This window comes from Pistacia vera, unplaced genomic scaffold, assembly GCF_008641045.1.
Source record: "Pistacia vera cultivar Batoury unplaced genomic scaffold, PisVer_v2 Contig284, whole genome shotgun sequence".
In the NCBI taxonomy this organism is placed as follows: Eukaryota; Viridiplantae; Streptophyta; class Magnoliopsida; order Sapindales; family Anacardiaceae; genus Pistacia; species Pistacia vera.
The window spans coordinates 1,142,422-1,214,510 of record NW_022196095.1 but is presented as its reverse complement, the minus strand read 5'-3'; the positions used below and the strand labels follow the sequence as shown (position 1 = coordinate 1,214,510).

Genomic DNA, 72,089 nt, shown 5'->3' with positions numbered 1-72,089 from the left:
ATTTCCTCCCAATCCAAACGACCCCTATATATATAATTTTCTCCAATTTACTATTCAAAATATAAAAAGAAATCAGAATTCATGTATAGCTCAACGTTGAGACACCAAATTGAATTAATTAAGATATTATATTCATATTAATTTAAATGTCATGTTTCTTTTTTTTTCAGATTTTTTATTTTTTTCTTATCGGAAAATCATATGAAAAGGACTTTAATAGAATTATGCCTACGGCTCTACTAGAATCATATGAAAATCATATATAATTGTCTATTTGTTAATCGAATAAAAATTAACGTTGTACTTGTAAATATTATTCGCAGATGATTATGTGACAAGCCAATAAATCCTCCAAATCCCAACGGCAATTCAAATCCAATCCTGAACATTTATAAACTACAAAATTTGTAAAAGTTTCATGATTCGACGCCACTTCTTTGCAGTATCCGAGGAGTTGCTTGCAGGCTATGTTGATAATTAATATAATACTAAAAAGTTTAATTATTACATTTTTGTTTTAATCTTGGAATAGTTGTTAATTGTATTGTACATAGTTATTATTGTTTTGGATTTATTTTGTTTGCCCTTAAAAGATATTTTGAGTTTCAAACTTTTAAACGGTTTTCAAAAAGTACTAAAAATATTCTAATTAGGAAATTTTTAAAATATTTTTAAGATGTTTTTTATATAATTTTAAAGAGTTTTTGACAATTTCATAGAGATGTTTAATATTTTTCAGAAATTTTTGAGACGTTTAAAACTTGATTATCTCTTAAGTGTGAAAGAAATCAACCCTTATTTTTTTTAATATATAAAAATAAAAGTTGTGATAATATTATCGGAGGAAACAAATATTGATTTTTAGATTTTTCTACTCAAAACTTTTACAATAAGAATTAACTATTACGTGAAAGAGAGGTATTTATATACATTACCTTACTCTTTAATGGCGTTATTTGAAGCTATTTTTTTATAGTCTCTCCATCTTGTCACATCTAAGTTGGAGATTGGGGCCAATTAATTTGATTAATTCAATCGTAAAGACTACTAAAGTCTTAAGAGAATCTATCCGATTTTGATTGGCTATAATGTTCTCTGAATTTTACATTAATTGTATCGTTTGGTTGAGGGAATCTGGATTATTAATTTGTAAAATTGGGCTGCTTTTAGTGGCTTGCACTAGACAAGACATTAACATTAAAATTATTGCAAAATTATTTCAATAATCAAAGCGTGTTGAGTACAAGCTTAATTAATTAAGCTCTTAAGAATTTATTAGGAGTGGGCGGGTTTCGGTACTAGCCCAAATTCAAAGGAACTAGAATCGGCCAATTCCTTGGATTTGAAACTGGAATTGGAATCGGCTGGTTCCGATTCCTAAAAGCCAGAAACCGGAACCTAAAACATAGGTTTTGATTCTGATTCCGGTTCCGAGCACTTAGGTTAAATTAATTACCCCTAATTTTAAAAAATGACAAATAAATCCTTTAAAATTACAATAGACCCCCAATAGTTTATAAAAATTACAATTCAATCATGATTCCTAACGAGTACCTAGATCTTAGTTCCGATTTTGATTCTGATTCATAGTACCCTTGCAACCAAAACCAAAACCGAAACAGATCGGTTCTTGATTTCTAGAATCAGAACCTACCTTGTGAGGGAATACCAGGTACCCATTGGTTCCGGTTCTGGCTGGTTCTTTTGTACTCCCCTAGAATTTATATGACCATGAACATAGGTAAGATATTCACTAATTAGGATCAATTAAAGTAATTTTATTAAAAATGAGTTTTGAGTAAATCTGGATAAAAGAAGAGAACCCCTTGTAATTCTTGATTAATTTTGTTAAGTTATGAAAAACATCTATATAATTTAATGTTATCTTAATTAACTTATATAGTTGACATATTTGTAATTTTTAAATAATCTTCATAAGAAACACCGTAGTTGTAACATTTCGGATTTACACTTGTCTTCTTTGTAATACATATCTCATATCTGTTTTATATATGTAAAAGACATGCGACAGGTCCAAAATGACGTAAATTCTAATTAAATTGATGTTGGTTATTGTGTTTTACCATTTCTCATGTATTTTATTCATGGAATCATGTATATATGAATAAAGCATGGTAGAACAAAGGTCAGAATAAATAAAAAGTCTTAGATGCAACAAATGTATGTGAATCCAATCAATAAGAAAATGTCAGATCTTATAGAATTTGAGATGGGTCTGACTTCTCACTCAATAAGGTTTTGTTGAAGGGAGGGTTACCCCTTCTTATAAACTAGTAAGCTTGAACGTGCCTAGTTAGTGTGAGACTCTAACACTCTCCTTCACGATCAAGCATACATGTTGGGTCATGCCTGTTAATGGAGGTAGTTGCTAGCTCTAACTCATTATTCACTGATCAAGTACTTAGCTCAACTGAACCTGGGTCTGATATCATGATAGAGTTTGAGGTGAGTCTAACTCTTCATTCAATAAGGTCTTGTTGAATGGAAGGATTAAGATCAGCGAGTTCATTCATATGCATCTCGGTAGTTGGATGCAAGTGCATTGTTTATACCTAAAAATTTCACCATTAGAGTGTATGACGTATCTTTGCCCTAGGCTTTAGTCCATTCTAATTGCTCAAATAAGGAAAGTCCAGAGCTAAGCAAGAGGTCAAAGCCCTAATAAGCACCATGGAAAGAGAAGGTTCACGATAGAGAAAAGGAAGTTAGCTTAACAAAATTTAGATGCGGGCTGTCTAGTGCTTCTTGTTTGAATTTAATTCCTTTCCTATATGCTTTCCATGCTGTAAAAATTAAGGGAATTATATAAATATTTCACAGCAAAAGAAAATCAATCTTAATTGCATATTATGGCAATTAATTATGAAATAAACAACAAATGGATTATCATTAGCTACTTTTAGTCCAATGACAATGATGAATTAACCATAATTTTTTCACAAGTCATTAACTCATAAAACATTAATAGATAGAGAATTATTTCTTCTGTTTGATTGAAAAAAAACTTACAAGTATATAATTTTATAGGATCAAAGCCACTTTTTTTTTAAAAAAAAAAAAATAATAAAATTAAGAGTTTGAGGGACGAGGAAGAATATCACAAATGCATTTATAAAAAGGAGGGGAAAAAAAATTAAAAACTAAAAAAAAAACAAAAAAAGAGAGAAATCGATAGCCCTTGAAAGCTTTTGGTTATAGTCAACACATTATCATAATCAGGAATCAAACTTTGTGTTCCTTTTATGACCGGAATGTATGGTAGAGAAAAGAAAAACAATATCTTCTTTGATTTCTTGTTCATTGGTCAAGCTGATTCTTCATACATACATATACGTTTATAAATGCTATCGGCATGTCTTTTAGTAATATTTGATCCGGCTTTGATGATGGAGAAACCCTACTCTTGTTAATTAAATTCTTCTAGAAAAACAAAGCAATGGTCGCTACATAAGGTCAAAGATGTACTTTTCCCATCAGTTTTTTGTTGATGCAAATGTCGGTGTTGAAATAAAACATCTTTCTAATGTAATACAATCAGAATATTGAATTACACAAGTGATTAAGAAAGAACTTTCCAATAATGAGAGATTAAAAGATTAAACTATTTTCACTGTTGGAACACATAGTAATTAGAAAATTAAAGACATAATAAACAAAAAGATCAAATTTAGCCGTAAAGTGATTTTTAAAAGTGATGCTCTGAACTGCCATTGAAATGCCATACTAAGAAACATATTCTAAAAGTTTAACTGCCGTACCAAGTTGTATATTTAGTATTTAAGTTGATACCTAACAAGTTGTATATTTATACCAATTTGATACTTAGACAAATACAATAAATGCAACGTTCAAATCATGCTTTAATTTCTTATATTCAAGATGAGAAATGCACAATGTTCCTAATATTCCCCACTAATCACCACCAATCCATTACCTCGCTCTCCAAAAAGAAACGAATAGTCCTTATTTCAGTCACTTTTTCCCCTTCATTTATTCTAAAAGAAAGTCATATTATATCTTTAAGAAAGGAATAGCAAATTCTTGAGTAATATAAAGTAAACCCTATTCATCAATAATGAAATAATTTCTTTAATAATTCTTAATAAGCTTCTATATGTATGGAAATTTTATATTTTGATAAGGTAAATATTAAGCTAAAATATAAAAATATATCTTCCCATCATGTTATAAGTTATTCTACCTTATCTTACATACTATAAGAATATTTACCCAATAATTGATGCATGATATGAGAATATATCTCCAAAAACTTGTAAAGATTAGTCAAATTCAAATTTGTATCATGTATGTTGGTACGTATATATTACATTATTATGATTTATTGACATGACCTGACCACATAAAGTACCATATCAATACTTATTATTTTGTTATAAATATTTTTAGTGTAGTAGGAATAATAAGATTCTTAAGTAATTTTTTGTCAAAATTATGTGTGTAATGCATAATATACATGCGTCATGTCATGGCATCTATACTCTTCTTTATTAAAATCCATTTTCAATTAGTTCTTATTGTTGGGTTTTTGGTTTAGTTTTAAGGGATTGGAATTGTTACAATTCATTGATCTGATGTTTCTGTTTTTTATATATGTTGTACACCAATTAAAGATGATTAAAATAACTCATCAGTTCGATGTTGGCCATCATATAAATAAAAAAATCCGGGAAAAGAGAAAGAAAAAAATATTGAGTGAACATGTAACTTTAATCCCTCATGTCTTTATCGCTAGTTTATCAAAGATATCATGGAATCCAAGAGGTTTTCACATGAACATCCCCAAGATTTTGTGATAGAAAAAAGGGATCTACAGGTTTCGGAATTGAATAATTACACCCCTATAAGTGACGAAGTTTTGTGAAAAGTAATCATTATGAGGGTAAAATAGTCTACAAAATGAAAAATACTAGTTTTTAATGTCCCAGATGTTTTATCAAATATCAAAGTTTAACATTTTTTAAATCATTTAATGTATTTGAAATTTCAATCATTTGGCAAATGTCAATATTAACTTCTTTTTATGGCAGGACGTACAAAAGACAAAATAAAGGTACATCCGTTATTATATCCAACATTTTGTATCAAATTAACTTTCATAAACATCTGTCAATTACAAGAGTGTAAGTGATTTATTCCAAAATCCATGAATCTCTTTGTTTCTTTCACTAAACCTCAGGGATATCTGTGTTAAGACCTGAGAAATCGAAGCTTTATGCATAGGCATTGAGAGAAAATGTATTTGCTCAAATGGCAACATGGGGGAGGATTACATGTGTCAAATGTTGAGGTTCAGAAGACAACTTATGATTTAGATTGTCAAAGGGAGTTCTCTTTTAGCGTTTTTATTGAGTGTAAGTGATTTAACAAGATTCTTGCCTTCGAAGTTAAGATGGGAAAATTTTATTATTTAAAAAAAATAAAGAGAAAAAAGTATAAGTGGTGGGGGATGGGGGGCTGCTGGATAAGTGCTGTCCTGACTTTTTAGGGTTTACTTTTATTCTAAAGTTTGAAAAAGAAGATTGTTTATACGATTGAAAAGCTATGAAATGCATCAGATTTTTGTCATAGAAACTAAGGGCAACGCGTGAAGGCCAAGAAATAAGGAAAAAGTGAATGGAAAAAGGGAGGGAACCTCTACATATGGGCAGCTCATTGGTCGATGAAAGAGATGGGTTGCACATGAAAAGCAAATTACACGATGACGAGACTCTGAAACTTGCCCACAAAAAGCCTTTCCTCAATCTTCCAATGGTCTCCAAAAAGCACTAAATTAATCGACTTAGTGGGGGCCACGTACTGTTAACCCACTAACGAGAAGTTGAAGAAGAATAAGCAGCCAGGAAATTACATATTTCTCTGCAGCCTTTATTTTCTCTCCGATCAGAGAAAGACTGTAGTATCCCAGGTATAACCGACATGATATTAAAGTCATGCTAATTGATATATTTAATAACTATTAATCACCATCAAGCTAAAGCTATACAAGAGAGGAAAAACTCAACTGTGGCACAAATTTACTTAATGGTTGTATGGTGATGTGATAGTGCAGTGATATTTTAGGTTTTTTTTTTTTTTTTTTTTTGTTATTTCATTTATTTTAACCATTGCAGTTACTGTTAGTTTTATGTTTTTAAAATAAATGTATTTAGGATAAGATTTTATTCAATATACGTGCTTGTAGAGCGATAAATTCATTGTCATAACTCATAATACCATTTCCCCACATTTTTTAAAAGAAACATTGTTAGGTTATGATGTGTTGATTAAAAAAAATTTTAACCCTCTCCAAAATAAAATTCTGAATTTACTGCTCATTTCTCGCAATATAAACATGGTTCCGATGTTTCAGACACCGTACACTCTGAACTATTTAATAAATTATGTCACATCATTTGATTTGATTGAACATGCCAATATCATTTATTCCAATTTTAAAGTGGGACCGTTACAATCAATAAAAAAAAATTAGAGAACAAGAGGACTTTAAAATGACTGGTAAGTGAGAGATTAAAGGGAAAAACAGACTACTTATTTTAATGTGCTTAAGAGATTGAAGAGAATCCATGGCAAGTATTTAAGGGTTGAAGAAGGCTCAAAATAGAGGCAAAGTTTTAATTAAGTTTTTGAGAGGGATCCCCCAAGAGTATTGCAACAGCCCGAAGCTAGTCCACACTAGTCGGAGGTTGGCTGCCGAGAAAGCACACAAACAACACCATTCACTGTAGCAAATTATACCCAAAAAAAAAAAAAGCCAATCAATACTTGGATCAAACCAAATCCAAATGGCTCGTGGAAAGGTTCAGATGAAGCGTATCGAGAACCCGGTGCACCGGCAGGTCACCTTCTGTAAGCGCCGTGCAGGGCTCCTCAAGAAGGCTAAGGAGCTTTCCGTTTTGTGTGATGCTGAGATTGGAGTTTTCATCTTCTCCGCTCATGGAAAGCTTTATGAAATGGCCACCAAAGGGTCTCTCTCTCTCTCTTTCTGCTCTCTTTGCATGCGCACGCACGCACGCACGCATACACACTCTTATTGTTTCGCACAAACACACATAAATATTTGTGTACTCTTTTTTTCGAAAATTCCTAGATACAGAGGTTCTATCAATAATATGAAGTCTGGCTCAACATAAACAACTAAGAGGCGAAAACACAGGCATAAATATTATGTACCCTTTTTTTCGAAAATTCTTAAACAGCTAAGAGACGAAATTACAAGTTGAGGAATACACCTTTCATCAATGTGCAGGAAAGCCAACTAATGGTTTTCGATGCGATAAAATACTACTAAAATTAAAATATATAAAAAATTTCTTCAAGCATGCATGCAGGCATATATGTGAAAAGATGAAATTTTATTTATTTTATTTATTTTTGATGGTGTGTAAATAGAACTATGCAAGGGCTTATAGAGAGGTACATGAAGGCTAATCCAGCGGCTCAGACTGAACAAGCAGCCATGGAGATGCAGCCTGCTGCAGTGCCGGTATGTGATTTATTATTATTCTTATTTTCATAATTTATATATTCAGCTTTCTATAGCTCTTTATATCTGTCAGAAAGACACTTGGTGATAATGAATATGGGACAAAAGGCATAAAATCATTAATCATACGTGTTGAAAAAGATTCTTGAGCATCAGATCCCTGTAGTAATAAGATCAAGAACATATATTCCAGATAAGACGAAAATGACATAGAAAAAAAGAAGAAGAAGAAGATAAATGCATGCTATAGTTTTTTTAAATTGATCGATGGTGTTCTATATATATTATCACGAATAAAATGAAAAAAAGGAATTGGATGATAAACAAGAAAGAGAAACCAAAGCATGATGGAAACAATTTTGAAATTCAAAGGGAGGATGATCCCACCATGTAAAAAGATGATAAAGCATCCACAACTTTATTACCCCAACGACAGAAGTTGCTATATATTTCTCTCTTTTTCTNCTTCTGTAAGCGCCGTGCAGGGCTCCTCAAGAAGGCTAAGGAGCTTTCCGTTTTGTGTGATGCTGAGATTGGAGTTTTCATCTTCTCCGCTCATGGAAAGCTTTATGAAATGGCCACCAAAGGGTCTCTCTCTCTCTCTTTCTGCTCTCTTTGCATGCGCACGCACGCACGCACGCATACACACTCTTATTGTTTCGCACAAACACACATAAATATTTGTGTACTCTTTTTTTCGAAAATTCCTAGATACAGAGGTTCTATCAATAATATGAAGTCTGGCTCAACATAAACAACTAAGAGGCGAAAACACAGGCATAAATATTATGTACACTTTTTTTCGAAAATTCTTAAACAGCTAAGAGACGAAATTACAAGTTGAGGAATACACCTTTCATCAATGTACAGGAAAGCCAACTAATGGTTTTCGATGCGATAAAATACTACTAAAATTAAAATATATAAAAAATTTCTTCAAGCATGCATGCAGGCATATATGTGAAAAGATGAAATTTTATTTATTTTATTTATTTTTGATGGTGTGTAAATAGAACTATGCAAGGGCTTATAGAGAGGTACATGAAGGCTAATCCAGCGGCTCAGACTGAACAAGCAGCCATGGAGATGCAGCCTGCTGCAGTGCCGGTATGTGATTTATTATTATTCTTATTTTCATAATTTATATATTCAGCTTTCTATAGCTCTTTATATCTGTCAGAAAGACACTTGGTGATAATGAATATGGGACAAAAGGCATAAAATCATTAATCATACGTGTTGAAAAAGATTCTGGAGCATCAGATCCCTGTAGTAATAAGATCAAGAACATATATTCCAGATAAGACGAAAATGACATAGAAAAAAAGAAGAAGAAGAAGATAAATGCATGCTATAGTTTTTTTAAATTGATCTATGGTGTTCTATATATATTATCATGAATAAAATGAAAAAAAGGAATTGGATGATAAACAAGAAAGAGAAACCAAAGCATGATGGAAACAATTTTGAAATTCAAAAGGAGGATGATCCCACCATGTAAAAAGATGATAAAGCATCCACAACTTTATTACCCCAACGACAGAAGTTGCTATATATTTCTCTCTTTTTCTTTGGGAAAAAAAATAAAATAACATTAGGTCGTAAAATTTATGGCCAAATTAATATGCATGTGTCATTTGTATATCTCCAGTATGCGGCTACATGAAACTTAGGCCTAAGAATAAAACAAGTTTTATATACTGTCTTTCTACCCTGTCAAACATAAATGCTTTTTTTTTTTTTTTAAATATATAAAGTTTACACCTCAACACCTACAGGGAAAAGTTAGGAGTTAAATCAAGATAGTAAAAAGACAGAAATTTGAAAAGCCTTGTGAATTCTTTTCATGAAAAGTTAACTCAAATTCGGGGACTTTTAACTCATATTCCTATATACACAAGAATTCTTATCATATAAATACACACACGAGACTTCTCGTATATATGGATCCAAATTCTAGAACCTTATTATTAGTTTACTCATAAAAATACATAAGTAGATTAATATATATGTGTATGAGTTAAATTTTACATGCACACATAAAACAATTCATCTTAATTAGAAATAACTCATGCATGTATGAAATACTTCTTATTGACATTATCTTGACATGAAATACTTCTCTTTTTCATTAAGATTTATTATGTATAAATAAATTTTCAAATTGACATAAATCAAAGTCTAATTGATTTGTATTTCGATCTGGCGCATCTTTTCAAATATCAAATAACTATATATAAACTGTCTACTTTATTCATTTATATTGTATTAAAAATTAATTGGTAGCTATGTGTCGTCTTGGTGTTTTTCAAAAATGGAAAATTAATTATATGTTATATGTCAAACCAGGATGCAAATGAGGAGATCAACATGCTGAAGCAAGAGATTGAGATTCTCCAAAAAGGCCTCAGGTATACATACAATTGTCCTAATTATTCTAAAATTATACATTAATTTATCCATCTGTGTATTTCACAAAATACAAAGTAAAAGATGCTAAATATTGTTATAATAGTTAAGATGGAGCTAGATGTTAAATTTATCTGGATATACGGTATTTTTTTCTGTTGCAGAGTAAAATAAAATACGACCTAAAGTTAATAGACTTTAAAAAAAAAAAAAAAGTTCAAACCCACAAATTTAAAGAAATTCTGTCACGATTTCTCTATTTTTGTTTGAATAAATTTCTGTCGTTCTGTCAAAATCTTCTTATAAAGCTGACTTGCAGTTATATGTTTGGAGGCGGAGCCGGGACGATGACATTGAATGAACTTCTTCTGCTTGAGAAACATCTTGAGATATGGATTTATCATATCCGCTCAGCAAAGGTATCAGTAAATCTATTCTAATTTTAATTTCAAGTTTCTGTTTATGATGAAAATAATATATATATTGTTGATTATTGTTCATGAACTATAACTTATGATATTATTTATAATGGATATGTAGATGGACATTATGTTTCAAGAGATCAATCTGCTGAGGAACAAGGTTAGTTTAAACTCTAATTTCAATTTTATTTCCTATATTAAATTTGGTATCATTTCCATGTTTCAAAAACATCATAGAATAAGATAGGATTAATTAAGATAGATCATAATGAGAACAAATATATGACATCACTGGCGTAGTCATTTTCTTTACAGTCTAATTGGTTAGAAATATTTTTATAGACAGTAAGGTTCTAAGAGAATCTCTCGTAACCATTTTGGGAAGGAAGAATTATACATATTTCATATATGTATTGGAAGAGTGGGTTGAGATTTGAGCTTTGAAATTATATACAAAAGGGTCATTCCCATGGTTCTATCCTAAGACTAACTTTAAAAATAAATTTAGGGTATAATTATTTGAACAATTATACATATTGTTTGATCATGAAGAACTAAGTTTTGAAACTGACAATAGTGTTTCTGAACATAGGTTTACGACGATGATCGATGATCAACATAAGAATTACCAGGCTAGCTAAATCACCAACCAAAATTTAATTTTTAATTATAAATTATTTAATATACTTATTAAAAAATTTGAATTTTGAAATACATTTATATATCATTACTTGCCCTTGTACAATATTTTAACATTATTTACAAATCTGATATTTAATAACGAAAAAGAATAATAATATTTATAAATTTGAACCTGTTTTGTGACATTAGTGCAAACTAATATTAGTTATTATAGATTCATACGTAATGTACTGTAGAATACAATCTGGGTGGTTTTTGTTTTATTATTTTGGTACGTTTTTGAAAAAATTGAGTTGACTGGTTATTACAAGGTAGAATTTGAAAATTATAAAACCGTCCTAAGTTTGTTAATTTAACTAAAACCTTTACAATAAAATATAAAACTTAAAAAAAAAAAAAAAAAACCCCTCGCACCCATTAAAAGTCAGCAGCTTGTCACAACCGCCAAAGGGTGTATGGGGGTGTTTTTGTTAATTTTTAAACTTTTTTTTATTGGAGGTATTTAGTTAAATTAACAAACTTAAAAATTAAATAGAATATAATATAATTTTCAGAATAGGAAAACAAATACACCCAGAGTTTTGTGTAAATTCAAATAGTTTCTCTTAGCAATATTCCACTTTGGTTAATAAAGCAATCTTTGAATTTCATCTGCAGGAAGGAATTCTGAAAGCTGCAAATAAATATTTGCAAGATAAGGTAATTAATTAACCATTTATTCATTAATATATGATAATTAAATTAATCAAACAATAATTTATTTATTATTTTTGCAGGTAGAGGAGAACATTGGAAATATTGCTGACTTTGGAGAAATGACTACTAATACTGACTACCCACTAACCATACCTAATGAAATATTTCAGTTCTAGGATTTGCTCCAACTATATATATCATACCTATGATATTAATTAATTGGAGCATCTATATTATTATCAAAATTATTATTTTTAGTTTATCATCATGTGTGTGTAAAATATTTCTTTGTATCATTACTAATTATTTAGGCTCTCCATAATATGGTATGCAAAGTCATCAACCATCTTCCTCAAATAATGTATTCTGATACAAAAACCTTAGCTAAATTATAATTGATGTTGTGGTGTGGTTTTTATTAAGTTTTTTTTTTTTTTTTCCTCTATTATATTCTAGATTTCTCACCTTTTTATAGTCTAATAATCTTGCTTTAATTTTTTATTTTATTTTCTTGAGAAAGAAAAAAAATATTGATCTTTTCTACAAAATTATTAGACAAATATAAGAAAGGGATTTGAATGAATATATGTGTGCGGATATTTATCTACAACTCGGTTATAAAATGAATTAGTAAAATTTTCTTTATCATGTTTTTATTATTATTATTATTATTTCGACAAACCTTGATGGGATTGAGAAAATAATTAAAATGAAGAAAGAATAGCATGTAACCCAGGAGATATAATGAACTTTATCCTTCATAAAAAATTACATAATAAAATTGAGAATCGAAATGAAAATGTAAGAGATAGTACAATACTAAAACATGAGACTCTCTTTAACTTATTAAAATAGTATAGGGAATTTCTTGCGCAAGTGTACGAATCCTTCATTTATTTGTGAAAGAATGTCATAAATTACAAAAGATCAGAAAGATATTGTAGAGAATTTGAAATTTTCTGAAAATTAAACGGGAATCTCTTATACAAATGCGGACATCCTTTAATTTATTCAAAAAAAAAAAAAAAAATTACAGTATATTTTTGTGAAAAACACAAATGAGATGTAATTCTTACGTATATACACAAAGTAAATGTAGATTAGTTGATGAAAATTAAAGTATATTTTGCATTGATTTACGTAAAGAAGGAAAAAAATAAATAGAAGTAAATTTGTTGCACTGATTTACATAAAATAAAAAATATTTTTAACTAGGGTTAACAAAAAATCCCCTAATATATATATATAATATATATTAATATATATATATATATTATATATATTATATATATATATATATATATAAAAATCTAGCTTTGATTATAGTAATTATTGGAATCCCACACAGACTAGACACGCTTATGCTTATGCCTCTTTGTTTATAAGACCATCTCCAAACACAAACACCAAATTGGTGCAAGTTTCACACCAAATTAGTGTGATTTTTTGTGTATTTCACTATTGTATCTCCAACCTATTGCATCAAATACTACACCAAAAAGAATATTCATTAGAATATTATTTTTCTTTTTCTTTCTATTAATAATCAACAATTAATGTATTTCATTAATTATTTTTGTATATATTAATTATTGAGAATGATATTTTTATTAAATAATAATTACTTTAAAAATTATACTAATTTAATAAAATTAAGCATTTATTTAATCAAATAAACATTACATTTGATAAAGAAAAACATTACATCTAATATAAAATGCCACCAAAAAATAAAATAAAATAAAATAACAATAACACAAAAGTAAAATTTCACATTGATAGTAATTTAATTTTCCGAATTGGTATATTCTTCATATAAATGATCCATTAATGTATTTCGAAGAACATGGTGAGCTTCTGTATCCTTGATTTCGCTATGTCGAGCAAGAAAATTTTGAAATCGGACATTTTCATCTACAACAATTTCAACTTCGGGAGTTGGCGCTTCCATCTGATTCTCAATCAATGCATCAACATTACGATCATTTTTTTTATTTTTCATCATTTTTTGAATTATATAATTATTATATTATAAATATTAATATAAATAATAATCAAATTAACATAAATACAAATAAGAAAATTAAGAAAATTAAATATATTTTATAGTATATGAACAATGCCCAACCAAATTGGTGTAAGTGAACAGTGTCACTTCGTTTACACCAATTTGGTGTAGTGTTTGACGATGGGTTGGAACACATTTTCCACACCATTTTGGTGTTTTGGCGTTGGGTTGGAGATGCCCTAAAAGGGTGTAATCCTCCCATTCAACAAGGCCTTACTGGGTGAGAAGTTAAACTCACCTCAAATTCTATCAGTAATAATATAAATCTACCTATAGTTAAGTTTTTAGTGTTAAAATAAACGGTAGAAAAATAATTAGGTAAATGTTTATTAAATCATTTTATTATAAATTATAACGGTATACTAACGGTAGGAGAATTTGTATTATTTATGAAATCTCAGAATAATTTTGTTATTTGATCAAGACCTCCTTGAGATAAAATTCTTTTAACAATTTTATTCATTTATATTATGAAAACGAAAATAGTTTGTGAAAATATCTCATGTTTTTAAATGAAAAAAGACGTAAATAACAATGGGGTCGTTTGGATAGAGGGTAAATAAGATAACGGAGATAATATTCGTTTATTTTGTAAGATTTCTATGTTTGGTTTGCAAGTAATAAAATATTATGATAATCTTTTATTGCAAATAGTGTTTACTATTGATAATGTGGATGGTGATCTTATTACCTTATTAGAGGATGTTATTAAAACATTATCGGAGTAATATAATTTTTCTTCCCATTTTGCCCTTAATTAAAAACCATTTTGGAGAGTATTGCCTTCAAATGTCTACCAAATAACAATTAACCTATCTTTTTACATTTGAGAAATTAGCTAAAACACTTTAGCCACAAAAAAAATTTAAAAGTTAACAAAATACCCCCAGCTACCTAAGACCATCGTCGACTGTAACTCACCACTGTCAACGTCAGTCATTGTAATAGTGCATGACTGATGAGATATGACCGGTAAGGCCTTTTTCGGTCATGGATCACAAATCCATAGTCGAAAATGGCCAGATCTTTGGCTATGAAATGGCACAACCAAAGATCTAGGCTTTTCACAGCTAGATCTATAACAATTTCACGACCACATCTTTGGTCATGAAATACCATAGATCTGGCCCTTTTTTGGCCATGGATTTGTGATCCATGGCCATTTCCAGCTTTTCAGGGACATGGCCGGTCATATACAACCAATCGTGTGCCATTTCGTTGATTGCCGGTAGTGGTGATCGGCTGCCGATAGTGGCTTGGGGTAGGTGAGGGTGAATTTGCTACAAATTAAAATTTTATATGATTGAGGTGTTTTAGCAAAATTTCAAATATAGGGGGTTAAAAGAAATGATTCAAAAAATAATAATAAAAAATACTATTATATTAATATTTAAAAATAAAGGCAATTTAGTAATCTATATAATATACCAATCTATTTATCCTCCAAACCAAATATATTATTCACCAATTTATTTGAACTAACTAAACATATTTTCTAAACATTCACAGTAATCTTCAAGGTTATTTTTTTTTCCGTTAATATAATATATTCCTATAATAAAACATTATATGATCCAAACGCCCCTATAAAGTGTGTTATAACAACAAATATTCCTTTGAGGTTTCAAAATAACAAAAATTCCTCTGGTGTTAATAAATTGTTAGTGAACTATTAAAATTTATATTGTTATGAGTTAGTAAATGCATAGATTTATCCATTTACATTGTTATGAGTTAGTAAATATACCAAATTGCCCTTCTATTGTTTATTTTAACACCTAAAATTTAGCAACAAACATATTTTTATTATTTCGAAAACCTTAAAAGAGATTTTTGTTCTCCTATCATACCTCAAAATTAAGATCATTATTAACTCAATTAAAAAGTATGAGAAAACAAAATGAAAACAAAAACGAACCGGGTCTAATTCCCTCGAGCCTTGGACCAAAAAATTCAATTCAAACCCGAGAGGCCGAAGTCTGTTCAAACTGGCCCGAATACCCGCCCGGTTTTTGGCCTCCCCAGCATTGAAGTCTGCCATTTCCCTGACCGCCCCCGCGTTTTTATTTCATTCTGTAACAGAGCGAAGCAAAGAGGATGACTTCAGAAATCGAATCTCGTAAGTTTTATAGTTTTTACGATGCTCACTTTTAAGTGTCTTAGTTATGAAGGTTAGTGTAGTGAAGTTTTCAGTTTTTGGCGTATACTGATTTGCTTGAATTGTGTTAGAAATGGTTGAACTAGGTAAGAGATTTCAGTTTTGATATACTCATATACATGACTGTGCAGATTTTTGTGTTTGAAATGATTGGACTTTTTATGAAGTTGAGTTTTGGGATATGTCATTAGTTTGGTTGTGTAGATTATGTTAGAAATTATTGAACTTTGGAGAAGTTGATTTTCCGAGTTACCCATTTTCTTGATTGCTTGATTGTGCTGGAAATGATTGAACTTTAGGAGTTGGCCCTTGCTTTTCTGAGGCAAACAGAGGCAACGGCTGTCACGAAGGCTTCATGTAATTTATTCTGATTCTTCAATGTTAGCGTTACATTTGGAGGGAAGCATTAGGCACTTCACTTGTGAACATTGTGATCTTGGTTTCGTTTCGTTTATTTTCTTTTGATAATGATTACATATAGGTATAACAATATAACAATTGGAGAATGAACCATGATTTGCCAATGATTAGATAGTGCTGAGTGACTTTTAAGACTAGACATGTCCCTAGTCTTATTTGATCTGTTTTTCTTTCTCATTTTGCTTGTGCAATTAGGGTGTATTTTGTAGTTCAGGCAATGGGTGTCACGAAGCAGGAGCTTCCTGGAAGATACTTAAGACATGAGCATTTTTTAACTTACTTCATCCTCATAAGGTTAGAAACTAGTTTTCTTGTAATTTATGTGATTTATCATTGAGTTTTAGAACCAAGGCTTCCTGTAATTTATTATGATTTTTAAACGTTTGTGTGGAATGTGGAGGGATGCAGTGGGACTTCACTCTTCTATGTTAACTTTTTGGATCTTGGTTTCATTTACTTTCTACGGCTAATGATTATATATGTGATTTAGAGAATGGATCATGATTGGCCAATGATTAGAAAGTGCTGAGTGACTTTTAAGACTAGAAATGTTCTTAATCTTATTTGATCTGTTTTTCTTTCTCATGCTTGAAGATGGTCTTATCTAAATGACAGGCTTATTTAGCTACTCTAAAGTAAAAAAATAATATAGGAATAGGAAATAAGAGAACTTCAGTTTTGTTAGACCTTCTAAGATTGTACAGAGTTAATAAAATCTTATCATAAACTGGATGGAAAATTTGGAATGAACTCCTCATTAATTAATCATGTTCGTTTAAAGCGTGCCAAGGAGGTGAATTTAAGCAGCCGGGGATCAAAATTAAGATATATATGAGAAGCAATGAGTAAAGCATTGCATAAGCATTTTTAAAAACCTTCCTGTGAATTTTAATTACAAATGCTGTCTACTGGCTCTCTCTTTTCTTAACAAATTTGCTTCTTCATTTCCAGCTCTTGCTGCTGAACTTTCTGGTGTTCCACCATCACAGTTAATGGCTCTTATTGTTCAGGCCCTGAAATTGCAGCAGCACCAAGGTTTATTTCTGCAATTAATGTTATTCTATATGGTATAATATGTAGAAGTTCTCATGTTAAATATACTTTTGATCTTTTAAATAATTTCTTTTGCTTATGGAATACTGTTTTATTTCTTATGCCTGAGCTTTGCTAGCTTGCAGTACCTGAGGAAGACAATTGCTCAAATGGTGCTTAAATACATTTTTTTAACGCTAAATACCATAATGCAGAGTTATGAGTGCCACTTTTTCTTTCATGCACAAAACTTTGACTTTTTTGGCCAATATCATGCTTAGTATTATCTTTTGGAGACATTTGATGAATAAAAATATTTTTGGTTAATATTACACAAGTTTGAAGTTATTTATTTTTGTGCAGAAACATTTAAATACTATCAAGGATTAAGTTTGCTCTGATGGAACAGATGAAATGTTTGGCATGGACACTTTGGAATAACAAAAACACCATAAAAAGAAATTATAGCACTCTTATGTGAAACTTTATTCTTATTTATACTTGTTTTTGTGTTCCTTAGCTTTATCTGTTTTTGCACTTTGATTCTCCTTTTCGTGCTAATATTGCAGCTGTATTATGACTTTTAACTTTTGATTTCATAATCACATCTTCTGGCAGTTTATTGCTGTTAGTTCGGGGAAAAAAATCATGTTGAATGTGCTCATTTCTCTCCAGATGTGCAGCTTCTTATTCTTTCTTGTTTGATGGATTTACTGAGGTATTTATGAACAAATATTATTTTCGACAGATTTCTACAACTCAAGTGTTTGTTGGATCTTACCATGTCATCTTTCTTTGCAAAATTAAAAAAGCTCAGCCTTCTGTTAAAATATTAGTACTGTTGTGAACTCTTTTTTATTTGTTGTCACACCATCTAACACCTTTTATGTGTTAAAGCATTTGTAAGTTTTTCTACTTTTTCTTTTTCCTCTCCAAGCAGCCAAACTTTAGGTAATATCTCTCCGACTTTCCTCTTTTGGTCAATGAAGTGTAATCAATTATTGACTTAACAATGTTAAATTGAGATTTTGAAAAGCATGGGAAATATGTAACATTTGAGAAAAGATGTTTTTAAAGATTTTATCAACATGTAATGTTAATTTTGTAAATTAATTTAGAAAAATTTGCATATAGAAATGTGTTGCACTGATGTCAATATGTAGCAATCATATAATATATATGTATAGTAACTTAAACTTTTGACTTAAATTAGAACACTAATTTTTAGTCATAGATTTGGAGCAATTTAATGGACTTAAGAGGGAAGTTGAAGGTGGATACATTTTTATGCCATCCCAACAACTTCTTAATCATTAGATTGTAATAGATTAACGGCTATTAATTAGTGTCAAAGTTTTAAGTAAATTTTTAAGTTGATATAGCCTATATATGTGCAAGGTTAGGCTATAATAACTTAAACTTTTGACTTAAATTGAAACACTGATTTTCTAGTCGTAGAGATAAGATAGTAGATAAGATAAGTAGAATATAATTAGTAGATGTGAGGCTGCAAAGGAGATTCCCTAGAGATAAGGAGGTATCTCCTAATAGTAAGATAATTATTGTTATAAAACATTTCCAGGATCTATATAAAGGATCCTCATGTAATGTAAATGGCAGAATGAAATGAATGATATTCCTATTTGGCTCTTAGTTCAGTCTTTGAGTTTCTCCACACCTTTCTCTAATTGATCCAACCTCTTAGTATCATCCGCTATGGCTAGTTCAACCTTCACCACCTTGATTTCCAAATTGCTCTCATGTCACAAGACTTGTCTTGGCTGTGTTGATTCTTTCCTAGATTAGGAGCAACCTCTTGTCCCCTATTTGCATCACCTACGTTGCTATTGTCTGTCATAGTATCTTCTTTCTCAAGTGCTAGAGGACGCCCTTTTACCAACTATCACAGCCCTAGCAAAACCATACTAACTTAGTTCTCAACTTAAAAGAGGTTGGCCTTGTAAGCCTAAAAATACTCGCACAAATTCAAGGAAGTAATGACGAGGTGGGGGAAAAAACATTTGTATTACTATAATCAAAGAATAGCAATGCTTGGATACAATGACAAATGGAAAATCCCTATTTGTACTAATCTGCATATACAATTAAGGGCTAAAATCTGTAAAAGTGTCCTTTCTATTAAGGGCTTAGATTGGTTTACCAGCATATTTCTTGGATTGTTCTTGTATCATCTTCTAGTCTATATTTCTTATGTCGATCTCCTACCATATTAAGAAGATGTGGTAGGTAGAATGAGGATGAGGTTTTCGGAAGGATGATTTGAGAAAATCCCCAACCTTATAAACTCTTGGGTAAGAGGTAGGCCAAATGCACATGCCGATTGGGTTGGATGTGACAACATATAGTGGTAGTCTTGTTTGGAAAGACTCTTACACTTGTAATTTGTGGCCTTAATTTACTGGTTTATGTTACTCTTAGAAGCAAAACGGGTGGAAGGTTGTATTGTCTCTACTTGTAATAATGTAATTTAATCTCAAAGAATAGAGAGATAGTGGCTGTAAACTGTAAAAGGTTTTGCTATATTGTTCTGTCAATGAAGAATTATGAAAGCAACATATTTTTGAAACTTATGATCATAAATGTGCCACACAACAGTTAATGGAAAATAATGAGACACGTGTTTTCATGTCCTTTTGTTTTTTATGATTTGGTTCTACTAATTTTCTAAGGGAAGGTGCTCTCCATATGAAGCCTTTACCAATGTAATATTAAATTTTGCAGGAAACCTTCATGATTCATGATGAAATTGTCCTCTGTGTTGATTTTAGCAGACTCGAAGATGCTTGCTTTTGGGTGACAAGTTGGGAAGATCAAAGTACATCTTAGCTGCACATTTTTGCAATTTAGTATAGTTTGAGTTGTAGTTATGTGTGACTGGATTAAAGATGAACATTTTCATTTTATCTACAATTTAATGTGTCATTTATGTATTATTGTCAATGCTTTTGCCTCTTTTAATTTATACAAATGCTCGTTCAGCAAGTGAGTTTGATCTAAATTATACAGCATATTTACACAAATAAATTATATAAATTAAAGAAATGTATGATTGGATAATACAATTGAGACATAAATAAGTGTTCATTGATTGTTGAAAATTCAAATGTGGAAATTGAGCAAAAAGCAATATATTATTGCAATTTTCTAGATTTCTATGTTATGGAATGTACCATGCATATTGTCTACTTGGGTGGTGATTTTGATCCAAGATCTTCTGATTATGGTATGTTTCCACTTTGGTGTTTCTTGAAATTTGGTTTTTAATAGTTGGATCGAAAGTTATCTCAGTTTGCACGAGAGGTTGTTGGCGTGAATAGAGGAATGGTGGAAGTTTGGAGACACAAGTCTAAAATGGCCAGAAATGAAATATGCAATTACTGCTAGCAATTTTAACATTTTAAGCACAAGTTAAGTATTCTAAAATTTCTTGAAGACTGTTATGTTTTATTCAGAATTCATGGCTTAAAATCTGGGAAATTGTTAAAAGAATTCCGTGGTCATACATGGTACATGAATGCTGCTATATTCACAAATAATGGATGTCAAGTGATTGCATTGTAAAGGTTGATCATAGGTCATCTGATTAGTTGACACTTCACTTTCATTGTTGTTGTTTATAGTTGTGGGACTTGAAGACTACAGATTGCCTATTGACATTTAATCCATCACCCTGTTTGAGGGTATCTTTTTTGTTTCTGATGGAATAGGGTAGGGTACTTCAGCTAAATCATCACATCTTCAATTTATTCATTGGTCTAGTTCTTTATTGTTGCTCTTTTCTCTTTGATTGTAGGGTGCTGATGCTTCTGTGAACTCTGTTGTATGCAATAAGATGTCATCAATACGCATAATGACCCTTTAGGCTACACTGACACTTAATAACTTTTACCATTATCTGAGTGTGCAGATAAGAATGCTTTTAGATTGATCTAAATGTAATAATTGATAAATCTCAAGATGTCTTGTACACCTTTGCATACTGTAGGTAAATGATCAATGCTACATAATGCTTTTATTAGTTGTTTGTGATAATCTTAATGGAAAGACATACTTGTATGCATATGAATTTGTATGTTCTTCGTTATGCCTGTAGAAATAACGAAGAATATACAAAGAGCCAATAATCTAACCGTAGTTACAGAATTGGTTATCTGACACACTGTCTCATGTAGTCATTGTGTAAGGACAAAAATACCCTTATATTATATTACAATTATGGAAAATATGAAGTTGTAGTTCACATCTAACAACGTTTATTTATTTTTTAATTGATATCTAAAAGGTACCCTTTCTAAGTTGGTCCTAAATATCTTTTTTAATTAATTTTGTATGATTTTTTAAGTCAACTTTTTTTTTTTTAATTAAATATGTAGATAAATTTACCAATTACTCTTTTTAGTTATTATTCATTTAACTTCAGTTAGATTATTGGCTCGTTTTGCTAGTTTTTGAAAACTTTGGGGCAAACTCAACTGACTGAAAACCTTAGGAGCAAAAGGTTTTTTATCTCATTCATTTGGTGTTGTGTTCTTTGCCAAGTTGGGTGAGGAAAAAAATCTAAATTTTATTAAAGAGTATTATCGAATATTCATTAATAAGTAGATAGAATATCATTTATACCAATTAGGTATTTAGGTTTATTGTTTGGTTAAAAATCTTGGTGTTGTGTCAGCATTGTTAGGTTCAACTTCAAATCTCTTTATTGGGTAAAAAACCATCCATTGGGCCTAACAATGTTAAAGGTGCACACCAAATTTAGCCAGATAATATCAGTTCATGTCACTCATATTTTGATTTGAAAATCATAATAGTATAGTTTCTAAGCTACACTAATTATATATTAAATTTATATTATATGCTTATCCAATATAAATTTATTCAAATTATCATCATTATATTATATGATAAGATTCAATCTAGAGTTTTAAATTGAAGAATTTATTCTAGGTCATTTGGTTAATAAAACCGCCCTCTTCGATTTGGAATTTCGTATTCAAATACTTTCGCACACTAAAACCGAATATGCATTTGAATGTTTTTCATGAAATTGCATTAAAAATATATAAAAAAAAAATGAAATTACTTTAAAATAATTTTATAAAAGTTAACGATAACTTTCTTCGGAACATCAATTTGTGCTTTGTTGGATTTGTCAGAAATCAATTTAATGGGAGAATTCCCACATTTAATTTCCAAATTATATGGCCTCGCCCTCTCAAAGCATATGGCGATTTTCATTCTATAGTTTTATTATTAATATTTAATCCAAAAAAAAAAAAAAAAAACTCTCAATAGATTTAAAAAATAATAGAAATTTTTCTATCAGTAGTGAGTTATTAATCTACATCGTTAAAATTTATGATATTTACTAAATTTTCTCTTTACCATTTATTTATAGAAGAATTTTTGTTATTTTTTTAATTACAAAGAAATTTTTGTTATTTAATTATACTTAAAGAAGGATTATTGTTATTAACCATAGATCAATAATAATGTTGAAGGAAGATGAATTCATAATAGTCTCATCACTCATGTATCATCATCATGTAACAAATTTGTATTCTTAGTATTACCAATTAATTTACTGTTTCTTATCTTAAAACTTTTTTATTCTGAATTACCATCTCTACTAATTAATCTTATATTTAATACTATGATTAATCCATTATTTTTCTGTTAATTCTGATTAATTTATTATATAGGTAATTCCTTTCCACAAAGAATTAGTGGCAATTAACTTATGATCTTTTATTAAATAGCAAAAAATATCTCTATTATTAGTGAGTTATTAAGCTTTCAGTGTTAACATAGACAATTGAAAGATATATAAATCAATGTTCTATGTTAAGAATTGATAAAATAATTCCCCTTAAGATTTCATTAAATAACAAAATCCCAATAAGGTTTTAATGACAGAGAGTTTTGTTATTTCTGAATTTTAAGGGTCAAATTTAGTGATATTAATTAGATTAACTAAAAATGGAGGAGGTTAAATAAAATTTAATCATAGCTCACACCCATAAACTATCACAATTCTAAATTTACGCTCTTATATAAGCCAACATTTCACTCACTTTCTTCTTTTCTCGCTCTTTCGGTCACTTTCTTTATCTCCTTAATTTTCTCTCTTACTTTTATTATTAATATTTGACTTTCGGCCATTTCAAATTCTTGACAAATTGAAGCATCAATTTTAACGTAAATTAATTGTTTCCATAAGATTAAAACCAAAAAAATTGATTATAAAAGCTGAAAGTTAGATTTGTATATTACGACCTTCCGATTGAGTTATTTTTATCGGGATAAAAATATATTTCTCTTCAATAATAATATTATGTTTATAATCTAATTTCACAACTCTCGACGTGACAGTTTGTATATGTGAGATTATAGTAAATAAATGAGACATATTTATGAATTGATCAATAATAAATTATCATATCAGAGAGTATGAAAAAAGATTGTGGGATTGGACCGTGACTTAACATTACTTTTTTCTCCTAAACACGTAAAATTGACTACCTTAATTATGAGATGATATGTATGTGTTAATCTATGAGTTCATTAACTCTGTGCGTGTTGACTTTGTTAATTAATTTACTTAGCCACCAACTACTCCAATCTATCTTGGTTTGTGTGTATGACCTCTTCGTCAACTTTAACAATTTTATTACCTATATATATTTAATCTTAATTTATTACATACGCGTGTTAAGTATGATTTTTTTACAAACAGATGCCAAATATCAGCTACCAATTGTCTAGCGTTCTTTCGTATATGAATTTTAACTTACTCTTCTCATTTTGATCTACTGAAAAATTCAAAATTCAAAATTCAAAATTCAGAATAAAAAAAATAAAAATACTGATCCTTTAACATTTTCAAGTGATTGTAGCCGGGAGAATGAGAAAAAAGGTGGGAGGAACTGTAGCGCCCTCTATTTTATATAAAAAAAATAACTTTTAAATCAAATATTATTTATTATCTTTTCTACTTATACTTTTGTTTCTTTCATTTAAAACAACATTTTAAACACAAATTACAAATGAGAATTAACAATCAACATATTTGAAACAAAGTCTTTGAGAATTGAGACGAACAAAATAAGTGTCATTTTGAAGTGATTTTATCAGTTTGGTAGGTGATAAATTCAATATTTTTTTCTCTTTGTGTTTTCAAGCAAACAGACCGAACATATTTTTATTTTTCACATTTTTCTCTCATTTTCAATATTTAAAAAATATATATATAAACACAAATTTCATAAAAGAACACGCCCCTAATTGTTATTGTTGTTATAGTCCTATGAAGTTGACAGCAGTTAGTATTGTTAAATAAACATTTTTAAAGTGGGATTTTCAATATTGAAATGATATATACTTTGTAATATGTGTTACAAATTTCAATTTATACGTGTTTCTCTAACAAAGATAAGAAAATATATTATTCCTCATAATTTATGTAAAAATAATACTAAAATTATGAAGTAAATATCATAATTTCGTATCATAGGTACATAATATAACATTATTTTGAGGAGTGATGTAATAAAGCAAAATTTTTATCATTTTGCAATGTTTTCTTTAATATTCAACAGTAAAATTAATTCCTATAGATTTTGCTTTAAAGAAAAGGATAACAAAATTAATTTACACACAAGATTGGACGTTGGACACCATGTACTATGAATGAAATAATAATTACGAATGGAATCCAAATAAATTAATTGATCGAAGTCCAAGCAAGCACAATGTTCGAGATTAATATTTTTTAAATAAAAAAATTAATTCCCTAGTAAATTTCACCAACGAAAAATCTAGCAACTACATATAAAACTTGGTGGGAGTTAAAATATATATATATATAAGAGACACAAATGTTTGGTTACAAGATGTAGTTCCAAACATTGAAATTATCAACAAAAAATATTAAATTTAAAGAAAGCATTTATTCCAATATTTTAATTAGTTTCATCAAATTTGCATGCCAATAGAGAAAGCAAGAATTTATTTACTGGCAACATCTTCCTGAAAATAAAAATATTAAACTATAAAAATTAGAAAAATGCTATCCTTACTCACTCCCTTATTCACTTTCTCTTACTCACTTTTGTTAAATGACATATGGTACCTGTACTATGTCTATAGTACCCGTACTATACTGTATATTTATAAAAGTGAGTAAGAGAAAGTGGGTAAGGGTAGTATTACTCTAAAAATTATTAAAGACTAATATTATAAACTTATATGTTAATTACTTTAAAATGATCGCTAATCCTAGTAAATAATTTTAATATATTACCTCTCTTTCCCTTTTTCATTAAAAAAAAAATTCATGGCTTCCCCCTTTGAAACATATAGGGTCTATTTGTTTTATTATATTGAATAAGATTTTGGGAATAATATTGGGTAGTTGAATAATGGAGTATTATGAGGTAAAATTTAAAAATTTATAAAAAAACCTCATAGGTTTGCTAATTTAACTAAACACCCCAATATATAAAAATTTTATAAAATGACAAAAACACCCCCACCCACCCACAGTACCAGATTCCGGCCACCGCCACTGGAATCTGGCCGAAAAATAGCATTACGACGCAGAACGGTCGGCTCTGGTGGGTAGGGCGTCGATATGGCATTTTCATGCCAGATCTATGTCAACCACTGGAAAAGTCTAGATTTGACCGTTGTTGACCGTCAACGACAACCATTTCTTTGGTCGTCGTTGACGACCAGATCAGTAAATTACTGGCAAGTTTCGATCGTTTGTAGGCCGTTGTGACAGATTCCGGCTACCACCGACGGTGGTTGCCGGAATCTGGCAAGTATGGGTGGGTGGGGGTGTTTTTGTTAATTTTTAAATTTTTTTTTTCTGGGGGTATTTAATGAAATTAATAAACTTATGGTGTCTAAAATTAATTAAAAAAATATACTAATATTTCTCAAATAACAAAACAAATAATATTTTGGGAATAAGATTGAAAATATGGGTAGAAATAATATGCCAAACGAAGCCATATATTTAATTACCAGATAATAATGTAAGAAAATAAAATTCTTAACTTACACGCATTGAGAGTCTAAAAGAAGTAAAAAAAAATGACCGAATTAAATGCACTAGATGGGTGAAAGCAATTTTCAATATATCAAAATTAATTTTTTCCCCCAACGAACTTGTGATATAGATGAGAACATTAAAGGTGGTGAGATGCTCCTGAATCTGTCAAAGAAATAGTGCTATGATCTATCACTTCATTCAAGTTTCTTCTACTGAAAAAACAGTGCAAGCAATTAATTGCATGATTCCTACCAAATTTTTGCTCAAAAACCAAATGGAATAAAACAATTGTAGTTGTATAACAAAAGATAAGAGAAACGAATTGAATGGCTGTAAATCTTTGAGTTAATTACATTTGCCCCCTTAGGGTTTAGGTGCAGTTTAAAATACTGGGATATACATCCTAATTGTAATAGTCGTGAAGGAGAAATAAACTATCATGTGTAGGGATGTCAATTTTCCACACATGGACCGCCTCCTTTGAGGAGGGTATTTTAACAAAATTTTCAAGGATGGGGCAAGGATTGCAATGGAAAACCATCCCTAAATTACTTTCGGGTCTATCCCTTTTTCGCCCCATCCATGATTCTTGAAAAAATTGATTATAAGATAAGTTATTTTAATTTTGTATTAAAAATATTTAAGGAGTCATATTCCCACATATCAATTTAAGGTAAAAATGAAGTAAGAGTTTCGGTACACTAGCAATCTTTGTTCTAACATTATATTTAATGACAATCATTCAATATGATTACTGATTTAATAATTCTAATATAAGACATCTAGTAAAGAATTAATTCTCATTGACGCTTTTTATAAAAAAAACACCATCAATTATATTCTAAAGATGAATAATTCAATAAAAAAAAATTATTAGTACTTAATATTGAATAAAATGCACTTTCAAAATTGTCACTATATAATATTAAAATAAAAGAAATTTTTTTTTTTAATATTTGGAGATTGGCCCCTCGTTGGATCCCCAAACAGTCCCCGCATTGGCCAATTTTGAGGATGGGGACGGCCGGATGGGGATGGGGATGATGATTCCCGTCTTGACCTGCTCTTATTACCTTCCCTAGTTAGAGCCTTAGAGGGCAGAACCTGAGCTTTTAAAACTTTGGAACAGCATGAAAATGAGAGGTATTTTTTGTTTTTGAACAATGAAATTCTCCTAATTAATTGATTATATAAACGGTGTTAAATTCAAGGGGATAAATGCCAATATTTTAAATTGTAAGATCTACAAAACTTAACCAAAACCTCGGAGTGTATATTTTTTTTTGTCTGGTTAAATTTTTACACACTTTGCCTGCACTGCAGACACATGCGGCAGTGTGTAATTACTACAATGGAGGAAACAGATGAATGCATTTACTATTACTCAACTACTCCACCTTCACTCTCTTCTACCTTCACTCTCTTCTATTAATCCTCCATTTTCATTCACAAATTAATTTATCTCTGAAACGCTTCAAGTTACTCTCCCTTCTTTGTTTTTCTTGTGAGTTTTAGCCTCTCCAATGGCTTTTATCAAGCAATTTTCTTATTCTTATTCTTTGTTATTGGTGATTTTCGTGGTGGTGTTGATGGGGAGAATGGCTCTAGGGCAAGACGAGAATCCGATTGTTGGAGCAGAAGGAGGGAGGAGGAGATCGGAAACGGTGCCCGCTATGTTCATTTTTGGAGACTCCCTCATTGACAATGGCAATAACAATAATCTTCCTTCTTTTGCGAAGGCTAATTACTTCCCTTATGGTATCGATTTCAATGGCGGTCCGACTGGACGTTTCTCTAATGGCTACACCATGGTTGATGCCATTGGTAACTCTCTATACGCTGTATTTGCACTAATATTTATTTTTTTTAATTTTATATATCATCTATGATATATATATTCACTAAATCAAACTCGTAACAATTTAAGTCAAGCTACAAGAGTATGTATGCATGCATACAATGCAATTATTTTAGAGAAAAATGTATATTTTCTTGGTTAAAAATTAATGCATTTGTGATTGGTGTATTCTTTAATTTTTCTGGTAAAAATATTTTGTTTCTTGCTTAATTTCTTTCATAAATCATGGAGTATGAAGTGAGTTTAGAGCAAAGTGAGTTTGCCTTGAAGTATTTATTTTTATATTTATTGGAGAAAACTACCAACATTTATTGATATTTATCAGTTATCTATTTCCCTTTCCCCTAATTTAGTGTTACCAAATAAAACAAATTCTCTTTAAACAACTTTATAAACATTATAATCAAATGAATAGTCCAATGTTCGAAGGGTAAATACTGAAAAAAATAATTAATCAATATATAAACAAAGTACGATGTCTTTATTACATTTATGAGATCTAACACTTTTTCACCTAACTTTGTTTTGTCATGAAATCTTATCTATTTTCACATTCTTATTAAATCACATGAGCTCTAATAGGCATGCTCTTAATGGCAAAATTAAATGTCTTCATGACCTCTTACTAATTACCAATTTAATTATATATTTTCCCACTTATTAATTTGGTTTTATAATATTAACCTCATTTGTATTAATTGTTTTATTAATTTATTTAGCTGAGGAGTTGGGGCTTCCCTTGATCCCTGCTTACTCTGAAGCTTCCGGGGATCAAGTGCTTCATGGAGTCAACTATGCTTCTGCCGCGGCCGGCATCCTTGACATCACTGGAAGAAACTTTGTAAGAAAATTTCATTTATGAAATATTCATACAAATTATTATAGATAATAAAGAAGTGAAAGTAGAAGTTTATATAAAAGAGTTTGTATAATGTTTGATCAGGTGGGCCGTATACCGTTTGGTCAACAAATAAGGAACTTTCAAAATACGCTCGATCAAATTACTGGTAATCTTGGGGCAGCTGATTTATCAAAGGCAATCGCAAGATCGATATTCTTTGTAGGGATGGGCAGCAATGACTACTTGAACAACTATCTCATGCCAAATTACAATACCAAGAATGAATATAATGCCCAGCAATATGCTGATCTTTTGGTTGAACAATACACACAGCAACTCACTGTAAGATTTCTTAATCTTTTTTACACACCATGAAATTAAACTTTATTTCTTGTAACATAAAACCTCATAATACAGAGCCTATACAATCTGGGAGCTCGGAAATTTGTACTAGCTGGATTGGGAAGAATGGGATGCATTCCAAGCATTTTGGCTCAAAACCAGCTTGGTGGGTGCTCAGAAGAAGTTAACCAGCTTGTTTTACCTTTCAATACGAATGTGAAGACTATGATTAACAATCTTAATACCAATCTTCCCGGTTCAAGATTCGTTTTCATCGATGTCGCTAGAATGTTCGAAGATCTCTTACTCAACTACAGATCCTACGGTATGCATGGATTACTACTATACTCGATATTTCATCGTTTCAATCATGGATGGAGCCACTGCGGGCTGAGCGACCCTGAAAAATTCTTTAAGTCCCCTCCTATTTTGTATTCTTAATTATTTCTCAAACCTCAAACATATTTTAAGCTTGCTCTTTTTGTCCTTCCTCTTCAAATGGTACTTAAAGTACATGAACAAACAGCAACCACATATTACAACCCCAATTTTTTTTCTCTTTTTACTGTATTATCTTCATCTATATAAAATAGTAGTGTTTTAACTATGCCTCATGTTTAAAATTTTTAGCGTTTTTAATATGTAATTTTTAATGTTCCAATTTTTTCTTTTCAGTATGCCCCCACTGAAAATAACCCTGCCTCCTTCACTGGTTTGAATTGTTTTATGTGTACAGGATTCAGTGTGATAGATCGAGGATGCTGCGGAATCGGGCGAAATAGAGGGCAAATTACATGCCTTCCATTCCAAACACCATGTCCAAACAGAGATCAATATGTGTTTTGGGATGCATTTCATCCAACTGAAGCTGTGAACATTTTATTTGGAAGGCAGGCTTTCTCTGGAGACCAGAGCATGGTTTACCCCATGAACATACAGCAACTTGCCAATCTTGACATTGGACCCAATTAAAAGAAATCAAATCAAAATTTGAGAGCCATGCATGTAAAATGTTTGAGTTTTTAGGGTTTGTGAGTGGGAATTGAACTTAATGTGTAGTAATCAGAGAACAGTTGTGATTATGGTTTCTTTCTTAACTGCAGCCAATTTGGTTAGTCTTTGATGGATTTGTTTCCTGTGTCTAGGAATATATAAATTTATGTTTGGCTCTTGGATACTTCATTTTTTTCTTTAATAGTTTAGGGAATCAGTACTGTATAGTTAAAGAGTATAATGTCTTTGAAATTTTTAAGAGAGCTTCAAATATGAATAAAGCGACAAAAATACTATATTTATAATCTCTTTTCACAAACTTTTTCTCACAACCCCAATATGATAGCTTGTCGGCTTGCAAATGGGCATGTGGGGTCCATAACGAGCAGACAACACCTATTTGCGAGCTTAACAATCCGAGTTATTATGTTGGGATTGTGTGAGAAAGTTTGTGATAATGATTGTGAGTGTAGTATTATTACCCATAAAGCAATAAAGCAAGCCAAACACTAACTCTTTACTATTCATAAAATCGACACACTTACTTTCATTAATATGAATAAACCCCAAAAAATAACTATTTATATATATACACAAATACTATAAAATATAAGATATAAAAGTAAAATGTGTATATACAATGTTATTAGTCAAGCTTGAAAATTACCAAAAAAAAAAAAAAAAAAATCCTTAAAATGAAAAGAAAATGTTCTAAACATATCAGCAGACAACAGTGAACCAATTATAGCACCATTATCGGTTAGTTGTATTATTATGTAGTTTATATTTGACAAATTGGGGGAATGGAGTGGTTTTGGGGAAAGTTAGTTTACTTATCTCATTATTTTATAATTAACAGTCATATATGTTACGATACAAAATTTAGATCACAATATTTTGTATGCATAATATTACTCTTTCCAAAATCAAAATCATAACTAACGTAAAAGATTTTGCCAAGCGCAAAATAATATCCCTCAAGTGCATGGATGTGGTGAGAAGTTTGATGAAATTGGGCATTATTGGCCCATCCTACTTTAATTTTATGATAAGTTATTAAAATGAAGCACTACCACTAATCACATCTTATATATATAATAAGTTCTCACAAAGTTTCTTTNAAAGTAAGTATGTTTCCAGGAGAGAGAGAGAGTTTTTCAGTATGAGAAATGGCCGAATCCCCTTAATGGAGGGGCCTTCTTCATTTTATATGAAACTGAAGCGTGTAATCATCATTAAATCCATGGGTTGGTGTGATTGTCAGGATATAATCCGGCTTTATGTCCCGTTTTCCTTTTTCCAAGCTGACTTCGCACGACTTGCTGCAGAGAAATGGACGCGTGTGAGCTCCATATTATTTTGCAGGTCTGACGTGTGCGTGTTGCCCTGACGGGAGCAGGTCACCCTTAACGTGACTTTCCCACATCACCCCTTTATTTTCCCGGGCATAACAGAAACTATATAAGAAAACCAAGGCAAAATTATGAATAAATTAATTTGCTTTTAAACATTAAGCATAAACTAAACCAAGTTTTAATTAATTGATTGGGTTTTATTGAAGAATACACGTCAGTTACACTTCAGCTCTACTTCAGCTCAGCTTACAGCTTTCATTAATATTGTTTTAGTTAAATATTGTTATAATTAAATGTAACTATAGTTAACTGAACTGGTAGAGTTAGTTAGTGGAGTTGGTTAGTTGAATTAGTTAGACTTTACTTTACTAAAAGACACTGTATAGAACTTTGTGAATCGATACAATTGAGGAATTCTTCTTCTTCTTCATTCTACAATTTTCCTCTCTATCAAAATCTTTTATGGTATTAGAGCTTAGGGTTTGATATCCTAAGAATTTTTTTTTCTTTTCGTCAACAACCGATCTTGATTAACTCATCAATTTCTCAGATTTGGTTCAATATTCTACATAATCAGCTCATAGTGATGAATCCCAGTAGTGAATCAACGATGAATCTCTCAGACACGAACTTGCCCCTGTATATTCACTCGTCTGATACTCCAGGAGCTGCCTTGGTAACTGAACAACTTACAGGTACTGAAAATTACAGGATTTGGAGCAGAGCCATGATAGTCTCACTTAGGGCTAAAAATAAACTTGGTTTTGTTGATGGTACATGCAAGAAACCATCTAACTCGAGCTTAGGAGCACAGTGGAAACGATGTAATTCACTGGTCTTGGCGTGGATCTTTAATATAGTGTCAAAAGAGATGTTCAATGGCATAGTATATTCCATTAACGCGAATCAAGTTTGGCAGGATCTACAAGAGCAATATCATAAAGTGAGTGGTACAAGAATCTATGGGATTCATCGAGAGATTGTTAACCTCACACAAGGTACTATGTCTGTAGCCATCTATTACAACAAATTAAAAGCGTTGTGGGATGAATTGAGCTCACTGATTAGTTTGCCACCACCTGATAGTCTGTCAGCAAAGGCTTATCTTGAACATTTAAATCAACAGAAATTACTACAACTTCTAATGGGATTAAATGACACTTATTCTATGGTTCGAAGCCAAATCCTATTGATGTCACCTCTACCCTCTGTAAAACAAGCATATTCTGTTGTCAATCAAGATGAGAGTCGGAGAATACTATTAGGAAATAATAATGTCTCAGATATAACCACTACTTTGTATGCGCAGAACACACAGAAAGGGAAAAATCATAATCTCAAATATAAAGGGAAAAGGCCTTATATAGAGTGTGAGTTTTGTCATCTACCAAGGCACAAGAGGGATACATGTTATAAAATTCATGGTTACCCGGCTGACTACAAAGGGAAAAATGGATCAAAGAATAGGGCAGTAGCTAATCAAGCACATACACAGCTTGGTACAACCTCTAATACTCCTGTAGAATCACCAAAAGGTTCAAATTCACTAGGAACAATACTTCCGGCAGAACAATACTCCCAGCTACTCCAACTTCTTGGAAAGGAGAATATCTCAGCATCAGCCAATGTGGCAGGTACAACTACATCACTTTTCTCCTATTTTAATGATACTACAAATTGGATTATAGATTCAAGGGCGACAGATCATATGACTAATAGATTGTCTAGTTTAAATGCACCTATTGACACAACTTCTCATCCAGAAACTTATGTTGGCCTACCAAATGGAACCAAAACCAAAATTAAGCACATAGATCTGTTAAGATAGATGATGAGATTAGTCTGGATCACGTATTGCATTTGCCAGATTTCAAATATAATATGTTCTTTGTTTCTTAATACACTTCAGCTAATAATTGTGAAATTACCTTTTACCCTGATTTTTGCTTAATCCAGGACCTCTGGAGTGGCAGGTTGAAGGGGATTGGTAAACATTTTCAAGGCTTATATTTTCATGTGCCCTTCACACAATCATCAATGCACAACTCTGACATCAAAACCATTGCCAAAATACTTTCTACACCGAGTGTTTGCAATACAGCAATAAACAAGATTTCAATTCCTAGTTCTAGGGTAGTTTCTGATTTCAATGTTTGGCATAAAAGATTGGGGCATGTCCCAAATCCTATTCTAAAACAAATGGTTAATAATTTGTCAATTGATAATTCTACACATTGTCCAATCTGTCCCTTGGCAAAACAAACCAGAGCACCTTTTCCTTTAAGCCAAAGTATTTCAAATTCAGTTTTTGATCTTTTGCATATGGATGTATGGGGTCCCTATAAAGTACCTACTTTTGGAAATGCAAGATTTTTCTTTACAATTGTGGATGATTGTACTAGAGTGACATGGATTTTCTTAATGCAATTTAAATCTAATGTTTTTCAGTTGCTTAAAAATATCTTACTCATGGTTCAAAATCTGTTTAATGTAACACCTAAATGCATTCGTTCTGATAATGGCTTAGAGTTTTTTAATAGAAATTGTCATGATTTGTTAGCAAACCTAGGTATTCAGCACCAAAGTTCATGTATTTACTCTCCACAACAAAATGGTATTGTGGAAAGAAAACAAAGACACATTTTACAGGTTGCTAGAGCCTTAAAGTTTCACTCAAAATTACCACACACACTTTGGGGCTACTGTATTCAAACAGCAGTCTATCTAATTAATAGGTGTCCAACCCCTGTCCTCAAAGGTCTCTCTCCTTTTGAAAAATTATTTGGCAAACCTCCTTCCTTGACACATTTGAGAGTCTTTGGTTGCTTAGCTTATTCCACAATCCTTACTCCCAAAGACAAATTTATCCCTAGGTCCATTCCATGTGTTTTTGTAGGATACTCCTTAAATAAAAAGGGATATTTGTTGTACAACTTAGACACCCATACAGTTCATACCACCCGAGATGTGACCTTTTATGAACATATTTTTCCTTTCAGCTTGTCCAAAACAGATTTTTCAGTTTTTCCATCTGATTCTTTTCTAGAAATAGATTGTTCTAATACACATCTTTCACAACCTTGCATATATGTAGATGTTTTTCCAGATCATACATCAGATCCAATTGTGTCTCTTGACTCAAATATACCTTCAACAACAGATTCTCCTATCACAAGTACAAATTCTATAGCTGATACTTCAGTTCAGCCCTCTTCCATACCTTTAAGGAAATCCACCAGAATTACAAAACCTCCAATCTGGACTACAAACTACCACTGTCCTACACTTCCCTCTTCCTCACAAACTCACTTAGTCAAATATCCAATTTCAAATTCTGTAAATTACAGTCACCTTTCACCCACTTACCAAGCCTGCCTTAGCAAAATTTATCAATTATTATTCTTATAATGTTGGAAGTAATAACACATGTGAATAGACTCATCTTTGAGCATTACATTTAAAACAAGGTGTATAAAATTAATTAAAAATATATATAAAAAAGGGGGTTCTTTATGAAGTTTTGAGGTTTATAAAGACATTTGCATGTGGTAAAACATTTTAATGGGGTAAACTTAAAAAGTAAATAAAAATTTTTTTGGTTTGTAATAATAAAACTAAATCAACCAATTATTGGGGAAATGATTTTTGGCCCCCGCCATTTTCTTCTTTAGCCCCCATCTTTTTATAGTATTCAAAAAAGTTCTATTCTTCTCCCTCCTACTTTAATTCCAAAGCTTTAAAAATTAGATGAAATTTAAGTCAATAAGAATTCATAATTTCAATGGTAAATTGAAACTCACGATAATTATCAAATTACTTAATATTTCTTCTTTTGTCATGAATCAAATCTCATATTTTTCTAGATCTAAAGCAAATACTATTTTATTTTATCTCTTCTTTTAGAGTGTTCCATATTAGTTTCTTCCTTCTTACCCGTTGTGGGACAAATTTTGTTCACTAATTAGTTTACCACCACCTGATAGTATATCGGCTAAGGCTTACCTTGAACATTTAAACCAACAGAGATTACTACAATTTCTAATGGGATTAAATGACACTTATCATATGGTTTGAAGCCAAATCCTATTGATGTCACCTCTACCCTCTTTAAAACAAGCATACTCTATTGTCAACCAAGATGAAAGTCAGAGAATACTGTCGGGAAATAATATTGGCTCAGAGGTAACTACTACTTTATATGCACAAAACACACAAAAAGGGCAAAATCACAATCCCAAATATAAAGGAAAAAGCCTTATATAGAGTGAGTTTTGTCATCTACCAGGGCACAAAAGGGATACATGTTATAAACTTCATGGTTATCCAGCTGATTACAAAGGGAAGAATGGATCAAAGAATAGGGCAGCAGCTAATCAAGCCCATACACAGCTTGATACAACCTCTAGCGCTTCTATGGAATCACCAAAAGGTTCAAATTCACTAGGCATGATTCTCTCGGTAGAACAATACTCCCAACTGCTTCAACTTCTTGGAAATAAGAATATCTCAGCATCAGCTAATGTGGCAGGCATAGCCACATCACTTTTATCCTGTTTTAATGACACTACAAGTTGGATTGTAGATTCAGGGGTGATAAATCATATGACTAGTAGATTGTCTAGCTTAAGTGCACCTATTGACACACTCTCATCCAGAAACTTAAGTTGGCCTACCAAATGGAACCAAAACCAGAATTAAGCACATAGGATCTATTAGGATAAATGATAAGATTAGTCTAGATCATGTATTGCATTTGCCGGACTTCAAATATAATCTGTTTTCTGTTTCTAAATACACTTCATCCAATAATTGTATAATTACCTTTTACCCTGATTTTTTCTTAATCCAAGGCCTCTAGAGTAGTAGGTTGAAGGGGGTTGGCAAAAATTTTCAAGGCTTATATTTTCATATGCTTTTCACACAATCATCATTCCATAACTTTGACATCAATACCCTGGCCAAAATGCTTTCTACACCCAATGTTTGCAATGCAAGAATGAACAAAGTTTCCATTCCTAGTCTAGGACAATTTCTGATTTCAATGTTTGGCATAAAAGATTGGAGCATGTCCTAAATCCTATTCTACAACAAATGGTTAATAATTTACCAATTGACAATTCTTCACATTGTCAAATCCGTCCTTTGGCAAAACAAACTAGAACACCTTTTCCTTTAAGTCAAAGTATTTAAAATTCAGCTTTTGATCTTTTGCATATGGATGTATGGGGCCCTTATAAGGTACCTACTTTTGGAAGCAAGATTTTTTCTTACAATTGTGGATGAATGCACTAGAGTGACATGGATTTTCCTAATGCAATTTAAATATGTTTTTTTTAATTGCTTAAAAACTTCCTAATCATGGTACAAAATCAGTTTCATATAACACCTAAGTGCATTCGTTCTGATAATGGCTTATAGTTTTTTTAATAGAAATTGTCATGATTTGTTAGCAAAGCTAGGTATTCAGCACCAAAGTTCATGTGTTTATTCTCCACAATGAAATGGTGTTGTGGAGAAAAAACATAGACATATTTTACAAGTTGTTAGAGCCTTGAAGTTTCAATCCAAACTGCTATACACACTCTAGGGCTACTGTGTTCAAACAGTCTATTTAATTAATAGGTGCCCAACCATTGTACTAAAAGGTCTCTCTCTCCTTTTGAAAAATTATTTGGCAAACCTCCTTCATTGACACTTTTTAGAGTCTTTAGTTGCTTAGCTTACTCTACAATCCTTACTCCCAAAGATAAATTTACCCCTAGGTCCATTCCATGTGTTTTTGTAGGATACTCTTTAGATAAAAAGGGATATTTGCTATACAACTTAGACACTCATGCAGTTCATACCACCCAAGATGTGACCTTTTATATGCACATTTTTCCTTTCAGCTTGTCCAAAACAGATCTGTCAGTTTTTCCATCTGATTCTTTTTTAGACATAGGTTCTTCCAATACACATATTTCACAACCTTGCATACATGTAGATGATTTTCCAGTTCACACATCAGATCCAGTTGTGGCTCTTAATTCCTCACCTGTCTCAAATACACCTCCAGTAGTAGATTCCCCTGTCATAAATACAACCCTTGCAGCTGAAACTTTAACTCAACCCTCTCCTGTACCTTTAAGGAAATTCACAAGAATTACCAAGCCTCATATATGGACTATAGACTACCATTGTCATACACTTCCCTCTTCATCACAAACTCACTTAGTAAAATATCCAATTTCAAATCCATAAATTACATCACCTTTCACCCACATACCAAGCCCGACTTAGCAAATTTTCCTCCTTAACTAAACCAGTTAATTTTTCCCAAGCCTCTAAAGATCCTAAATGGGTAGAAGCTATGTCAAAGGAAATCAAAGCTTTAGAAGACCATCATACTTGGTCATTGGTTCCATTGCCCCTTGGTAAAAGTCCAATTGGGTGTACATGGGTATACAAATTAAAGTTTAATGTTGATGGTACTTTGGAGAGGTATAAAGCCCGATTGGTGGCCAAAGTTTACACATAACAGGCTGGAATTGATTATGAGGAAACATTTTCCCCTATTGTTAAAATGGTGACTGTTAGGACCATTCTTTCTTTAGCTTCAATTCATGATTCACCTTTGTATCACCTTGATGTTGATAATGCATTATTACAAGGTGATTTATCAGAGGAAATTTATATGTCTTTGCCTCAAGGTTTCCATAAACCTTCTAGATAGAATTTAGTTTACAGACTTCACAAGTCTTTATATGGACTTAAATAGGTTTCTAGAGTCTGGAACTTTAAACTAACTACAGCCTTGCTTCAGAGAGGATTTTACCAAGCAAAATCAGATTATTTGCTCTTTATCAAAAAACATAGCAATCACATTGTGGTGGTTCTAGTTTATGTTGATGACATAGTCATCACTGGGAGTAATTCTGACATGATACATGATATAAAAAGGTTGCTTCAGTCCAATTTTAAGCTTAAGGATCTTGGGATGCTCTGGTATTTCCTTGGTTTAGAGGTGGCTAGGCTTGTTAAAGGTATTTCTTTTTGCCAGCGTAAGTATGCCTTAGAATTAATTTCTGCTACTGGTTTATCAAGTGCTAGACTTGTTGTTATTCCTCTTGACTAGCACATAAAGTTCACCTCTTTGGATTATGATAAGCAGTTCCATGTCATTGGAGATCCCTAGCTAAAATATGCTTCTGCTTATTAGCAGTTAATTGGTAAACTTCTGTACTTATGTGTGACTCGACCTGATTTAAGCTATTCAGTGAACTTGTTGAGTCAGTTTATGCATGCTCCTAAGGAATCACATATGCAGGCAGCTTTAAAGATTGTGAAATATGTTAAATCTGCTCCTGGTTTGGGGTTATTTTTTCCATCAAATGGTTCATTGTAGCTGCTACCTACTATGATTCAGATTGGGCTTCTTGTTTGCTTACACGAAGATCAATCACTGGCTTTTGTGTTTTTTTGGGTTCCTCTCTTATCTCCTTGAAATCTAAGAAACAAGTGAAAGTTTCTAGATCTTCTTCAGAAGCCGAGTATAGGGCCATGGCCTCTGCAATTTGTGAAATAGTTTGGTTGGTGCAACTGTTGACAGAACTTGGTTATCCTTCATCGTCTCCTATTCCCTTGTTTTGTGATAACTAGTCAGCTTTGCACATTGCCTCGAATTCGATATTTCATGAACATACTAAGCATATTGATATAGACTGTGATATTATTTGAGAGAAATTGTAGGCTAGTTTAAATGTAACTGTGGTTAACTGAATTAGTTGAGTTGGTTGAGTAAGTTGGAGTTCACTTCTACTTAAATGTACTATACAACAACATTTTGACGATGATGAATAAAATTCTTCTTTCTACAATTTTCCTCTCTACTGAAAATCTTATATAAACCAAGTGAGCTCTTATATAGCAAATAATGTTAGGGATGACAAAATGCCTCATAGGCTTAGATACCTCTGAGGAACCACCTATATTGGGACGGGATATTTGATGATCAGTAAAGATCCAATTGATTCACTTCATCAAAATTTGTAAGAATTCTAAAAATTATGAAAAATGAGAACAAGAAGCTTGTATATTTTGATTACAACGTATACAAAGCAAGAATAGTTGATCCGATGGCAGCTACCATCTAATCCTTCCATTTATTCCGATGTTAACGAATGTTGCATGTAGGGGCGGATCCAGCCTAGTTTTGTCAATTTTTTTTTTTTTTTTAATACTAATATATACAATTTATAGATTTTGGCCCATCTTAACAAAAATATTAATGGACAAAAATATTAATGTGCAATTAGTTTTTATTTTGACCCACCCTAACAGAAATTTCTGGATTCGCTACTGGTTGCAAGTAAATATAGTCATATTATTTTCATTCACTTGTTACCAATAAAATACAATGGTTTTCATTAATCGGCAAACTTTATTAATACAATAAGATACCTAGTTCTCTAACTATACTAATATAAAGAGAAGTAAATACAAACAGATAAAGGAGGAAGAGTTAAGAGGGGCTTTTGGACACCATTGAAACAGTTGGAGGACTGCTGTTCTAATTTTTCAGCGCATCAGATGGGAAGTTGCAGCAAGAGAGTGCTGATTTTCTCAATTGCTCTTCTTTATTCCATTTCCTGGCAAAACTGTTTTTGCTCACAGCTTTAAACATCCATTTCTGAGATAAATTAAAGTTAAGTACCAAAAAGAAAAGAGAAATCAGTGGATCCAGAAGATAATGGCAAAATTAATCGGAAGAATATGGTTGTGGTATAAAATATAAAAGAAACACCACAATTCTCTTAACCACAAAACAGTAAAATTTTAGAAGGCAATAGAAGAGTGTTTCCCCTTCTTGCTTTATCATCGGCAAAGACTTCCTCAATAATCGTAAGTATACTGAAAAAGTATGAAAACAACAGGCTTGCATCATCTATTTACTCATTTGGCAGTTGGTTTAACTGCTTTCTCAGCAGCAACATCCAGATCTTCTGCTGTCATTAGTGTCAAACAATTTTCCTGCAGAACCTTTAGTTCATGAAGTTTTATATCAGATCAAATTTCTCATTCAAAAGAGGTTTCATATCAGATCAAATTCCACATTTACCTCAAGTATCTCTTTCCCTGGTCAACATTTGTTTTTTTGGCAAATAAGTTTTATATCCAAAAGAAAACAGTTACAAAGTAACACGATTAGCCGAACCAAAAGGCCCAAAAAACAAACAAAACACAAGTACAAACGCCTTAGCAAGAGGACACGCAGGCTCAGAAGCAAAAGGAGCATGCAGGCTCAAACAAAGGCACAGACGCTCAGAAAAGAGCATACAGGCTCAAAAAGTCACAGAAGCTTAGAAAAGTCACAGTCCCTGGTCAAAATTACTGCCTTCAAGTTGAACTCGCACTGGTATTTTTAGGGTGATCTTCTATACAAGACCAAACAAAAATAATGCTATAACTCTTGGAGACAATTGAAATATTCAACGCTGGCCATCACCAACAATTTTCTGTTGTTCTTTCCATTTTCACATTAGTTGAGAAAATAGGCCATCCTTCCACTTATTCCAAGGTTAGCATTCACTGAAAACGATTGGAATAAAAAGGTGAAAATTGTAAGCACTATCATAGAAGATGAGTAAATGACGGAAAGTACAAATTTTAAGAATTGGTTTATATAAAATCCAAAATAATTTAATGCACTGCTCTCCTGTTTAGCAGTATTGACAATTCTGCTTGCAATTACATCACCCTTCATTCTTCCACCGAATATGTTTACCAAAATTGCTTAGATTTTCTCAATGGAAGTTAATATTAAATGCCTCAGCTACCTTTTCCACATAATCTGTGAATAAAAAATGAATCCCAGATGACACAAAAAACCCAAAATAATAATAATAATAATAATAATAATAATGATAATAAAAAGACACACACACACACACATTACTACTGGATGGTCAGACGAGCTCGCTTACTCAAAATCATTGACAGAGCAGAATATAACACAATACAAGCAGTAAAAACAGAGTATTGAATCATAACCTGCCTATGTCTAAAAAACTGTACCATTGCTAATCCAACACTATTCCCCATACAATTAAGTTTATGCTCACTTTCATTAATTTCCCTCACAGAAGAGTTAACACAATTTCTTTCACCATCTACAACCTTTAGCACCATCTTCATCAGTGGTTCTTTTGAAAACATCAATAGGCACCTATCAGAAACAAAGATGTGTTGGCTACATAACAATATAGCAACTCAATGGTCATGCTAAATCGCTAAAGATGAAGACGACAATTTACGCTAAAGATGAAGATGAAACAGAGTTTCATTACTCCTAACCTTATATCATATCAGAATTAAACATATTCAGAAGTTAATACACTACTTTGGTGTTCACGGCTACTGTGAAACAAGTTAATCCAACAATAAAAACTACATACACTCAACAGAACAAGTTCCTAAAAGCTTCAAGAATTCTGATATTATAAAAATAAATAAAAGAGACTTCCACCAACATCAACAGACTAGCATACTGGTATTTTGATTAAGAGGATTGAAATGTGGATTGCAGTCAATAAAACAACACGACTTAATTTACCCCATCAGGTTTTTAGTAAGACTTATCTCCAAAATAACTTCACGTATTTGACTTCTTCATTAAAGGATTCATATAAATACAATTACCACTATGATGATGGCACACACCTTTACATGGAAACTTTGACATCTGACAAGGTTCTCGTCATAAGTTGTACTCCCTTGGAAATACATTTACTCGACAATCAATGTCCCTCTGGCTCTTGGGCAGAGAATGACGGAAGCAACTTTAAGAACTCGCGATAAGTTTCATCCTTTACCAGTTGATCTACAATTATTGAAGCTATGGCTGCATCCGGCTTCAGATTTCTCTCATGCATTTTGTGAAGAATTTCAGCCACTTTTGAAGTCTCATTATTCTGCAAGAAACCACACATAAGCGTATAAAAACTGACTACATTTGGAGCACAACCGTTTTGCTCCATATCTGATAACAAATTACTTGCCATTTCTATGTTCCCTTCTTTACAAAGCCCATCCATCAGAATGTTATATGTCACAACATCTGGAACAAAGCCTTTATTTCGCAATCTGTGAAACAGTTCCCAAGCAATTTTGAGTCTCCCTGTTTTACGCAAGCCATCAATGAGACAGTTGAAAGTTGTGATGTTAGGTTGAATGTTTCCATTTTTTAAAGTATGAAACAGTTCAACAGCCTCCAAAACACAACCATTTTTGCAAAATCCATCAATGAGAATATTATACGTAATTAAATCGGGATGAACATTATTGCGTTGCATCTCATCAAATAGTTTCCTTGCATGTCCGACATTACCAATCATAAAAAGGCCAGTCAGCAAGGTGCTATAAGTAACAACTGTTGGCCTAACTGCCTTTGAAGTCATTTCCTTACAAAGACTCATAACTTCATCAACTTTTTTATTCTTGCAATACCAATTGATCAGAGTATTGTAGCTAACTACATTAGGCGTGCATCCCTCCTTAAACATCGAAGCAAACAACTCTTTAGCATCATCAATTTCATTTGTCAAGCAAAAACCGTCCATCAAAATATTGTAGCTAGGAACATCAGGCTTACACCCCTTACTTGCCATAGAATCAAATAGCTTTCTTGCATCGTCAATTCTACCTTCCAAGCAATAACCATTCAAAATTGTGTTATAAGTAATTGTGCTGGGGTGAACACCTCTATTAATCATCAGTTGGAGCAATCCATTGGCTTCGTCCATCTTTCCATTCTTACAAATTTTATCCATTACCACATTGTATGTCACTACATTAGGGTGTGCACCTTCATCCAACATTTCTATAAACAAAGTTTTCGCCTCCTCCACATTAGATGTATTACACAAACCATAAATTAGAGAGCTGTAAGTAACCACGTCTGGGTTAATGCCCCTAATCTTCATTTCTGAAAAAAAAATTTTTGCCTTGTCTATTAACCCATATTTGCAAAGACCATCAATAATTCTATTGTAAGTAACAATAGCAGGCTTACAAATGACACCAAATTCACCATCCCCGTTAACCATTTCTTCAAATAACTGAAGGGCATCAGTGATTTTTCCTGTTCAACACAACCCAGTAATCAAAGTCCCAAAAGTAATTACGTCAGGCGTACAACCAAAAGAACCCATTTTCCTAAGCAATTCAACAGCTTTCTTAATCTTACCCTCCATACAAATACCATTAATGAGACAATTAAAAGTCACAGCATTTGGGTAAAAACCCCTCCTAAAAATACTCCCCAAAACAACAAAACCATCATAAAGCCTACCTCTTTTGCATAAGATATTAATGACAATGTCCAAAATAATAAAATCAGAAAATAGCCCAGCTGAAACGAACCTCGAGTACAGCAAAAGGAGTTGATCATAATGTTGTTTTAAAGCGAATTTTGAAGAAACATTTTTGACTGAATTTGTGAATTGTGAAGGCGAGGAGTCGATATATATATATATATATATATATAAAATTTTTATATATTGAAAATTAATATATTCATTAACTATTAAATTATAACTAGACATGGGCCGCTAGATGGTTATCCAATATTTTTGAAATAGGATGTAAACAAATTTATTCTAACAAAATAAACTAATTAGATTAAGACATAATAATTGTTAAATTATATAAATTTTCAAATAAATATAAATTTTGTATATATACAAAGTTTTGTTAAAATAAAATTAATAATTTTATCTGTATAATTATTAATATTAATTATAGGTAGATGTCATTAAATCATTTATCCAACTTGAGAAGATCACCTAAATATTATATGGTCTAATTATATTTTTAGGTCATCATCTTGTACAATTGATATTATTTTTACAGACATGTTTTTGATAGACGATGTCAGTATTTTGTCGTGAATCGTATTAGAGGTGGGATAAACTGGTTAACCGAACTGGTTTATCCAAACCGAAAATCGAATCCAAATAAAAAAACCGGTCCGGTTTGGTTAAAAACCGAATGTAAACCGAACCAAAAATTTGGTTCGGTTTTCGGTTAACCGGTTTGCAAACCGATTTTCAAATTACCCTTTAATCCTTAAAACCCCTTATACTTAAAATTTATACTGACCTTCCGCAATTTCTGTAACTTATATTCATTTTCAAGTTGCATTGCGCAGGTATGTTTATTATATATATATTTTTAAATTATTATTGGTTTTTTTGTCTTTTAAATATACATTTTCTATATTGAAGTTCATTTTATATTGAATTGATAATTCAAAAAATCAATAAATAAAATATCCACAAATTGAACTCAAAGTCTATATCATCATAGTTCTTCTAAAATATGTTACATTTGAAATCTGCAACCAAAGGTTAAAACTTTGTCAAGAAAAGCAAAAAATTTGCAGGATAACCCATCGGGTATTATTAATAAGTCTACAAATCAATCAGAGAAAGAGAAGTTGAAAAATGTAAACTTTTAAGCAAGAGACTTGCAGAGCCAAAGGAAAAACTAATTTTGATTGTTGAGAAGAGAAAATGAATTATTTTATTATTATTATTTTACAAATTAAAAAAAATTAAGAATGTTGAGAAGAGAAACCACATAGAAAGCAACAATAACTCCAACAGTATAATCTGAAGGCAACTTAATTGAAGCATTGAAGAAGCCATAAAGATAAAGGTTTTGTGACACAAATCTATTTGCTGTAATTAGAATTGACCACCACCTATAGCAAAAAAAGCATTTGATGATAGCATCCTAAAGAAAGACGATAATTATAAAACCCACGAAACCCATAAGTTAAACAACAAAATCAATAAAAAGATATAGAACAAATACAATTAAAACTATATATCAATATATATTTGTTTTCCTTTGTCATCACTAAAATTGAATTTGTTTTATGTGTGTAATGATAAAATGAATGGTTGGGTAGTAGGTCAATAGTTATCCTAATTCATCATATAATATATCAAATTAAAGCCCTATCTTTCTAGTTTCCAAAGATTCAAACCGCTCATCAATTGGTGTAGCGATGTGGCATTCTGATGACACGTAGGAGTCAAATTTTGGAGTTGGCTGGTCAAAGTAATTTGTTAATACAAGAGGGGCAGTTCTGTCTTTTCCCTTCGTTCCAGAACCTAAATCGAATTAGGTTTTGTGCGCAGCTCATTTCTCTCTTTTTCTCTTTTGGTTAACAGAGAGAGAAACAGTTAGAGGTGCTGTGCTGGAAATCCAAGATCCGTCCATGGAATCAACGGTGATGGTAGGTGTGAGCTGTCCTTTCTGTTATAGCCTTTTCTTTGTATAAATTTGTACTGATTTTCTGCCTCTTTGGTATGTATGAGTGGTGAGAGCATCTGGGTATACGGGTGTGTAATCAGAGGGTTTGTATCGGGTTGATGCCTAAGGTGTAAAAGGGGTGAGCCGATTCTTCTGTAAGGTTTCTCAAACTCATAGTAAAGTTCTTTTCTGGTTGCCCTTGAAGAGTGGATGTAGGTAATCTTTCAGATTACCGAACCACTATAAATTTGGTGTTTCTCTTCTTATCTTTCTTTACTGTAATTGTTTTTCTCTTTTTATGCTTGTTATGGTTGAATGCACAATCTGGACTACTGCATGATTCAGTATGTTTTGGGTCTGATTTACAACAATTGGATTTTTATTGAGCAAGTTACAGCTAATTTACTATTGACTGTTCAATGGAAATCGAAAAACAAGAGAAATCAAAATGTGTGTGATAATAAAAGGAATGACTTGATAGTGAGGCTACAATCATCCAAATTAAGCATATAATATATCAAATTAAAGTCTTGTCTGTCTAGTTTCTAAAGATTCAAACCTCTCAGCAATTGGATTTTTATTGAGTAAGTTATGACCATCAATTGGATTTTTATTTAGTAATAGCGACAAAAATATTTTTGTCAAAAATATGAAAAGTGTAGTGACAAAAATTTAAGTCATTAAATTTTGAGACCTTATATAATTTTTTTTGTTAATATTAAAAGTGACAAAAATATCTTGTCAACAATTTAAAAGAGTAACAAAAGTTATTTTATATCAATTTGACCTGACAATCAAATTGATATATATATTTTACATTTAATAAATAAAATTATAAATAATTACCATTTTTTTCCCACAATGGAACGTACAGCTATTATCATTATTAACTTGAATCCATATATTACTTTTAACTTAAGATGAAATATATCAAGGAAAAATTTATTAAAATATATAAAGTCACAACATTATAATTTTAATAAGCGTTAACACAATAAAACTAAAGATAGTCTACTACGGCTATTTTATTGATAAAATTGAAAGCACCATGTGTTGATGGTCTCTTCATGATCATTTTTTCATTTTGCAAAAAAAAAAAAAAAAAAATGTCATAAGAATATATATATATATATATATATAGAGAGAGAGAGAGAGAGAAGAAGAGAGAGAGAGAGAAGAGAAGAGAATAACTAACCTAATATTACATTGATTACTAGAGAGGCTTTTAATTAAAACATAATTTTCTTTATTACTTCATTATATTAAAAGGTAAATAAAGAAGAAAGCTAGAAAACGTCACTCTCCTTGGTGTTTTTATTTTGTAAAGTGTTATAAATGTTGCGTATAGAAACCTTTTTTCTTATTAAATATACAAAAATATATAATCTTCTTTATTGTAGACCTATATATGTATTTTTTAATTTAATTTAAAAAAAAAAACTAACTCTAGAGATAGTATTTTATTAAAAATATCAAAACTAAATATACTTTCTGATAATAAAAAAATATTGTGCAAATTATGAACTTACATTACCTTGATAGGGCAAAGAGATCCCCGAAGGGAAGAACTGCATACGAATTTCATCAGAGAGAACAGAGGATGGCGATCATATGAAAATTTAAGAGTGTGATAAAATATCCATCAAGTCTCCAATACTTTGTGTGGCTGCATCAGTCACCCATGAACCGCTCTCCAAGTTAAACATGGCGTTGAAATACCCTGATGAATTTTCCCCGCTCTCCAAGACTAATGAACGATTGAAAAATGTGACAAATATTGATTATTCTGATGGAATAAAGATGCAAAGCTTTTAATATATTGATTATTCTGCAACCTTAAAAATAGTTGACATGTCTAACTGAATATAAGGCACAAACAATCACACCACAAAATCATCTTACCAACATGAGAAAACTGATGGCACAAGAGAAAAAAGTGAAAGAGATGCGTACAGTGAATTTAGGAAGCCGGATTTTGTATACGTCTACAAGTTCCATCATTAGATTAAATAGGTCAGAAAAAGGCACATCCAACACCATTCCAGCAATTGAAGGATCTTCCGCTCCATAAGAGGGTTGCATATTATTATGAAAATTAATCCTTTCCAGAGATCTATGCAAAAAAAAAAAAAAAAAAAAAAAAAAAAAATGATTTATCAATAAACAATACACTTATGTAATATTTATCTATTCTGAGAGAAAAAAAAAAAAAAAATCCATCAGTATTACATCTTCGGAGCACATCACAAATTCTCAAGTCTGGTTAATCCTGTTTCCATCATTAAGATTTAGAAAAAAGCTGACACCGGTAATAAGTTAGAAGTGACAAGACAAAATACCTAGTACTGCACTCATAGATCAAACCAATACCAGTCTCCAATACTGATGGAATTTTCCTCTATTATTATGATGAGAAAATTTGTGAAGTATAAGAGAAGATATATAGTTTTTCTAAATGAAAAAAGTGACGAGGAGACTTGGTATTTGGTTGATCAAATGGGATGATAGAAAAAGAGAGACTTGGTATTTGGTTCTTGGAGATAATCTTTTTGAGCTCGACTTAATGCCATGATTGTCGTATAACAAAGAAAATGATAACAATGTTGAAAAAATATGGAAAGAAGATGAAGGATTGGGAAAAGGAAACAGAATAAAAGTAATTAGGTTATTCATTTCGTAATATATACTTGACTTTAATAGAATATATTTAAAATAGGAAATCACTTAAAATAGAATTCGATTTTTAATTGTAAATATATAACTAAGTTGAAGCAGGAAAGATATTTAAAATAGGAAAGATACTTAAAATAGTTTAGAATTTTTGTAATATATTTGACTTAAAGTATGAAAGATATTTAAAATAGGAAAGATACTTGAAAATAGTTTAGAGTTTTAATTTTATACTTTAGGAGGAAATTAAAAAATAAATTACTGCCTCCTAACTTGCCTCCAAAATTTTTCCCTCCAACCAATTTCATTTAAAAACAATTACTTGAGTTACCACAATCAACCAACCCAGGTCTAACCCCTAATCAAATTGGGCTTATTGTGAAGGAAGACCACCCTCTCACCCTTACCTGCTCACCGTGAGTGGGACCACCACCCTCATCGGGGACGGGACCCTTAAATAGGTCGCTGTAACACAATCCGTCAGGCTAAGAGAAGTAACACCACATTCACACAAATTATATTGTTTAGCCCTTCATAATTTTTTATAAATTTTACATGGCCTCCTCAAATAAAAAATATAATTCTCTTGTAAATATAAATTGTTCATTGATTACCCAAACTCATGATTATTTGAAAAGTAATATTAATTAATAAACTAGATGAGCTTGTTATTCATTTTTTAATATTACTTAGTGTTGGCAAGAACAAAATTCAATGCATATATAACAATTTTTATTTTGTTACGATTGTATACTCTCTTTTCAAGTTTGGTAATATAGATTTTTTTTTTTTTTTCACTTAGTTTATATTGCTTATGTATTTAATTGATTTAACGACCCAAACTTTCAATTAAGCTTTTTTTCAGGTTTTTATATCTATTATTAATAAATTACTTATGCTTATAAAAAAATATAAAATGTCTATCTTTAATATATAAAATATATTTATTTGTCATAACTATAATATTGTAATTGATTTTTTTATATAATTTCAACCTAATACTATTCATCATTTACAGCATATATATTCTCACTCACCCTAAAATTAGAAGTTTGAATCAATTCTCAATCGAAGTTCTTGCGGCAATAGATTAGAAATGACACATTAAATTAATAGAGTATTAACTAAACCACATCAAACTCCACCTCAAGGGTAGCTTGAATTGCATAATATACCCCAATTTTTTTCTAATTTTCTATGATCATATACTATGTATATTTTAGTATGTACAATCCAAAAGAATGTAAGTATTCCAAAGAGGAGAGACAACCGCCTGTAGGTCTAAAGATTATGTTATTCATTAAGCAAATATTGATTGTAGGGTCTTTTCTGATATTAATTAATTTATCAAGTTTATTATCTAGAGTATTATTAGAAGTTGGTAGTAATTGCTTTGTCTAAGCTTATAAGCTGGTCAAACTAGCTTTAAGCTTTAAAATTACTACTGTGTTTATACTTTTTTGAGCTTATAAGCCAAAAAAAAAAAAAAAAAAAGTTGAGGGGAAGTACTTTTTTTTTTTTTTTAGAACATCTTCTTATAAGTAGTTTGACCAAGTATTACTACATTATCCTTGTTTAATTTTAAAATTTTATAGTATACTCTTTTTTAATGTAGTACACTTTTTAGTCTTTTTATAATAAAATATACTTATAAGCCACATTTTACTAAACACGTCAACTATTTATCAGTCACTTATAAGTACTTTAACCAAACACGTAATTGCTTAAAATTTCAATTGCTTATAAGTTAATTTTCATAAGCTCAAACAAACACCTCCTAAAAATATTATTCATTATAGAATTATGATATTAAAGCATTAGAATTGTATTTTTATTGGATTATGATATATTCTAATACGCTAAAATGGGGTTTTTTTTTTTCTTTTTCCAAATTAAGAGTAAAGTGTGTGCAAAGATAATTGGTGGAGCTGCTAAATATTAATGAAATAAATAAATAAATAAATAAATAAATAAAAAGACCAAAGGTTTTAAAAACCCATTTGAAAAAAAAAAAAAAATAGACAGTGGGATTCCAACCCATGCACTCTTCTCTCAAATGTTCCCCTTAAACTCTCGGGCAAACCTGCTCATTTATTTTTCTTTGCTTACTAAGAGTATATATTTATTTTGTTTGATATATTTATCTATAGAGTAATACTAGCCTTATAAATAGGCATATAAAGAGCCATACAAAGAGACAAATCCAGCCCTTGGAAAAAGGGAGAGAGAGAGAGAGAGAGAGAGAGAGAGAGAGAGAGTCATGAATTTCAAGGGCTGGATTTCTCTCTTTATATGACTCTTTATATACCTCTTTGTAAGATTAGTATTACTCTTATCTATAAATACAAAATCATAGCTAAAGTGTGAGGGAACGATTGCGTTTTTAGGCTGTTTAAGTATTAGCGCTAAACTCACTAGGAGAAAGAAGTAAGGAAATATTCCCTCCCTACTAGACTTGTCTAAAGATGAAAAGATGGATAAGCCACTCTCTCCATCCGACTAAGCTTAGCCTTCACCTTGGCACCTTGCCTTAGTTCCTTGCTTTGGTGCTAGCGTATATAAAGTAGTAGACTACGGCTCCTTTTAGCTTTCCCTTTCTTTTTGTTTTTCTCTCTTCTTTATAAAATAAACAAACCCCAAAACAATTTTCTATTTCCAAACTTCTCTCACAAGCGACATGGTTATTGTTGGATGATGGCTTGAAACGCTGTCGTATTTGCACTTAAATGGAACGACGTCGCTTTGATCTAAACGACAGAAACAATCCTGAGCGTTGATGAAAAGAAGATCCAACGGCTGAAATTCAATCCTAATGTCAACCATATAAAAGCAGAATTATTTTGGCAGTTTATGCATTCGATTCATTTTTCATTTTATACAAGTCTCTCTCTTCTTCATTAAACACCATCTTTGAGCCTTTAGGGTTTTCAATTTGGGTTGATGGATCCTGTACTGTTGATTGGTGACTGGGTCAAGTCATTCTAGTGTATTGTATACGCTGCATTTAGGGATTCGAAGGTATCTTTTAGGGTGAGTTCGGGTTGAAGAAGGGGGTTTTTGAGGGATTTGTGTTGCTGTGTGTGTTAAACTGTAATCTTGACAGTATTAGTACAGCGAGCTCGTGTGATTCTCGAGTTCAACGTGGACTAGCTTGCTCAAATATAGAGCAGTGAACCACGGTAAATCTGGTTGTTCTTGTGTGTGTTTGGTGTGATTCTTGTTCTTGATCTGTTTCTATTTTGGTTGATTCTTTTTGTGAGTATTTATACAGTGGTATCAGAGCCATTTCTTGGAATTAGGGTTTTGAAATTAGGTTTGAAAATTAGGGTTTTTGGAAATTGGAGCTTTTTTTTCGAAACTGTGTTCCTCTAGTCTCCAATAGATCTAGGAGTCAAATTTTGGTTAAGTTCAAAGGTATATGGCTAGAAACCAGTAACCGCCTTAAAAACTACTTGGCAGTAATTGGCAAACTCTGGTGTACAACGCCGTACCTTCGTAAGTGCTAAGTTCTAAGAGGTATATGTTGGAAACCAGTAACCGCCTTAACAACTGCCTGGCAGTAATTGGCAAATTCTGGTGTAACAAAGCAACGTACCTTCTTAGATTCTTTGTTGTTTTCTTTATTTTTCATTATATTGTAATGAGTACCACTTGTATGGAATCTCCCATATGATGGGAAGATCGTTTTGGGAGTTGGAAGAAAAAATAAAGCATTGCTTTCTCACAACAAGGTTGCCATCGCACTGGAAAAGGACTCCAAAAAATGGCTAGAGGAGAAGTTGAAAAAGAAAGAGAGATCAATGAGGAGGCATACAATCTTAATCAAATCTGTCTAACATCCTTTGGAAGGTAGATGGAATTGAATCACCGATTAACTCTGGGGTACTCACTACCTTGTATGCTTTGCAATCTGCCCCCAACCTAGCTTTCTAAAGGGGTTTTTATTCTCTTATAAAATGGATAGTGCTAAAGTATAATGAAAACTTAGATGGTTTCTAAAAATGACCTTGGTCCTAAAAGGACACAGATAAGCCTTAGGAAAAACCACCTAGCTATGATTCTATTGAATTACCAAGTAATAAAGAATGCCTTATATACTCAGGTACTGTACCAATCTTGACCTATAATAGCAGGACTTAGGGCTAGAGAATTAGATTTGAAAACTCAGAAACGGAATGGCACAAATCTGTTTGTTAAGAGTAGACAGAACCTGTCACACTGGCAAGGAATCAAATAATCAGGGGGCTAGAAATAGAAAAAATGGAAGGGCATAACAGCATAGAGAGAGTCCAGAAAATGTTTCTTTTGTATAAACTGGCATATTAAAGAACTTTTGAGTGGATTAAAAAGCAAAACAAGGGAATACTGAGAATAACCTAGCTACTACTAGAAACCGGTAGAGAAGCCTGAAGTCCTTACTGTGTCATGAATGACACTGGTGAAGAGTGGGTGCTGGACTCAGGCTGTTCATTTCACATGAGTCTTAGGAGAGACTGTTTCTAGGATTTTGAAAATGTTGAAAATGAAATTGTTTACAGGGAATAATAATACTTGCAGAGTAAAAGGGTAGGCACTGTGACTCTAAGGTTAACACTGGAAAAGTGGTAAAAACTAACTAGGGTCAGATACATACCGAACTTAAAAGAAACTTGATATCCCTTGGCACCTTAGATGATCAGGATGTTGTTACAAAGCAGACACTGGATGCTTGAACATATATAGGGATAACAACTTGATACTGACAGGAGAGAAAAGAAATGGCCTTTATATCTTTGTGGGAATCATTCCCAAAACTGTTTTAACTCTGTGATTACTTCTACTAACTTGTCCAATACAGAAAGTGGCATCTTAGATTAGGCCACATGAGTCAAAGACGCATGGACATTCTAAGAATAAAAGGGCAGTTGGTAAGGACAAGACCACATCCCTCGAATTCTGAGAATTTGTTTTTAGGGAAATAGCATAGAAATAGTTTCACCAAAGGGCACACTAGCCACTAATCCACTAAATACATTCACTCTGACCTTTGGGGACATGGAAAGTAAAGTCTTATGGAAGAAAATTACTTCATGTCTCTGTGGATGACTACAGCCGCAAGGTGTGGGTATACTTATTGAAAACCAAAGATCAGGCCCATCTAGGTTTAAGGATTGGAAAACCTTAGTAGAGACAAATGGGAAAAAGGGTGAAGGTTCTTAGAACAACATGGCCTAGAATTCTGTAATCAAGAATTTGATAAGTTTTGTTGTGACCAGAGGTTTTAAGACATAGGACATAACCTATACCCACAACAGAATGGAGTGCAGATGAATGAATAGAACCCTCTTGATAAGGTTAGGTGCCTGTTAATAACCTCCAAACTCCCCCACCTCATTTTGGGGAGAAGCTCTTACAACAGCTGCTTACCTGGTAAATAAAGCTCATCTACTGCAATAAACTTAAAGAGCCCTGAGGAAATATGGACAGTAGACTCCCAACTTTAAGCCACTTGAGAGTTTTTTGGGTGTGCAGCTTATGCACACACCACAGGATCAAATTGGAACCAAGGTCAACCAAGTGCATATTCCTGGGTATCAAGAAGGGACCAAAGGCTATAGACTCTGGGATAGAGATACTTCAGGGTTAAAATCATGTGTAGCAGAGATGTCATATTCAATGAGGGAGTTTTTCCTAGTAAGGAAACTAGAACCAAAACTGCCCCAGGTCAAAACAATGATCCCTTCACCCAACCTAAAGTTACACCAATTGAGGTGGAGCTTCCTGCCCAAACTCAAACCAGCCAAAACTAGAGCTGTTATTGAACATGGAGACGAAACTGGACAAACTGATCCAGAACATAAGGATGAATAGAAACAGTAGATAACACTGAGATCCAACCTGAACACTTGCAAGACTACCAGCTTGCAAGAGACAGAACTAGAAGACAGGTAAGGGCACCTATGAGATTATTCCTATGCTAACCTAATATACACTGCCCTCCTTGCAGGTACTGATATCAAAGAAAGACCAAAAACCTATGAGGAAGCCTGCAGACAAAGAAAGTGACCAATGGAAGGCTGCAATGGAGCTGAAATGAAATCCTTGGAGTGAACAGAACCTGGAAGCTTGTACCAAAGCCTAAGGATCAGAAACTTGTACAATGCAAGTGGCTGTTCAAACTAAAGAAGGTATCACTGATAAGGATCCCCTCAGTATAAGGCTAACTTAGCAAGGTTTCACCCAAAAGAGGGAATTGACTTCAAGAAGTCTTTTCCCCAGTAGTTAAGTAAAAACCATAAGGCTTATGTTGTCCATAGTAGCTCACCAGGATCTAGAGCTTGAACAATTAGATGTCACAACTGCATTCCTTCATGGAGATCTTGAGGAAAGATCTACATGAGCCAACCCTTAGGTTTCATAGATAAAGGGCCCCTATCATGCCTACCTACTTTTGAAATCCTTTCTATGGGTCTAAAGCAATCCCCTAGACAATGGTATAAGAGGTTTGACACCTTTATAGTAAGTATAGGATTCACTAGGAGTAAATATGACAGTTGTTTCTACTTTGCTGTTTTAGATGAAATACCTATTTACTTACTGTTGTATGTAGATGATATGTTACTAATAAGTAAATCAAAGCCTCTGATTTGTGAGTTAAAGAAGAAACTGAATGCAGAATTTGAAATGAAAGACCTAGGGGATGCTAGAAAGATTTTAGGCATGCAAATTGATAGAAACATGAGTAAATGCAAACTAAAAATTCACCAGTGTTCATATCTGCATAAGTTAGTAGAAAAATTTGGAATGTCAAGGTCCAAAACTGTCTCAATGCCTTTAGCAAACCACTTCACATTTAGCAAGGCCCAATGCCCTAATATTGATGCTGAGTCAATTAGAATGGAGACCATTCCCTATGCTAATGTGATTAGATCCTTGATGTATGCTATGATTAGCACTAGGCCTGACCTATCATTTGTGATATCATTGCTGAGTAGATTCATGTCCAATTCTGGTATGGAACATTGGACAGCCCTGAAGTGGGTACTCAAATATGTTAGTGGGTCTTTAAATGTGGGACTGGAATACTATAAAAGATCTGCCTCACTTGAGCTGGATGGTTTTGTAGACTCTGATTTTGCAGGTGACAGGGACACTAGAAAGTCAACCACTGCATATTACTTTACCTTGGGGGGCAACTGCATCAGTTGGAAGTCCCAATTACAGCCTATAGTTGCATTATCAACAACCGAGGCTGAATATGTGGCTGTAGCTGATGTATTTAAAGAGGCAATATGGCTCAAAGGGATCCTGAGTGAAGCAAAACTGATTGAACTAAGACCAACCATTTTTTTAGACAGTCAAAGTGCAATACATTTGAGTAAGAATCCAGTGTACCATGAGCGAACCAAACACATAGATGTTCACTATCACTTTGTGAGAGATCTGATCACTAAGGGGGAGATAATACTCAATAAGGTTCCTACTGAGCACAATCCAGCAGACATGGGTACGAAGATTGTTACAATTGCGAAGTTCAAGCATTGCTTGAACCTACTGTCCATTCAGTAAGCAACAGTAACAAGAGAACAATGAAGGACTAACTAAAGGCAAGCTGCACTAGCACAGGGGCTGTTTTTCAACCCATCAAGGTGGAGACTATTGGATGATGGCTTGAAACGCTGTCGTATTTGCACTTAAATGGAACGACGTCGCTTTGATCTAAACGACAGAAACAATCCTGAGCATTGATGAAAAGAAGATCCAACGGCTGAAATTCAACCCTAATGTCAACCATATAAAAGCAAAATTATTTTGGCAGTTTATGCATTCGATTCATTTTTCATTTTATATAAGTCTCTCTCTTCTTCGTTAAACACCATCTTTGAGCCATTAGGGTTTTCAATTTGGGTTGAGTGGATCCTATAACTTGTTGATTGAGTGAATGGGTCAGGTCATTCTGGGTGTATTGTATATGCTGTATTTAGGGATTCGAAGGGTGTAATCTCTAGGGTGAGTTACGGGTTGAAGAAGGGGGTTTTTGAGGGATTTGTGTTGCTGTGTGTGTAAACTGTAATCTTGACAGTATTAGTGCAACGAGCTCGTGTGATTCTCGAGTTCAACGTGGACGTAGCTTGCTCCAATATAGAGCAAGTGAACCACAGTAAATATGGTTGTTCTTGTGTGTGTTTGGTGTGATTCTTGTTCTTGATCTGTTGCTATTTTGGTTGATTCTTTCTGTGAGTAGTTATAACAGTTATCTCTGTTGGCATGGATTCTGAATCTTCTTAGTCTTAGTGCTTTTTATTTTCCTTCTTTTAGATTTGGTTTTCCCAATTCAATTTTATAAAGAAAAGAAGAGACCAAGGACGGCTCACTTCACCCAATTCAATTTTTCCCTTTTTCGCCCAAACTCTAACCCTGACATTATCTACAAAGTCACGACAAAAAATTTAGGAGAATCAAAGGGGAGTTCATAATGAAATCGAGAAAAGAAACAAATGATTACAGAAGAGCAAGAAGCAAGAAGGTGATCTTGAAGAAAACCAAAAAAGCAGCCCCAGATCTTGAATTTCGGGTTCTTTGGGCTAGAAACCAGTAAGTTCTTTATCTTATTATTCTTGCTGACCTAGGTTGTTTGATTTTTAATTATGGATTTTTAATTTGTTTTAGATGGCTGTATCAACAAGAAATTTTGTCCTGTGCATTTATTAAATTTTACAGAATGTAACAGCATTTGCAATAAAGATCACCTGTATCTTTGCTGTGTTCTCAACCAAATTTGCTAGAAGTTGAAAGATATGAATCTTATGATTCAGGAAAAAAATATTTTAACTGAAAAACATTATTGTTTGTTGCAGGACATTTTTCTTATTATCCTTAAACCTAGTTTATTTGGCATGTTTTACATCTTATGGTGCTGAATTATATTTATTTTTATGTATAAGGCATTTGTTAGTGAATTATGCTTAAAGCCTGAAATTTCCAGCATTTTTACTTTTGGATGTTTTGGACTGTTTGCAGGTTTTTGATTGACTTAGAGTTTTAGTTTGAGTTCAAGCCCTCTGTGATGTTAAAGTAGACATCTCAAGCTTTTCAGAAAGGTTTGGTTTGTCAAATTTCGAGTTCATTTGGGCCTCCAAACGTTGGTGCAAATTCAGAGCTAAAAACTGCAATGAAATCCTAATTCTCCTTTGTTGTTGATGTTTGGCCTTCAGTTTGCTCTAGTTTGGGTTATGTGTTGTCCCACGAAGGTGCTTATTTGGTTTTTGTTGGGTGTTGTTTTTATGCTGATGGAGGGTTGGTTTCCCTGGCTTATGTTTGTGCATTCTTTTTGGAGGAATTGCCCAAAGGGCTGCTATACTAGTTGGTTAGTGCAGAACTACAGATTCTGGGTTTTTGTTTGATCTAGCATTAGGCTTCTGTCCTCTTTTGGTTGGGTGCTTGGCCTATTGCCTATGCTAGTTTGGTGGCTCTTTTTATCAGTTCAGTCAGTTGCTTGTTTGGATTGTTATGTTGGTTTATTGCTTTTGTGGTACTGGGTTTTTTTCGGTATTTTTGGTGGCTGTTGTTTTTGTACAACTAGAGCAGTTGATCTGTTTTCCAGAAGTCCTACATTTTTTTGCTGCTGGTCTTTTTGTATAGATCTTTTTTAGGCTAGTTAGGTGGTTGTTATGGATCGTAAATCCGTGCCTTTCCTCTTGTTTTGTTTTGCTTGGTTGCTTGGGCCTTTCCAAGGACCTTTACTCTGTAGAAGTCCTTTTTTAGGGACTCATTATTCCATTCTTTATATATTACCTTTACCCATATATATATATATATATATATATATATATATAGATCAGCACTTGCATAATTGCATTGATTGAAGAAACCCTTGTGTCTTTACTTTTGGAATATACCATGGCTGAATCGATTTATTTTTGTAGTTTCATCTTTGATGTGAACGTGTAATATAGACATTAATAGTTAACATGTGATCCAAATATTATGTCTATAGCATTAAAGTCGAAAATGTAAATATATGTATTCAATTTGAATTTGATTTGTATTATTTTATCATTAAAGTTAAAAATGGTACATAATACTTACATTTATAAAATTATTAATGATTTTCTATTTTTTTATAATTTTTTGTCCTTTTCAAGTTTTTAAAAATAAAATTAATAATTTAACAACAGATTAGGAACTAAAATTTAGGGACAAATATTTGCAACGAATTGATTAGGATTTTACGAACAGATTTTTTTTTTCATCACTAATTTGTTGGAAATTTGTTTTAGAATAGATTTCTTTGGTCTAGCTAGATACAACAAAACTCAACCCGTCCTTGATCACCCCCCCAATCCAGACCAAATTTCCTAGCCCCTGACCTCGTACTCGATCCTATACATTAATGAGTTTTTTTTTTTTTTTAAATGAAATATATGTTATTGCTAAAAACTTGAGAGGAATGACAAATAGTTGTATGCATATTAATTATGTTTTTTTTTACCAAATTCTTGTCACAAAATATCACATTTAATTTGACTCAAATATTTTGTCATTAATACCTCAATTTTGACATTTATATATATATATTTGTAATGATAAATAAATCTTTTGTGACAAATTAGTTTGTAATTATAACATGTATTACTAAATACAGTGGCTAAAGTTTTTGATGACAAATATGTTTGTCACGATAAACAATTTATATCGGTGCTTAAATTTTGACTCAAACATTTTATCATTAATACCTCTATTTCAACATGTATTATATGACAATTTTTTTTTGTAACAATAAATAAATTCTTTTGTGACAAAATAATTTGTAATTATAACATGTATAACTAAATAAATTGACTAAAATGTTTTATGACAAAATAAGTTTGTCACAATAAACAGTATACCAAAGCGCCAAAATTTTGCACCAAAAATTTGTGACGAAATATTATGATAAAAATGTTTTTCTTCACTACATTATTATGGGTTTCTTTATTGTGATAAAATATTATGACAATATTTGTTTTTGTCACTGTATATTCTCTTTGTCATACTTAATGTGATGTTTCTTTATTTTGTCATAATAACTATATTACTTGTGACAAAATAACATTTGACAAAATTAATTTTGTCACAATATAATATATTTCTTGTAGTGTGGTCAATTTACTACTAACTATTCAGTAGAAATTGAAATGTGTATGATGATAAAATGAATGGTTCGGCATAGTTGTAAAAATTAAGTTATAATATACCAAATTAAAGCCCTATCTATCTAGTTTCTAAAGATTCAAACCTCTCATCAATTGGATTTTTGTTGAGAAAGTTATGGTCAATTTACTACTGACTGTTTAGTGATAATTGAAATGTGTGTGATGATAAAAGGAATTGTCTGATAGTGGGTCTACATTTATCAAAATTAAGCATATAATATATCAATTTAAAGTCCTCGTGATCTAGTTTCTGAAGATTCAAACCTCTTATCAATTGGAGTTTTATTGAGCAAGTTATGGTCAATTTACTACTGACTGTTTAGTGGAAACCGAAATGTGTATGATGATAAAAGGAGTAGTTTGGCAGTGGGGCTAAAGTTATCTAAATTAATCGTATTATGTATAAAATTAAATTTCTATATGTCTAGTTTTCAAAAATTCAAACCTCTCATCAATTAGATTTTTATTGAGCAAGTTATGGCTAATTACTAATGACTGTTCAGTGGAAATCGAGAAATAGAGGAAATCGAAATGTGTATGTTGATAAAAGGAATGTTTGGCAGTGGGGATACAGTTATCCAATTTAAGTGTACAATATATCAAATTAAAGCCCTATATGTTCAGTTTTAAAAATTCACACCGCTCATCAATTGGATTTTTATTGAGAAACTTATGGCTAATTTACTACTGACTATTCAGTGGAAATCGAGAAATAGAGGAAACCGAAATGTGTGTGATGATAAAAGCAATAGTTTGGCAGCAGGGTTACAATTATCTAAATTAAGCGTGTGATATATCAGTTTAAAGACCTATCTGTCTAGTTTTTAAATATTCAAATCTCTCATCAATGAGATTTTTATTGAGAACGTTAGGGTCAATTTACTACTGATTGTTCAATAGAAGTCATGAAATGTGTGTGATGATGAAAGGAATGGTTTGGAAGTGGGGTTACGATTATCCAAATTAAGCGTATAATATATCAAATTAAAGTATTATCTATCTAGTTTTTAAAATTTCAATCCTCTCATTAATTAGATATTTACTGAGAATGTTATAGTTAATTTACTACTGATTGTTAAATAAAAATCAAAATGTATGTGATGATAAAAGGAATATTGTTTGACAGTGGGGCTAAAGTTTTCAAATTAAATGTATAATATATCAAATTAAAGCTTTGTCTGTCTAGTTTTTAAAGATTCAAACCTCTCATCAATCGGAGTTTTATTGAGCAAGTTATTGTCAATTTACTACTAATTGTTTAGTGGAAACCTAACTGTGTGTGATGATAAAATGAATGGTTCGCTAAAGCTACATGGTTCAGCATCAAACAACAGTTGATATTTGTTAAATAAATGAAATTAGTTATATTCAACAGCAACCTCTTTTCATGATATATGTATGTAACGTAAAAAGATATCAACAAAAAGAGATAGAACAATTACAATTAAAACTACATATCAATATTTGTTTTTCTTGAAGGATAATAATAATGGTTTGACATATTATAAAAGGTTTACTAAAGCTACATGGTTCGGCAGCAAACATCAGATGATATTTGTGATACAAGTAAAAATTGTTATATTTAGCAACAACCTATTTTCGATATATATATGTAACATAAAAAAATATCAACAAAAAGAGATAGAACAAATACAATTAAATCTACATATCAATATTTGTTTTCTTTTGTCATCACTAAAATTAAATTGGTTTTATGTGTGTGATGATAAAATGAATGGTTCGGCTGTAGGTCTATTATTATTCGAATTCATCATATAATATATCAAATTGCTCTATCTTTCTAGTTTTCAAATATTCAAACCGCTCATCAATTGGATTTTATTGAGTAAGTTATAGCCAATTTACTACTAATTGTTCAGTGGGAATTGAGAAACAAGGGAAACTAAAATGTATGTGATGATAAAAGGAATGGTTTGGAAGTGGGGCTACATTTATCCAAATTAAGCGTATAATTTATCAAGTTAAAGACCTATCTGTCTAGTTTTTAAGTATTCAAACGTCTCATCAATTGGAGTTTTATTGAGCAAGTTATGGTCAATTTACTACTGACTATTTAGTGAAAATTGAAATGTGTGATGATAAAATGAATGGTTCGGAAGTGGGGCTAAAGTTATCCAAATTAAACGTATGATATACCAAATTAAATCTCTATATGTCTAGTTTCTAAAGATTTAAACCTCTTATCAATTAGAGTTTTATTGAGCAAGTTACGGTTAATTTACTATTGACTATTCAGTGGAAACCGAAATGTGTGTGATGATAAATGAATGGTTCGACAGTGGGGCTATAGTTTCTAAATATTCAAACCTCTTATTAATTGAGTTTTATTGAGCAAGTTATGGTCAATTTACTACTAACTGTTCAGTGGAAACCGAAATGTGTGTGATGATAAAAGGAATGACTCGACAGTGGGTCTACAATTATCCAAATTAAGCTTATAATATATCAAATTAAAGCGCTGTCTTTAGAGTTTTTAAATATTTAAACCGCTCATCAATTAAATTTTTATTGAGAAAGTTATGGATAATTTATTATTGATTGTTTAGTGGAAATAGAGAAACAGGGGAAACCAAAATGTGTGTAAAGATAAAATGAGTGGTTTGGCAGTGGGGTTACAATTATCCAAATTAAGCGTATAATATATCAATTTAAAGTCCTGTCTGTCTTGTTTCTAAAGATGCAAACTCTCATCAATCAGATTTTTATTGAGAAAGTTATGGTCAGTTTATTACTGACTGTTCAGTGAAAACCAAAATGTGTGTGATGATGAAAGGAATGGTTCAGCAGTGAAGCTACGGTTATCCAAATTAAGTGTATAGTATATCAAATTAAAAAACTATCTGTATAGTTTGTAAAGATTCAATCCTCCCATCAATTGGATTTTTATTAAGCAAGTTATGGTCAATTTACTACTTATTGTTAGTGGAAAGCAAAATGCGTGTGATGATAAAATGAATGGTTTACTTGACCCAAATTTAAGGGATTATCATATTAGGAATGATAAGAAATATTTCAAATAACACTTATTAATTGGAAAATGGAATCAACCAAAATTAATTCATTTAACATATATACTCGCACATCAGCAGAATATAAACAATTAATCATTCATGTAACAAATTAAAATACACGAATGTTTTTTCAGAAAACATAGTCAACACAAATAAACTGTTTCTACTAACATATATATGACATATACTCACAGTTCGGCTGACAATAAGATCATCCTCAATTTGATTTTAGTAAAGTATATGAACATTTCCTTGAAAACGAACATAACAAGATTTAATCGATCTTTATGTTAAGATTGTTAAGGAACAATTATTCATTCGTATAACAACTGTTACCTGAAAACGAAATCAACAAAAGTTAATTAATATTCATATTAAAATTGTTAAGGAATACACTTACCGTTCGGCAGGACTAACATAATTAATCATTCAAATAGATTGATTGAACAAAAACAATCATTCAACCAAATAATAACCATTAAAATAGTTAGGAGGTGTACTTACAATTTTGTATTAAAATAGTTAGAAGATATACTTACAGTTCATAAGAACGAATCAAAATAACAACTCATTTGACAATGTCAATTGGACATCCTTCCTTTATTCCATGTCAATTCATGAATCTTTGACATGTAAACAATAACAAAAACATAAATAAATTAAAAATCATTAATTAACAAAATCATGAAGAACAGACGTATTATCGACATAAACTAACATGACCTATAAACAATTAACAAAAGACCAGACGTATTGTTGACACCAACTAACATATTGCGATAATACACAACTGAACATACGCTCCTTTTATAACCCCTTATTTAGACCTTTCGAATGCCAACATAATTAAATACGAATTGAATACGAAGAAAGGTTTATAATGTCAGTACAATGCACCTACATAATTAGCATTATTATTAGTTATTAATATAATCAATGCAATGCACCTATGTAATCTAATCTTTATGTCTATTTATTTAGACTTTGGAATACTAATGCAGCAATTAATATTATCTACATCATTACCAATAAAATTCAACCACATGACAATCATAAATACAAGGTGTCATTATGGTTAGACCTTTAGAATGCTAATGCAATACACTTGTATTATTATTATTATTACTATATACTCTATTTTTTAATTAATTAATAATTATAGATGGAGCAATAAATATCAATCCAACGTGTCAAGATAGAACAATTTGATTGGCTTGTCAATCCAATGTCAAAATGGAGCAATTCTAGAGCTTCCAAAATGTGCCACATGACGAACAATCCGCATGGGTATTCAGCTTTATATATATATATAGTTATTAAATAGGTAAACAAATAAATATATTAAATAACTAGATATAACTATAGAATAATGTTTTCTGACAAAAGTTCAACAAGTTTTATAACTTTGAAAACACACTATTTAAATTCTTTTTATACTGTTCATCGGATAATGCATGTAATTAAAGAGATGTCATTTTTGAAGGGTGTGATAAAATTGTTAAGAGTGATGCTGTTAACACTCCATTTTTCTCTTCAAAGCCTAGTTGTCTATTTAATCGAGGGTAAAGTTGTAATATTGAATTATATATTTAATAAAAAGAAAATTTATATCCTTTCTATTTTTTTTTTTTTTTTTTTTTGAAATAACAAGAGGAAGAGATTCTAATTTGTCAAAGTCATGGAAATATGAAAATATTCAATTCAACTATGATAATGATAGGTGAAGAAATGGACAAAGTAAATAAACACAGTTGATTCTTAAAAAGAGTTATCAAACACCATTGAATTGGGCAACCCGTAGAAACCCAAATTGACATAAAGCCTTTTTAGAGTATCTATACAAAAAATTATTATTAATAATTTCAGAAGCACATTAATATGTTAAAAAATTAATTATTATTTTTTTTAACAGAAATAAAACCTCTCATTCATTAGTTATTCTTCATCTTATTTTAATTTTTTTATTGAAAATTAAAATTGTGTCAAATATTGAGGGTAATAAAATATTTTCATACATACCACCATTCAATTTAGGTTTAAATTCAAAATTTTATAACTTCAATTTAATGATATTTTGAGAAATCATAAAAAAAATAGTAATAATATCTAATATTATCAAAAACTAAGGTTGGTTTTTTCCCGGATTTTTAGCCAAATGGGGAAGCTCCAATACCTAGTACGGACAAGCCAAAGAAGTCTTCTAGACTCGGAAGTAGTGGGTTTAATGTTGAATTTACGCCTCTAACGAGGTTGAGGATTGATGAAATCCCTCAAATTGTGAATGATTTTAGAATTGCTGCAAGGAATGCTATTGAGGCTGGTAAGTTTTCTCTTATTGATAAAATCCTTGCTAGGATCAAATCATGGAGAAGTAATTTCTTGTCATATGCGAGTAGAGTTATCCTTATCAAAGCCATCTTGTGGAGCATCCAAGTCTATTGATAATCCTTATTTATTCTTCCCTCGAAAGCGCACAAGGAGATTGAGGCCTTCTTAAGGGCTTTTCTTTGGTCCGGTCGGAAATGAAGAAGACTAGAGTTAAGGTTAGATGGGATGATGTGTGTGTTCCGAAAGATGAAGGGGGACTTGGCATCAGGAGCACCAAGGAGTGGAACAAAGTGGTCATGATGCAACACCTTTGGAACTTATCTCAAATTCACTCCATTCATTAGGGTAAGGAAGACTAAGGTTGATTGGGGCCATCTTGTGTGGTTTCCGAACCTATCCCTAGACATGCTTTGATCCTTTGGATGGCCATCAAGGGGAAGCTCAATACGAAGGACAAATTAGAGAGGTATGGTATCTCTCTAAACCGTTGTTGTAGTTTCTGCAATTCGGTCCGTGAATCAATGGACCATCTTTTCTTCTCATGTAACTTTACTAAGTCCATTTGGTGCCAGGTTCTTGATATAAACTCTATGGTATATAGGGGAGTGTCTTGGAGTGACTATATCAAGGGCTTGTTCCTTAATTGGAAGAGGAATAACTTGAAGTATGCCTTAGGGAAGTTGTGTTTGGGTGCTTCTATCTATTAATTAGATTTGGAAGGAAAGAAACAATAGAGTGTTTGGTGGGGAGTACAATGATGCAACTTCAACTGTTACTATGATTAAGTTAATTGTGAGGGATAGAGCTATGGATCTTAAGAAGATGAAGAGAACCATTAGTAATAGGAGTCTTGCTCAAGATTGGGGGTTACCAATGTGCATTTTTAAAGGGTGAATTTCTGTTGGTTGGCTTTGTTTTGGTGATAGTTATCTTGTGTATGTTTCTGAGATGGTTTTGTATAGGCTTTTGTTTTCATCCTAACCCAGGGTTTGTCCAATGATAGGATGTGCATTGGGAGATAGTGTCGCATGTAACTCTTTTGTTTTGGTTAGACTTTTGTTTTTGATCCTCCCAAGAGTTTTGTCCTGTGGTAAGTTGGCTGCCTTTATAGGCCTCTTTGTATTAAAGCTTAATTACCTCCAAACCCCCCCCCCCCCCCCCCCCCCCCAAAAAAAAAAAGTTTTCTCTTAAGTTATCACATTTGATTTTCCGGATCTCTTATCATACCAATTTGATATTTGATTAACATAAATAATTAGTGTTACATTCAGAATTTGGATCATCTTTTGATCTTAAAAACTTAGAGAGAGAGACAGAAGAATGAGTAAAAAAGTAAATAGATAAAATGGAGTACTGAAAATTTAGATCATCTTTTGATCTGATTTGTCCTCGAGTTTAAAAGATCTTGTGATCTTTATGCATGGTGAGTTATTTGATATTTAAGATCTCTTATGATACCAGTATGATATTGATTAAAAATTAGTAATATTAAACATAAGTAACTATGAATAAAATATGTAATCAACATTAAGAGATAACAATATTACATAAGAAAGTAGATAAGTGGTATAAACTATCAAGAATTTGGATCTTCTTCTTATCCGAATTTACCTAAACTTTATGTTATGCCTAGAAAAGTAGGGCTGACGTAGAGCCCAGTCAGCATAAGTGGTCAGAGCCTAGGTAGATCCTGCAGCCATTCGGGCACGGCCACGGCGGATCCTGGTGTAAGCAGCATGCTCCTGCCAGTGCAGTAGGTGCGTGCCAGACTGACGAAAGGCTGGAGGTCATCCACGTGTCCAATCCCTACATAAAACGAGGAAATCACGCGAGCAGGTGAATAATGGGATGCAAAGGAGGATTTGCACGGTACCTGACCCTTTTTTACGGATTTAGCAATCATTACCCCAATGTATCCCGTTATAAATAGAAAGCTTCTCTCCCTTTTGTGGGATTGGCTCATTTTTACTCTTGATTAGCTAATCACTCTCTGTAATAGCTCATTCTCTCTCTCCTTTGTATTCTCAATACTCTAAAGTTAGCTTACTAAGTTGTGACCTGATCCTTCAAATATAAATGCAACATCAGTGGATATAGGATTCGCTTGTCTAAGCATCCGAACCACTTTAAACGTTGTCTTTCCACCATTCACATTCTTAATCCCCCATTCACGTGTGTCTTCTAGGCTAGCTCAGCATTTCACACGTGTGTTTAGTTAGTGTCAAAATCACGCATCAACAATTTGGCACTAGAGGGAGGGCCTGATTTTGTATTCGTCCTTCGTCAGGAGAATCTTTGACTAACTGGTCCTACAATAGCAAATGGCTCACCGATTTGAACCTGAGCGAACCAATCATGGTACTGAGGAGATCCCCTAGGTATAGGAGGACACTTCTCCTGAGGTGCCCTTAGTCCTACAAAATGCCGCGGGGGATATCCCTTCAAGCTCACAACTTGACCCTGCCGTCATGAGCTACCTAGAGAGGTTCAACAATACTCTCCAAATGGTCAACCAAAGGTTGGACCGTTTAGACTAGGGTATGCCACCCGAATCAAATGGGGTGGTGTAACCGCCAAAAACGCCTGCAGGTCACGCGAAAGTGCAAAGAAGGGCGATAGCCCAGGCCGCGCGCACTACAGCACATTGAACAAAGGGAAAGCAAGTGGCGAACAACGAGCCTAAGGGCTCCAAAGGGCCAGCAAACACTGACCATGTCCCGAGTAGAATACCTGTGGCGTTAAGACTCGGTGAAAGGTCGTATCCCAAGCCGTCCCATGCCACTTCGCATGAGCACCCCCATAAAAGTGCTAAGCGGGGCGATTCTCATCACTGCCAGAAAAATGATCCTAATCGTCATCGTGCGAGAGGTTCCCACACTTCGTGGGGTAGTTCATACCACCACAGAGGTTGTGAAAATTCCCCACACCATTCATCGCCATCACAAGACTCTAGCCAGTGTATGCCAAGGACGGTCGGAACTGTCGACCAAGGCAAAGAGGAATCTGACCTCTGGACTTTCCTCAACCGCAATCATAAGGGTCGAAATCGCATGGGGGAAAGCAATCCTCAGATAGCTCCGCTACCTCAGATTGAGGAGCTACAGTGAGCTCTAGATTAGCTAAAAGCTTAGCAAAATGAGCAAGGGCAGGTCGCAGCAAGGTCTCCCTTTTCTCCGGCAGTATTAGCCGCACCTCTCATCAAGATTTAGAATGCCCGATATACGGGCGTTCGATGGAAATTCTGATCCACAGGATCACTTGTATGAATTCAACGACCTGATAGAGCTTCACTAGGTTTCAGACTTGGCAAAGTGCTGTTGTTTGGTAGTAACCCTAACCTCCATGCCAAACGGTGGTTCAGGTCACTCCCAGCGGGATCGATCAGCTCATGGCCTTTGATGAGCGTGACGTTCCTGAGGCACTTTCAAGCAAACCGAAAGTTCTCAATGCCTTTAAGCTACCTCAGTAACATAAGGCAAGAGAGGGATGAATCTCTCTAGTCTTACATCAATCGATTCCACAGAGAGCTTAATAAGGTAGTCACACTCCCGAAGAGTCTATTCGAACTCTCATTATAGCGGGAGTTCGCCCACAAACTGACCTGTGGAAAAAGCTATAGGTTGAGGATGATGTTTCCCTCACCGCCTTCTACAACCTTGCGGAGAAGTACCTCCATATTGAAAACTCCATGGTGGTGCTCCACCGTCGCGACCCTGATGCTTCAGGTGGTGCGCCTGGTCGGGGAGAAAGTAGGAGAGTTGATCATAGATGGGCTAATGACATCAACGAAAAGGAAAGAAACCACAGTTTGAGCCCAAAAAGTCTTATGCTCCAGTTCCTCATCGCGATCAGGACAGGAATCAGTATACACATTTGAATGTGTCTGTATCGGCTATTCTTGATAAGTCAGAAGAAGCCGGCTTGCTCAGAGAGCCTGAGCCCATGAAAAATCCCCCATAAGCCAGAAATAGTAAAAAACACTACCACTTTCATCGGCATCACACCGATGAGTGCCGAGCTCTCAAACAAGCAATCGAAGATCTCATCAAGCAGGGGCATTTCAAAGAGCATATTGATAACTCCACTCCCGTGAGGGAGAAAAATCAAGGGGAACCAGGAAGGAAGTGTCGTGATCGCAAGTGTGTCTGCATCGTCGGAATGATCTTTGGGGGACTGCACCTCGCGGGAAACTCGCGAGGTGCTAGGAAAGATATGCTCGCGTAGCCCATCACGACCACATCAGTGTGATGAACATGATGCGACGACCACCAAAGGTTCGCAAGGAGGAGGAAATTACCTTCTCCGAAAAAGACGTAGTTCGATTGCATCATCCCCACGATGACTCTCTCGTGGTCACGCCCTTGATAGGGCGCTTTGACATCCACAGAATATTAGTGGACAACGGAAGTGTTGTGAACATCCTGTTCCAGACAGCTTTTGAGAGAATGAATTTAGACGAGGCCGACCTGAAGCCCGCCTCGATCCCCCTATACGGTTTTACAAGGGACCACTTGATCCCCAAAGGAACAATCTCGCTTCCAATCATGCTGGGTGACTCTAACGAGGTGACCAAAGTAACTGAATTCTTAGTAGTGGATTGCCCATCCACTTTTAATGGTATCTTGGGGCGACCTCTGCTGAGAAACTTCAAGGCGATCACTTCGATATACTATCTCAAGATGAAGTTCCCTACCCCGACGGGGATAGGGGAAGTTAGTAGATCTCAGCGTGTATCTCGCGACTGTTATGTAAGGGCAGTGCAGATGGCGTGCAAGGGGAAGAGCATCTCTTGCAGCATTCCTCGACAGGCAATGGCGATCAGCCAGATCGAGCCGCAGCCTGGCCCAGTCGAGGATAATATGGATCCTCGTAATTCATGAATGCCCTTCCAGTGGGCCAGTTGAGGATCTGTCTAAAGTGTCGATCGACCAGAACGAGCCGAGCAGAGTGTTCGCATGGTCACATGCAGAGAAAATATTGATGTGTTCGCATGGTCGCATGCAGATATGGTCAGGATTAGCCTGAGTATTATTTGCCATGCCTTGAACATCGATACTGAAGCCAAACTGGTTCGCCAAAAGAGAAGAGCGATGGATCCGGAGTGATATGCTGCCTTGAAACTTGAGGTAGATAATCTCCTTCGGAATGGATCCATCCGAGAAACGCTTTATCCGAGCTGGGTTGTTAATTCGGTTCTAGTAAAGAAACCCAACGGCAAATGGCGGACTTGCATCGACTTCACCGACCTCAACAAAGTATGCCCAAAAGATAGTTTCCCTTGTCTAGGATCGACCAACTCGTGGACGCCACCTCCAGGCACGAGCTGTTGAGTTTTATAGACGCGTACTGGGGATACAATCAAATCTCGATGTACGTATCAAACGAAGAGCATACCTTCTTTATGACAGATCGAGCGTTGTATTGCTATAGGGTTATGCCCTTCGGCCTCAAGAACGCTGGCACAACTTACCAGCGACTGGTTAACCAAATGTTCTCCGAGCATATCAAGAATCGATGGAGGTCTATGTAGATGACATGCTGGTCAAGTCGCATGTCACTTTAGATCACATAGCACATCTCGCTGAGATGTTCGACATCCTCCGAAAATACAGAATGAAGCTAAACCCTCTCAAGTGCTCATTCGGAGTATCATCGGGAAAATTCCTCGCATACATGGTTAACCAAAGGGGAATAGAGATCAATCCTAAGAAAATCCAAGCTCTCCTCGATATGGAAAGCTCGACTAACAAAAAGTAGGTTAGGAGCCTCAATGGGCGAATAGCGACACTCAGTCGCTTCATATCAAGAGCAACAGATCGCTGCTTGCCGTTCTTCAATGTATTAAGGGCCAACAAGAAGTTTGATTGGACTCTCGAGTGTGAACAGGCATTCTAGAGTATTAAAGAACACCTCGAAAAGCCACATTTTCTGTCCAAAACTCTCCCGCAAGAAATTCTCCTCCTATATCTGTCCGTCTCTTAGTTCGCGGTCAGTGCAACCTTGGTTTGAGAAGAGAACAAGGTCCAATGGCCAGTGTATTATGCGAGCAAGCGTCTGTTGGATGCCGAGATGCGGTATCTGAAAATGGAACGATTAGCTTATGCCCTGCTGATCGTTTCCAGAAAGTTGTAACCTTATTTCTACGCCTATACGATCCATATAATGACCAATTACCCACTCAGCCAGGTCCTCTAGAAACCGGAGGCATCGGGTAAGTTGCTTAAATGGGCCATGGAATTAAGTCAGTTTGATCTGAAGTACAGACTGAAAGCAACCATAAAAGGGCAGGTCATTGCTGACTTCATATCAGAATTCTCATATCATCCGACGAATGAGTCGGAGCAACAGCCCAGTGAAGTCATTCAGGAAACTGTCAAAAATCTATCGACCTGGAGCCTCTATGTTGATAGATCATCGAATAGAAAGAGAGTTGGGGCAGGTCTTCTCCTTTTGAGTCCTGAAGGGACTCGTATTCATGGCATTCTCTGGTTTGGTTTTAAGGCGACCAATAATGAGGCTGAGTACGAAACTTTACTCGCTGGACTACTGTTGTCTAGAGAAATGGGTTCAACCATGATCCGCATCCACGGTGACTCTATGATGGTCGTTAACCATATTTTGGGGAGTACCAAGCCAAGGAAGAAAACATGATCAGCTATCTAAAGAAAGCTAAGGCCGCACTCGAGCTGTTCAAGCACTTCACGATCACACAGATTCTTAGAGATAGCAACTCTATGGCAGATGCCT

The 72,089-nt window shown here is 32.8% G+C and overlaps 4 protein-coding genes across 6 annotated transcripts; 3 read left to right on the top strand and 1 right to left on the bottom strand.

Moving 5' to 3' along the window:
• The first annotated feature begins 6,484 nt into the window (after positions 1-6,484).
• Positions 6,485-12,101, top strand: LOC116134300 (agamous-like MADS-box protein AGL12). 3 transcript variants are annotated; one of them, XM_031419989.1, is made up of 8 exons: positions 6,485-6,950; positions 8,058-8,113; positions 8,539-8,632; positions 9,875-9,936; positions 10,254-10,353; positions 10,475-10,516; positions 11,656-11,697; positions 11,775-12,101. In XM_031419989.1, the coding sequence occupies exons 1-8, from the start codon at positions 6,825-6,827 to the stop codon at positions 11,868-11,870; spliced, it is 618 nt and encodes a 205-aa protein (XP_031275849.1). In that variant the 5' UTR covers positions 6,485-6,824; the 3' UTR covers positions 11,871-12,101. The 3 variants fall into 3 exon arrangements, with proteins under 3 accessions (XP_031275849.1, XP_031275848.1, XP_031275847.1); XM_031419988.1 differs by having other exon boundaries at positions 6,486-6,923; positions 8,031-8,113; XM_031419987.1 differs by lacking the exons at positions 8,058-8,113; positions 8,539-8,632 and adding an exon at positions 7,432-7,525 and having other exon boundaries at positions 6,487-7,006.
• Positions 12,102-27,929: 15,828 nt separating this feature from the next.
• Positions 27,930-30,660, top strand: LOC116134315 (GDSL esterase/lipase At1g71691-like). The gene is made up of 5 exons (XM_031420001.1): positions 27,930-28,275; positions 29,029-29,150; positions 29,253-29,492; positions 29,568-29,817; positions 30,229-30,660. The coding sequence occupies exons 1-5, from the start codon at positions 27,975-27,977 to the stop codon at positions 30,462-30,464; spliced, it is 1,149 nt and encodes a 382-aa protein (XP_031275861.1). The 5' UTR covers positions 27,930-27,974; the 3' UTR covers positions 30,465-30,660.
• Positions 30,661-40,245: 9,585 nt separating this feature from the next.
• On the bottom strand, positions 40,246-52,439 carry LOC116134235 (pentatricopeptide repeat-containing protein At1g63330-like). The gene is given in 3 exon segments (XM_031419906.1): positions 40,246-40,508; positions 40,638-44,306; positions 52,340-52,439. Coding segments are annotated over 2 exon segments (1,791 nt in total). The 3' UTR covers positions 40,246-40,508; positions 40,638-42,615.
• A 3,152-nt stretch (positions 52,440-55,591) lies between these two features.
• Positions 55,592-56,356, top strand: LOC116134234 (secreted RxLR effector protein 161-like). The gene has a single exon (XM_031419904.1). The coding sequence runs from the start codon at positions 55,592-55,594 to the stop codon at positions 56,354-56,356; it is 765 nt and encodes a 254-aa protein (XP_031275764.1).
• Positions 56,357-72,089: the final 15,733 nt, after the last annotated feature.

Excerpts from the sequence above, each read along its gene's own strand:
- LOC116134315 (XM_031420001.1), top strand. The coding sequence starts at position 27,975 with ATGGCTTTTATCAAGCAATTTTCTTATTCTTATTCTTTGTTATTGGTG. Across the intron at positions 28,276-29,028 it reads CACCATGGTTGATGCCATTG|CTGAGGAGTTGGGGCTTCCC; the intron begins GTAACTCTCTAT and ends TAATTTATTTAG. Across the intron at positions 29,151-29,252 it reads ACATCACTGGAAGAAACTTT|GTGGGCCGTATACCGTTTGG; the intron begins GTAAGAAAATTT and ends ATGTTTGATCAG.
- LOC116134234 (XM_031419904.1), top strand. The coding sequence starts at position 55,592 with ATGTCAAGGTCCAAAACTGTCTCAATGCCTTTAGCAAACCACTTCACA.
- LOC116134300 (XM_031419989.1), top strand. The coding sequence starts at position 6,825 with ATGGCTCGTGGAAAGGTTCAGATGAAGCGTATCGAGAACCCGGTGCAC. Across the intron at positions 8,114-8,538 it reads TATGAAATGGCCACCAAAGG|AACTATGCAAGGGCTTATAG; the intron begins GTCTCTCTCTCT and ends GTGTGTAAATAG. Across the intron at positions 9,937-10,253 it reads ATTCTCCAAAAAGGCCTCAG|TTATATGTTTGGAGGCGGAG; the intron begins GTATACATACAA and ends GCTGACTTGCAG.